The sequence below is a fragment of the Ictidomys tridecemlineatus genome, chromosome 4 (genome assembly GCF_052094955.1).
Source record: "Ictidomys tridecemlineatus isolate mIctTri1 chromosome 4, mIctTri1.hap1, whole genome shotgun sequence".
Lineage (NCBI taxonomy): Eukaryota > Metazoa > Chordata > Mammalia > Rodentia > Sciuridae > Ictidomys > Ictidomys tridecemlineatus.
In genome coordinates this window covers 106,623,965-106,696,053 of record NC_135480.1, presented here as the reverse complement: position 1 = coordinate 106,696,053, position 72,089 = coordinate 106,623,965, and the positions used below count along the sequence as shown (strand labels likewise).

General features: G+C 36.5%; 8 protein-coding genes across 8 annotated transcripts; 3 read left to right on the top strand and 5 right to left on the bottom strand.

The window, feature by feature from the left end:
- Nucleotides 1–3,574: 3,574 nt before the first annotated feature.
- Nucleotides 3,575–4,507, bottom strand: LOC101964759 (olfactory receptor 10D3). Its single transcript, XM_005328424.2, has one exon. The coding sequence runs from the start codon at nt 4,505–4,507 to the stop codon at nt 3,575–3,577; it is 933 nt and encodes a 310-aa protein (XP_005328481.2).
- Nucleotides 4,508–11,571: 7,064 nt separating this feature from the next.
- LOC144376695 (olfactory receptor 10D3-like) lies at nt 11,572–12,504 on the bottom strand. The gene has a single exon (XM_078044959.1). The coding sequence runs from the start codon at nt 12,502–12,504 to the stop codon at nt 11,572–11,574; it is 933 nt and encodes a 310-aa protein (XP_077901085.1).
- An 11,879-nt stretch (nt 12,505–24,383) lies between these two features.
- LOC101956763 (olfactory receptor 10G7) lies at nt 24,384–25,319 on the top strand. Its single transcript, XM_005328408.3, has one exon. It carries the CDS (start codon nt 24,384–24,386, stop codon nt 25,317–25,319), a length of 936 nt encoding a protein of 311 aa, XP_005328465.2.
- A 7,970-nt stretch (nt 25,320–33,289) lies between these two features.
- Nucleotides 33,290–34,225, bottom strand: LOC144376866 (olfactory receptor 10G9). Its single transcript, XM_078045135.1, has one exon. The coding sequence runs from the start codon at nt 34,223–34,225 to the stop codon at nt 33,290–33,292; it is 936 nt and encodes a 311-aa protein (XP_077901261.1).
- Nucleotides 34,226–37,612: 3,387 nt separating this feature from the next.
- On the bottom strand, nt 37,613–38,596 carry LOC101956464 (non-histone chromosomal protein HMG-17). The gene has a single exon (XM_005328407.4). The coding sequence runs from the start codon at nt 38,496–38,498 to the stop codon at nt 38,226–38,228; it is 273 nt and encodes a 90-aa protein (XP_005328464.2). The 5' UTR covers nt 38,499–38,596; the 3' UTR covers nt 37,613–38,225.
- Nucleotides 38,597–40,253: 1,657 nt separating this feature from the next.
- LOC144377217 (olfactory receptor 10G9-like) lies at nt 40,254–41,527 on the bottom strand. Its single transcript, XM_078047230.1, has one exon. It carries the CDS (start codon nt 41,244–41,246, stop codon nt 40,311–40,313), a length of 936 nt encoding a protein of 311 aa, XP_077903356.1. The 5' UTR covers nt 41,247–41,527; the 3' UTR covers nt 40,254–40,310.
- A 12,723-nt stretch (nt 41,528–54,250) lies between these two features.
- Or10g6 (olfactory receptor family 10 subfamily G member 6) lies at nt 54,251–55,551 on the top strand. The gene has a single exon (XM_005328406.4). The coding sequence runs from the start codon at nt 54,251–54,253 to the stop codon at nt 55,184–55,186; it is 936 nt and encodes a 311-aa protein (XP_005328463.1). The 3' UTR covers nt 55,187–55,551.
- A 4,964-nt stretch (nt 55,552–60,515) lies between these two features.
- Nucleotides 60,516–61,505, top strand: Or10s1 (olfactory receptor family 10 subfamily S member 1). The gene has a single exon (XM_005328423.2). It carries the CDS (start codon nt 60,537–60,539, stop codon nt 61,503–61,505), a length of 969 nt encoding a protein of 322 aa, XP_005328480.2. The 5' UTR covers nt 60,516–60,536.
- The last annotated feature ends 10,584 nt before the right edge of the window (nt 61,506–72,089 follow it).

Genomic DNA, 72,089 nt, shown 5'->3' with positions numbered 1-72,089 from the left:
TTTTGATGTAGTCTGACCCCTTTTGGTTTATCTCAGTCATTTCTGAGGGAAATGTTTGACATGGGAGGGAAATGTTTGATCTTCTCAAACATTGGGAAGTCAAGAATAGTAATCACAGTTGGAAAATATCAAGTTGTGAACATTTTAGGAAAAAATGAGTGAGTTTATAGTAGAATTTGTGAGTACTTTTGAGTAAGAGTGAGTCAACTTAATGGGCCACATGTGTGACTGCATTGGAACACCATTAAGGATCATAGCTGAGGTGGTCAGAGCTGAAGGGAGTCTCCAGCTAAACAGAGGCAGCTGAGGTCAGCCCATTCCTTTAGAGCTTTATTACAGCAAAGTTTTAGTAAAGATAATGGAAATCCTTTTCTTAGTTTTGATCCACAGACAGTTGGTGCTAGCTCATTCACTGGGTTAAATAGTGATAACATTTCTGAAGTTTAGAGCAGATTTGGGGAGGTACTTACAATGCAAAGAACATTGTATAAAGTGCATTAGAGCAATGAAGAGATATTCTGCATAAGTTTATGTCAGAAAGATCATGGGAGAGTTGAAAAGATAGGTTATTCATTAAAGTACTGCCATATTACTTGCTAAAATAATAAATTCATCACAATGACGTCCCTGTCTGTAGAGAATCCTCCTTTCCTAGAAAGCAAAAACATTCAGCAATGGGTCATTGTGATAGGCTACGCTGTTCAAAATGTTTTAACAATATTTCCATCAGGCTTTATTTCTGAAGGTGCCATTTCATTCATTTCCAGTGCTCAAGTTAGCCAAGTTTGACATTACAAGAGGTGAAATGGAATAATTTTTGTGTTATTTCTCATTTCGAGGCAAACACTTCGGATTACTTTTTTGATCAGTTTTCTAGGATTCTTCCTTCCTTGTCCTTGGCACTTTAAACACAGGTTTTTACAGTCCCTTCTTCTACCTTTATTGAAAGACTCTATCTCCATCACATAGTGATTATTTGTTCCAGGTCAGTCATCTCCACTATGTCTTATACTTCACAAATGCAGAGATCATAACAATCTTATTCAATATTATATTCTCTTTGGCTAGTATCGTGCTTTATAGATAGTAAACTAACAATGAATATTTTATGTTGCTCTAAAGGCTGCCCTTTTGACTTGTGTTCTAGGCTAGTCATTGATTAAATGGTTCAATAAAATTATTTATGAATTATGTAACAATCCAAAATGATGATGTGAGAATTGTCACAATTTCTTTATTCTTTACTGCCAATATGATTAATTTCAGCAATACAAATCACTAACTGATAAAAAAAAATCACTGTAGAATGGGATGTTCAGAGAAGATATTATTGAGATGGTAGAGGATGAACAAAAATATAACATAAAAGACATGATTTTCACAAAGGAAGAGTGGATTAGAGCGTACTTTTTCAAATCAAGAGAGCCATGCAGAACATGCATTACAATAAGAAATATTCCAAAGGAGAAAGGACAGTTCCATTAAGGAGCACTTTTAAATAAGGCAGAACTACATTTGTGGTGCTTGAAAATGGGTCTATGGATTTGGGGGCACTCCCTTAAAAGACTGGAGCCTAATTTCTCCCTCGACTACATGCGGACTATAAGTAGTCAATCCCTTCTAACAAAGAAAAATAAAAGCAAGGGTGCTGGTACATGTCTTTGGAGACAAGATCATAACAGTCTCTAGAGGCTTCTGCTGAGACCCTCCCTCAGCTCACTCACTGTGAGGGAAGCAGCTCCATTGTGTGAAGATACAGAGAGGTCCCCGCAGTGGGGAGGAACTGAGGCCTCTTACTAATATCCGGGTACAAAACAGCTGCCTTTCAAGGAGATCCTGAGTCAGATGACTACTTCCATGGATGACAGAGTGACTGCAAAACCAAGAGAAATCCCCTGTTAAGGCCACCCAACTAGGCTACTCCTGTACTATTGACCATCAGATACAGTATAAGAAAATATATTATTTTTTCTGAGATACCATATATTAGAGGAATTCATTGCATTACAATAGATATCTAATACAGCACCCAATGTCAATGATGCAGAGGATCCAAGAACTTTCAAATAAGGTATATAACATTGACCTTGAAAGATAATATGGTGACATTAGCAACTGTGGTAGTAAATCAAGTGACTGCATATACAAGTTTGATTTATTTCACAGACAGATAGGCAGTACTCCCCTACATACCTTTCCCCTTTAGTCTTTATTTGGTCCATTAGAGAGACATTCTACCCAGATCCCATCTGATACCACTTGGATAGTTTTAAGTTAAATCATGAATCAATGACTCACTGAATGAATGAATATTACCACGGAGTGAAAAAGTAGGAGGTATTATTTTCCAGTAATTGTCCATTTCTGTGAATGTTACTCAGATTGCTTCCCTACTTTCCAACAGAATATTACTACTATTGATATGCAATGCTAAACCAATTTGTGCCTTCACATGCGCCTTCCTTTTCTCACATATGAAAATGAGGACAATAATAATAGATAATAATACAAATGTGGTTCAGTCTGCATTACTTAACATATACAAAATATTCAGAACTGTAAGTCACATATAGGCAGCTGTCATTATATAGAATTCTTGATTTTTTCAATTCTTCTTATAAAGCAGTATACCACAGGAAAGGGTAGGAGTTAGATAAAGTTTCAGACAGCCTATTTTCACATTCTTCATACATAAAAGAAACATGGTACCTGTTAGGATTCATTGAATTAACATAGACAATACATGCAAAGTGTATTGACCATTATCACATACATAACAAACAGAACTAAAATTTTAGTACATTTTCTAGGTGTTTGAGTGGATGACTCCAAATAGATGGGTTTATATCTTGAAAAGAATTTGATTAAATGTAAAAATATAAGTGTTGAAATATTCCAAAAATAAATACATTATAAATAATATTAATATTTACTTTAATTAATTTTATTGATTAAATTATTTCAATCAATTTTATTGATTAAATTAATTTATTTATTTTAATTAATTTTAGATATATTCACTGTTTAGGAAAGAAAAAGTACCTCAGTGGATAGAAATCACTGGCTGAAAAAGTCTTCTAATTTACAAACTTCATTCTCACATTCATAATTCATTCTCCCATTCTAAACCACAGTTCAATGATCACCTTCTCAACTGAGATTTCTCCAGAGCTGAATATAAAAGGCTATCAATTAAATTCTTTTGTAAAAGAAAGGCATAGTAAAAGCCCAAAGAAGTTACAATATGAATATCAACTATAATTACCAAACTGCACAATACTACTCTTAAATTTCACTCTTAAATGTCAACTCCAACTTTTAGCTTTACTATACAAAATATATGAACTAGAAAATATACTTTTATGGCAAGTGGAAAAAGGGGAAATGCTGGTTTAATCTCAAAATACTTTGTAAAAGTTGTATAAACAACTTCTCCTAAATGACTCCTAAGACTCCCAAGAAAAAGGAGAGCGTGACTTTGCCCAACTCACTGTTTGGTAACAAGCCAGATACAAAAGGAGTGGCTCTTTGAGGTTTTTCAAAAAAAAATTCAAAAACGAACTATTTGGGGACCTTACAGCAGAGAAGGGTGAGCCATTTGAGTTACCATCTTCCTCAGGGCCTCTTTCACATCCTTGTTTCTCAAAGAATAAATCAAAGGATTGAGGGAAGGAGTGACGACATTGTTTAACACCTGAACAACAGAATCCAGCCAGAGGATGGAAGCAGGTCTGAGATAGACAAGAAACACAGGTCCATAGAACAAGAGGATGGAGGTCAGGTGGGCACTGCAGGTGGAGAAGGCTCTGCGCCTGCCTTCAGAGGAACGGATTTTCAATATAGAGAGAACAATGCGGGTGTAAGAAAGAAGGATAAGAAGAAAACACACCAGGGCAACCACACCTATGTTGGTGAAACTCACCATCTGTGCTAGAGAAGTGTCTGCACAGGCCAGGGACAGCACCACTGGAATATCACAGAAAAAGCTGTCCACCTCATTGGGCCCACAGTAGGGCAACTTAAAGATGAGAAACGTGAGGATGCTCCCATGCACACAGCCCCCCAGCCATGTGCACACTGTCAGGCTGGTGCACACCCTCTGGTTCATGATGACAGTATAGCGCATGGGGTGACAAATGGCCACAAAGCGGTCATAGGCCATCACTGTGTACAGAAAACACTCAATGCCACCCAGGGTGTGGTAGAAGAAGACCTGGGAGGCACAGCCCTGGTAAGAGATGGTGCGGCTTTGCCCCGCCAGGGAGACCATCATCTTGGGGGAGTTCACAGAAGGGAAGAAGATGTCAAACACTGACAGGTTTCCCAGGAAGAAGTACATGGGGGTGTGCAGGCTGGATGAAGCCAGAATGGTGACAAAGATGAGCAGGTTCCCCAGCAGGGCGAACAGATAGAAGGCCAGAAACAGGACAAAGATCATGTTCTCCAGCCCTTCAGTGTGAGGAAGTCCCAACAGGATGAACTCCTTCACAGAGGTGTAGTTGTTCATGCTTGGGCACCAGGCAGGCCTGGAAACAAAGCAATAATCATGACCTAAGACCTGGAGGATGTGAGAACACCTTCCCACAGAGCGATTTCTCCCCCAGGCAGAGGCTGCCAGCAAGAAGGCTGAGGAGGGAAAGAGACCAGCAATAAATCTTGACTTGTATTTAAAGTATGTGTCAAATTTGACCACAGCTTTTTCACATGTTAAATAAGAAAATAATATTAACCTTCATAATCAGCAATTATATTATAGTAATCAAGTTTTATCACCAATTTAATTTAGGTTCTTCCAATCTGCTTTGTCATCAAACACACTTACACATTTCAGAGTCACTTACCTTCCCCCAAAAAGAGGGAGCCTTTTAGTATCAACCAAATTGTAAATAGGTCAACTACCCAAATAGAAAAATCTGAACCTAAACAGAAATTATATACACCTTGCTACCCATGAGTACTCTCAACAGTACTCTTGATTTTCTTTAACATTTGTATTCAAGAGAAGCACATACAGATCATATTTATATTCCATTCACATACAGAAAGAGGATCGAATCTGGAGGAAGGCATTGCATATGTCATATAAATAACCACAGCACCACAGTAGACATTCTAGGTCCTCAGTGAGATTTTTCTCTGTAATACAAACAATTGCAAATTTTAATACTGTTAGTACTATTTAGCTTTGTTAATTAATATCTGTACCAGATACTCCTAAGAAACAAGTTGAATGTTATTCTCAAGTTACAATTTCTTCATTTTTTTAGATTCCATTTTATTCAAATCATCAATATGTTGCCACAAAATAAAACTAATTTTCCTCTGCTGTGACAACACTTGTTCACCAAAAATAAAAGTAAAAAGATAAATATGAGCATATTATTTTACAGACTAAAACTCTGTACTTTTCCGGCTTCATTTCATTTTGATAAGGGTAAAGTTTTATGTCACAAATAAAATTCTCAGTAAATCCGATAAATGGCAAGGATGAAGATGTGGAGGAAGCTGGTGCTCCGCAGACCACTGCTGTGCTCAGTCTAACAGCCAGGTCCTGCGCAGGCTGGTCCTGATCTACCTGTTGGAATAGACTGAGATCCTATCAAAGATAACAACTGGATGTGAAAAGACTCTTTTCCAGCCCAAATGCTATTCAAAATTCAACTGTGGGACTTGGCAAGCTATTCAATTTCATACACTTTGTTTTCTATATTTCTGATAAAAATTAAGAATGAATAAAAAAAAGAGCCATTCTTTGGAAAGCCCACTTTAGAGTTACAGAAAATTGATGCCTCACCCTAATCTGATTACCCCCCTGCATCAGGGGACTTGAGCAAATTAGCCTCCCTGAGCCTCATTTGTTCAAAAGAAAAAAAAAGGATTATTTTCTGCCTCAGAGAATATTTGTGAGAATTGAGATAAGGAAGATGTAATGCTTCACTTAGTCATTTGCACTAAGTAGTAAATGTATAATAAACGTACTTTAATAATTAAGCTTTGTGCATGTAGGACTGAGGTAAAAGTGATAATGTAATAGTAAATGCATTGCTGGTGCCATTAAGATATAATTACAAATGGATTTTGAAGGATCCTTAGAGTTTTTAAAAATATTTTATTCATTTATTTATTTTTAAAACTAACACCTAAAAATAGTATATTCTTATTAGATTCTAATGTTTTCCAAAGCAGAGAAAGACACACAGGGCAAGAAAATGTTATTTTCTTGAGATTCAAAACATTGTGCTATGTAAATAAATTGGCAGAATTAAAAGAGCATTTTGTGACCTAAAAACGTGTAAATATTTCCTTTAATCCAAACCCCTATGTTTCTGGCTCAATAACTCATACTGCTAAGTGGTACAGGTGTCTGGTCCAAACCTGACTCAGACAAAGTGCAAGTATCACAAATTATCTTAGATACACTCAAATTCTCCCCACATATCCTGTGCAGTCAGTATTCAACACCACACCTCCATGCACAACTGTCTTCAAGAATGGATCTCACAATGGTCCAAGGAAAAAATTACTAAGAACAGGCTTCACCTCATCGTGTAGAGAGTCATTTAGAAATTGAATTTCTACCACAAAAGATTTAAAGTAGAACTCACAGGATTATTTCTCAGAGAAATAGAAGACATAATCGTTCTCCTGCAAAAAGAGTTAACTCTATGTCTTCTTCAACTCTAACTATTAAAATTTATATGATTAGATTTCATCAATTTTTCAAGTTTTCCCATCACCACACTTACTGAGTTTTGCATTCTATCACCTAGTCCTTAATAAGACAATGGAAACATGCCCAACTATTAAAGGAAGTTCTCATGTAAATTAGATGTGTAGTAGAGTGGCAATAATTTCTAATTTTACTGAAAGTTAGGATTTCTGAGCAAAGAAACTATTCCCTTCCATGTCACCTACTTCCCCCTACAAGCCATTCTGTGCACACACGTGCAGGTGTACAAACACATGCAGACATACCCCTTCCCCTCCGTGGCTTCCTCAGTGTTGGCTCACTACTAGATCACTGAACCCTGTGACAAGTAAGACCCTCTTTAGGCCCAGGAGTCTCTTCCTTGCATGGGTTGAGCAGGTGAAGTGACCAGGACACACAACACCTCAGGAAGATGAGGGTGAGCAAAGAGAGCAGTGTAAGAATATGATGAATAGAAGCAGGCAGAGCTTCATACCTACCAGCTGATGGAAAGCACTTATGATGTGGGTAGAGAAGGTTTGTCCTAAACTTCTTAACCAAGAAGAATGAGTTCCTAAAGCCTGAACTCTATTTTGCATATTGCATGGTATAGAGCCAAGGTTTTGTACTTTATCCTCTTGAAAGCAAAGCATGCATTTTATACTCAGCTGGTATTAGTCTGACCCTTAAATTCTGAATTCATAATGACTTTGAACTCAAAAATATTAATAGACTTGGATTCTTTTGAAACAATATCCCCAGTGGCCCAATCCCCAGACTCAAGAATCATTAATGAGCAAAGGGAATAATCATAAGCTTTTGTTTCTTCCTATTCCCATTCTCTTCCTCAATATTTTATAATCTGACATGTTGATTATTGAAGTATTAGAGATGTCTGTCTGTAACCTTCTAGTTTTGTGAAATGTTATCTGTCACCCTATAGTGCAATAGAACATCAGAACTTCTTGAGCCTATCTATGATTTAGGACTTTTAAACTTCCCCTAGTAAAAATGGTTGTTATTCAAAAGAGTAAAAGTAATAAATGCTGACAAGGATTTGGAGTAAAGGGAACCTTTTCATACTATTGGCAGGAGTGTGAGTTAGTTCAGTCACTGTGAAAAATAGCATGGATTTTTTTCCAAAATAATTGAAAATAGAATTACCATAGGATTGAGAAATCCTGCCACTTGGAATATATTCAAAGAAATGAAGTTAGTGAGTCAAAGAGATATCTGCCTTGCAGCATTATTACCGGTAGACAAGAAACAGAAACAATCTAAATGTCCATTAACTGATGAAAGCATAAAGAAAATGTCTTACATGATGTATCCACATAAAAAAAATGGAATGAAGATCTATCATTTGCAACAACATGATTGGAACAGGAGATCACTATGTTACTGAAACAAGCCAGACACAGAAAGACAAGTACCATATGATCTCACTCCTATATAAAATTTAGTCAGAGTGCACAAGAGTATAATGAAGAGGTCTGTGAGCAAACTATTTTTACTGGCTGCCCCCAAAACAAGCATAGACCTATTAAAAATGTTGTGGCTAACCCCCCTTTCAAAATAATGCAAAAGCAAAAAAGTGACCTTTTAATGAGGTTTAAGTAAAATTAAAGATATTCTTACAAGTGATTCATTTTTTAAATTTTTTAAATTTATTTTAGTTAGTTATACATGACAGTAGAATGTATTTTTGCACCTTGGTATATCATACATAGATGGGCTATGCTTTTTCATTTTTCTGATTGTACATGTTGTAGAATCCCGTTTGTCACGCCAGAAGGAATACATATTCCCTCTCCATGGTTTTGAATTAATAACTGCTGCTTAACAAGAATCTTTCTTCCTCTAAAATCTTATGCAGGGTGTTCAAGGCTCTTTTATTTTATCTCTGCATCCTCATTAGATGTGACTTTTCTTTAAAATAAAAATATAGGGTTTAGAAAGCTCCAATAATTGCCAAAGTTTACTCCAATAGTTAATCGTAGAACTTGGACTTGAATTTCAGTCTGTCTACAAGTACTCAATTATAACTAAATGGAATATATATTTTGAGTCCCAATTTTGAAAAAAGAAAAACATCTTGAGTCATATGTTTATATTCATTTTCCTGTTCTTAAACTTTGTTTTCAAAAGGCAGAGAGTTGCCAGGCATGATGGCACATGCGTATAGTCTCAGGGATTCAAGAGGCTAAGGCAAAAGGAGGATTGCAAGTTTGAGGCCACCCTCAGAGACTTAGTGAGGCCCTAAGCAATCTTGTGAGACTCTGTATCAAAATAAAAAGGACTGGAGATGTTACTCAGTGGTTAGGCACCCCTGTGTTTGAAGCCCAATACCAAAAAAAAAAAAAAGGAAAAAATAAGTTATTAGAACAGCTTTAATTTTTTTTTGACCAGCAACGATGGTTCTGAACAACTTTATTGACATATAAATCACACGTTGTAAAATGGTGTTTCCATCCCTACTTTTCCAAGGATTCTTTATACTGCTTTCCATATTCATAGAATCTGCCTCTTAGAAAGTAGAATGAAATGATTAGAGTGAAAGAAGCAGGGGGAGGGAAGAGTGGATGGTAAAGAGAAGTGTTATGTTATATGCAAGTACAAATATGCCACAATAAAACCCACTGTTCTGCATAATTAATATGTAGCAATAAGTATATATTTTTAAATCTACCTCTTGGAACTATGTGATTTAATCAATAAAAGGAAAGTACTTGAACACTGTCATATACTTGTTAATAGTTTTCAATGTTCAGTCTTAGAATATTCTAAGTGTTTGGATAAATCTAAATCAATAGTCTCTGCCTTGAAATGAATTTGATTCAATTTAGAAATACAGCTGTTGGGCTGGGGTTGTGGCTCAGTGGTAGAGCACTTGCCTAGCACGTGTGAGGCCCTGGGTTTGATCCTCAGCACCACATAAAAATTAATAAATAAAGGTGTTGTGTACAACTACAACTAAAAAATAAATATTAAAAAATACCTTGCATTAAAAAAGAAATATAGCTGTTGAATTAATCCAAAAATAAGCAATAAGTTTTTTAGTGTTTAATTTCAATTAACTGCACACACATAATATTTTTTGAGAAATAGACTACCTAGAAATATAGAGATCTCTTTGTGAAAGTCTTTCCTCTACAAATTTATAAAATCCATTTTTCCATTTTATAAAGTAGAATGATGGACCAGCTTCTTTTCTTAGTTTTTCTTCACATTTTTATTGGTGCATTATAGTTGTACAAATAATAATGAGATTTGTTGTTACGTATTTGTACATACAATATAATTGGCCAATGTCTCTTGCCAGCAATTTCCCCCTCCTTTCTTCTCCCCACTCCCTGATACCTTACCTCTATTCTACCGATTTCCCTTTTTTTGAATGTGATCATCCTCTATCCTTTCTTTCCTTTTTCTTCTCTAGCTTCCACATATGAGAGAAAACATATGACCCTTAACTTTCTGAATTTGGTTTATTTCACTTAACATAATAGTCTTTAAGTTTCATCCATTATTCTGCAAATGACACAATTTCATTTTTCTTTATGGCTGAATAAAACTTCATTGTGTATATATAACATATTTTCTTTATTTATTCATCTGTTGATGGATATCTAGGCTGATTCCGTAGTTTGGCTTTTGTGAATTGTGCTGCCGTAAACATGGCTATGCATGTATCTCTATAGTATGCTGATTTTAGGTCTTAGGGATAAATACCAAGGAGTGGTTTATCTGGTCATATGGTGGTTCCATGACTAGTCTTTTGAAGAACATACATACTGATTGATCAGATTCTTTTCTAAGAAATGATGAACCATATCCAACATCAGACTTATCTCATAGCCAAAAGTAACAATAATAATGCTCCAAATTGAATTATATTGTAGCCAGAAGATATGACTAAAGCCAAAAAGGTTGCAAATTGAGTGTTGTCAGGGGAGAAAAGTTAAACAGCTTAGAGCATGTAAAATAGAGTCAAGGGAACTTGTTAAATCAACTCCCAGATGTATCCATGGCTGAACTTTTGAACAGAGCTGTCTGTACGAACTACCTGGGTTCATGCTGACCTGTTGAGCAGGGTAAACTGTAACTCCTGAAATGAGATACATGTCCTGACACTGTGTGAAACATTCCCCTTTCTTCTTGAGACTCCCAATGCCCCATATTCAATGATGTTTGATTTGGTATCTTTCTATGTAAATCATAAGAGCCCCCAAAAACATAACTCTTGTTTTTCTTGATGAGGTGGTTTTTATTACAAACTGATATTTACTATATTTACCAAACTGTACAATCATACTTTTAAATTCATTCCTATAGACTCTAAAATATACCTTTATTGAAAGGCCAGAGTGAAAATGATTTCCATGCATGAATGAGGATGTTGGGATGAACCCAACTATTATATATAACTATAGAGCTCTAATAAAAAAAATTCACTAAGAAATAAAAAGAAAGGCCAGAGTGATGCCATAGTAAAATAAAATAAGGAACATATTTTGAAAGGAAAGAAGAAAGGAAAAGGAAGAAGAGGGCAATGCTAGAATAAGACAGTCCATGTTCCATAAAATTATTATAGCCATAAGATAAATGGTCTGAAAAGAGTTCCAATTAGCACAGACCTGGTGAAACAGAAAATATATGTTGTTTTGGCAAATTAAAAAAGGAGAAAATCCTGAGTTAATCAGAAAATTTTCTTTGAAAGGGGAAATCTATATCTCTGCCACCAATTCTCTACCGCATGGTATTTTTGATTCCTAATAAATGAGGAAAACCTTTTCTCAGCTCACTATTTTTGGCAATGATTCTGATATAAGGGAAGTGAACCAGAAGAAAATCTCCAAAGAGTTTCAGAGAACTATTCTGTTACCTTATAACACAGAAGGGTGGATCACATGAAATAACACTTTCCTCAGGGCCATTTTCACATCCTTGTTTCTCAAAGAATAAATCAAAGGATTGAGGGAAGGGGTGACAATACTGTTTAACACCTGAACAGCAGAATCCAGCCAGGGGCTTGAAGCAGGTCTGAGATAGACAAGAAACACAGGTCCATAGAACAAGAGGATGGAGGTCAGGTGGGCACTGCAGGTGGAGAAGGCTCTGCGCCTGCCTTCAGAGGAACGGATTTTCAATATAGAGAGAACAATGCGGGTGTAAGAAAGAAGGATAAGAAGAAAGCACACCAGGGCAACCACACCTATGTTGGTGAAACTCACCATCTGTGCTAGAGAAGTGTCTGCACAGGCCAGGGACAGCACCACTGGAATATCACAGAAAAAGCTGTCCACCTCATTGGGCCCACAGTAGGGCAACTTAAAGATGAGAAACGTGAGGATGCTCCCATGCACACAGCCCCCCAGCCATGTGCACACTGTCAGGCTGGTGCACACCCTCTGGTTCATGATGACAGTGTAGCGCATGGGGTGACAAATGGCCACAAAGCGGTCATAGGCCATCACTGTGTACAGGAAACACTCAATGCCACCCAGGGTGTGGTAGAAGAAGACCTGGGAGGCACAGCCCTGGTAAGAGATGGTGCGGCTTTGCCCCGCCAGGGAGACCATCATCTTGGGGGAGTTCACAGAAGGGAAGAAGATGTCAAACACTGACAGGTTTCCCAGGAAGAAGTACATGGGGGTGTGCAGGCTGGATGAAGCCAGAATGGTGACAAAGATGAGCAGGTTCCCCAGCAGGGCGAACAGATAGAAGGCCAGAAACAGGACAAAGATCATGTTCTCCAGCCCTTCAGTGTGAGGAAGTCCCAACAGGATGAACTCCTTCACAGAGGTGTAGTTGTTCATGCTTGGGCACCAGGGAGGCCTGGAAGCAAAGCAATAATCATGACCTAAGACCTGGAGGATGTGAGAACACCTTCCCACAGAGCGATTTCTCCCCAGGCAGTGGCTGCCAGCAAGAAGGCTGAGGAGGGAAAGAAATCAGTAATTAATCTGGGCTTAAATTAAGTAATGTGTTAAATTGGTCTTGGAGTGATTTTTTTTCCCAAGTTAAGTGAGATAAGTGAATGATTTATACTTGGCAAATGACTTATAGTAATCTAATAAAGACTTATTGCCAATTGAATTTCAGTTGTCTGGTTCATCATCAAATACACTTGCATATTTCAAAGAGGATCCTTATTCCTCTACCATCTTCAAGAAAAGTTTATTACAGATACAATATCATTTTAGTATCAGCCAAGTCATAGCTTGTTTGTAAATATACCAACTACCTAAATATATACACAGAAAAAAATAAATAGAAATTGTGTATAATGATTTGCTTATTTTTACTTCAATAATACTCTACTTTCTCTTTCATTTATATTCAACTGATAAGAATATGATGCATATCCAAAACCTACTCACACATACAAAACTAGGTAGAGCCTAGAAGGTGCTGCATAGGTGATATAAATAACTACAGCCTCCCACCGGAAATTCTGTTCTCAGCTCACTTTTACTTCTGTACTACAGAACTCAGGAATGCAAATTTCAATAGTATTAATAATATTTAGCTTCATTAACTAATATCAGAACTAAATAAACCTAAGATACAATTTGAATTACCTTTTCTGAAACCCAAATTTCTCATTCTCTTTTTTACATCTCATTTGCATCTTAACTCCCATGTATCACTACAAGATATGCCTAATTTTCTTTTACTCTGAGCAAGGTTTGTGAACACAAAATAATCTTATAAATCTATTCATATTGCTTCTCTGTTACCCTGTCCTGCATTACTTTAATTTTGGCAAGGATAAAGGCTTACACTGTGAATAATATCTCAATATAATCTCACACACATTCATTTTCTATTTGCCTAGCAGAAGTATATAGATGAATAAAATAATGAAAATCTCACTCTGGAGTTATATAAAATGATTTCTAACCTGACCTGATTTTACCATTTACTACTTTACTTCTATGCCTTGAGCAAATTACTTAACCTCTCTGATCCTTATCCACTCAAAAGAAAAATACAATATTTCCTGTCTCATAGTGTCTTTGTGAGACATCAATAAAACAATGAATACTTTGCATAGCATTTGGCACTTAGTTGCAAATACTTAATAAAACTGCAAACAAGTAATCCTTGTGCATAAGACTGAGAAAAGTGTGATAATGTAGTAATAACAAAATCATTACAGTTGTATATAATTAGAAATGGACTCTGAAGGATTTATAGGATTTTAAAAAGAAGAAAATGCTGTTCTTCAGAATCTAAAAATGTGTTTTATAAATAAATTGACAGAATTAAATGAAGATATTGTAGTTTAGACATGTGTGTACTCTCCCTTTAATCAGATCCTCTCTATTTCCAAGTTCAGCAACCAGATTCGCTCTGATAAATGACACAGGTGTCTGGTTCAAACCTGCACCGAAGCAAACTGCAAAGATCCCAAATTGCCTTGATACACTCAAAATTCTCCTTACATGTCCTCTACAATGAGTATTTCATACCACACCTCCGTACACACCTGTCCTCAAGAAAGAATCTCACATTAGCCAAGAGAAAAATATCTAAGCACAGTCTTCACCTCATCATGAAAAGAGTAATTTGGAAACACTCAATTTCTGCCACAGAAGATTTTAAGTAAAATGTACAGGATCACCTCTCAGGGAAACCGATGGAGTCATCCTTCTGCAGAGAGGGCAAACTAGATTTTGTCTCTAATATTAAACCCTAGCGTTTTATATTTTGAAAAAAAATTTGAATTCTTTACCATTACTACACTCATTGATTTTTGCATTATCCTTTTGTCATTATGAAATGAAAATATATACCGTCTGTTAAAGAAAGTTGTCATAATGATAAAATGAATAGATGTCGAGTGAGAATGATTATTAATGTTTATCTTAACTGCAAAATAGGATTCCTGAACAGATAACCTATGTCCTTCCATGTCACCCACCTTCCCCTACCAACCATTCTTCTCACACACACACACACACACACACACTTCCCGCTCCATGGCTTCCTCTGTGCTGGCTCACTACTGGTTCTCTGAACTCCACAACAGGTAAGAGTCTCCCGAGGCCCAAGAGTCTCCTCCTCGCCTGGGTTGAGCAGGTGAAATGACCAGGACTCACAGCACCTCAGGAGAATGGAGAAGACCAACAAGAGCAGTGTAAACAGAAAAAAACCGAATAGAAGCAGGTGGAGCTTCAGACACCTACCAGCTGATGGAAAACAGTGTGATGTGGGTAGAGAGGGTTTTTCCTTAAGTTTCTAGGCCAGAAAAATGTGTTCCTAAAGGCTGAACTCTATTTTGCTTAAGATGCCATGGTGTAGAGCCAAGATTTTGTGCTTTATCCTCTTGAATCCAAGACGTACATTCCGCGCTCAGCCCTAGTATTAATTTGGTTCTTAAATTCTGAATTTATAATGACTTTGAGTAATAACGGACCTGGACTCTTCCGAAACAATATCCCCAATGGCTCAGTCCTCCAAAACAGGAAACACGAAGGAGCAAAGGGAGTAATTAGAGACTTTCATCTCTGGTTTCACTTACTTCCTTATCTCTGGTTCACTCTACCTCATTATTTTATAATTTGATGTATTAATTAAGGAAGTAGCTTGAAAATGTATAACCTCTTTGATTAACAGTCAAAAAAAGAACAGAAATATCATATTTCTTCTACCTCTAGAAATACCATAACATTTATGATTACTATAGTTTTGAAGATTTTTGTCTAATAACTTTGCTATCAGCAATACTTATAAGGATAGATTTTACTGGTAGTATTTATTACCATATTTTGAAATAACACAGTTTTTTTCCCCAAAAAATTGACAACCAACCATTTTTAATATGCATTTTTGGTTACTCCTCAGGTTAAATATAATTACAAATTTCTATTTATTATTTTTCCTTACAACAACTAAAACCACATGGTACTTTCAGGTAAGACAAATAGACAAATGGAAGAGAATAGAGAGCACTAAAACACAGCTGTTGGATATATGAAAAACTGATTCAAGTCAAAGTTGGAATGAACAGCCATAGAAATTTTTTTTCAATAAATTTCACTGGACGGCTGTATCAACAAGGAAAAAATTTAAACTAATATCTTACCAAATATCATACATAGGATTAAAATCCATTTGAAAGGTACTATAAATTTGAATCTGTAAGAAAAACAATTTAGCATTTTTATTAGAGTTTTATAATTAAAGATGATAGCTGGGTTCCTCTTGACAAAATCATACAAACATAAAATTCAATTTCAGTTCATGATCTCCCCTTTTTCTCTTCTTCATCCCTCTCCTTTCCCGTTCTCCTTCCTCTGCTTTGCTTGACTTACTTTCACTCATCTATTTATTTATACTTGATTGGTTCATTTTGCTTATACATAAAGGTGAAATTCCCTGTGGTATATCTATATATGCACATAACATTTTTTTTTTAGAATTCATTGCCTACCTAACTTTTCCCATCTCTCTATTCTGCCTCTTGATCTCCTTCTTCTACTGATCTTCCCTGTATCTTGATGATATCCTGTCCTTCCCTCCTCCTTTCCCTTATTTTACTCTAGTTTCCACATGAAAGAAAAAAAATCAACTTTTGAGTTTCTGAGTCTGGCTTATTTCACTTAGCACAATGTTCTTCATTCCTGTTCATTTACAATTAAATGCCATAATTTCATTCTTCTTTATGACTGAGTAGTACACCAGGTATGTATATACCACATTTTCTTGATCCATTTCTTGATGGGCATTTGGGTTGACCCCATGAATTAGCTATTGTGAATTATGCTGCTATAAACATTGTGGTAGCTGTATTGCTATAATATGTTGATTTTCATTCATTTAGGAAAATATCAAGGAGCAGGATAGCTGTGTCATATGATGGCTCTATATCTAGTCTTATGAGGAATCTCCATACTTTTTTCAGAGTAGTTATACTAGTCTGCAGTCCCACAACAATATACAAGTGTATCATTTTCCCCATATCCTTGCCTGCATTTATTAAGATTTATATTCTTGACCATTATCATTCTGACTAAAGTAAGATGAAATTTTAAAGCAGCTTTGATTTGCATTTCCCTGATCTCAATAAATGTTAAACATTTTTTATATAGTCATTGGCCATTTGTGTTTTTTCTTTGGGGAAGTTTCTGTTTAGTTCTTTTGTCCATTTATTTATTGGATTAGTTGTTATTTTGGTGTTAAGTTTTTCAAGTTTTTTAAAGCACTTTGACTATTAATCCCTTGTCAGCAGAGTAGCTGGCAAAGATTTTCACCCATTCTAGAGTCTCTTTAGCTGTGCCCTTAGTTGTTTCCTTTGCTGTACAGAAGCTTTTAAATTTGATGGCACCCCACTTATTGATTGTTGGTTTTCTTTATTACAATTTGAGGGACTTTTAAGGATATTGGTGGTCACACCAAGATGATGGAATGCTGACCCTGTTTTCTTAGAGCAGTTGCAATGTTTCTGGTCTAATTCCTAAGTCTTTGATCCATTCTGATTTGATTTTTGTGCAGGATGAAAGACAAGAATCTAGTTTCATTCTTCTACATATAGCTGTGCAGTTTCCCCAGTACCATTCACTAAAGACTGTCTTTTCTCCAAAAAAAAAAAAAAAAAATATTTTTGGCCCTTTTGTCAAGTATCAGATGGTTTTTGGTATGTGGCTGTGTGTCTGTCTTCTATTCAGTTACCCTGGTCTTCAGGTCTATTTTGATGCCAATACTATGCTGTTTTTGATACTACAGCACTAGTATGATTTCAGATCAGGTACTGTTTTGCCCCCTGCATCACTTTTCATGTTCAGTATTGTTTTGGCTATTCTGGGTCTCTTATGCTTCCAAATGAATTGAAGGATTGCTTTTTCTAACTCTGTAAAGAATAATATTGGAGCTGGGCATGATGACATACTACTATAATCCCAGCAAGGAGACTGAGGGAGAAAGATCACAAGTTCAAGCCACTTTCAGCAAATTAGTGAGGCTGTAATCAACTTAGCAAGACCCTGTCTCTAAATAAACAAATAAATAAATAAATAAATAGGGCTGGGGATGTGGTTCAGTGGTTAAACACCCCTGGGTTCAATCCCCAGTACCAAAAAAAAAAAAAAAAAAGAAAGAAAAGAGAAGAAAAAAAGAATGGTACTGATAATTGATATTTTTGATGGGAAATGCATTGAATCTGTATAGAATTTTTGGTAGTATAGTCATTTTGAGAATATTAATTCTACCTATCAAAGAACATGGGAGGTCTTTCCATCTTCTAAGGTCTTCTTCAATTTCTTTCTTCAGTATTATATTATTTTCATTATGGAGCTCTTTTTACCTCCTTGGTCATATTAACTCCCAAATGGTTTTTTTGGTGATGGTAGTGGTGGTGGTTTTTCTTGTTTGTTTGTTTGTTTGTTTGTTTCAGTTATTGTGAATGAGATAGCTTTCCTGATGTCTTCCTCAACTGAACCACTGTGGGAATATAGGAAAGCCATTAATTTATGGATGTTGATCTTGTTAATGCTACTTTGCTGAACTTATTTTAAGCTCTAGAAGTCTTTTGATGGTGTTCTTAGAGTTTTGGGGGTCTTCTACATATAAGTTCATGTCATCTGCAAACAGAGATCGTTTGTTGACTTCTTTTCCTATTTGTATTCCCTTGATTCTTTTCTCCCACCTAATCATTCTGGTTAATGTTTTCAGGACTACATGTAATATGGTACAATGAACTGCCTTATCTTATTCCTGACTGCAAAGGAAATGCTTTTTCTCTTTTCAGTATGATTTTGGCTTTTGCTTTGTCATAAATAACATTTATGATGTTGAGGTAAATGCCTTCCATCCCTAGCTTCTCCAGTATTTTTAACATGAATATGTGTTGGATTTCATCAAAGGCCTTTTCTGTATCTGTTGAGATAATCATGTGATTCTTGCCCTTAATTCCATTTAAATGTTGAATTATATTTATTGATTTGCATATGTTGAATCAACCTTGCTTCCCTTGAATGAAACCCAATGAAACATTGTGTATTATCTTCTTGATGTGCTTTTGAATGTGGTCTGACAATATTTTATTAAGAATTTTTGCCCCTATGTTCATGAGGGATATTAGTCTATAGTTTTCCTTCTTATATGGATCTTTTTCTAGTTTTGGTATCTGGGTTACACTGACTTCATAGAATGCATTTGAAAGTGTTCCTTCCAATTTCATGGAATTATTTGAGAAAGACTGCTGTTAGTTCTTCTGTAAAGATCCAGTAGAACTCTGTTGAGAATACATATGGTTATGGGCTTTCCTTTTTTTGGAAGGATTTTAATTACTGTTTTATTTTATTACTTGATATTGGTTTGTTTAGATTTTCTATTTCTTACTGGTTCAAATTGTTATAGTTAAAGCTGCTTCCCAGGGTTTCATAAACTGACTTCCAGACCATTCACATATAATCGAATCAAGCCTTTATTGAAGCACACCGGTGGCGGGCTGCCCAGAACATAAAGCCTTTCCCCTGATCAGCCCCGAACAATTGCAAGGGCACTCCTTATAAGCCTGAAAACCGAAAAAGGGATGTTGGGGCGGGCGGGGTGGGGAGTCCTAGCCAATGCAAGCAAGCCAGGTTACAGAAGCGGGACAGTGCAGGCAAGCGGAGGGAAACCTAACCAATCACAGTTAGCCCAATCACCCCAGTTACAGAAACAGAGCCCCGTTACCCTAGTTACAGAAACAATGTCTCATTAGGTAGTTCCATGTTCTTAAAGGTTTCTATAGAAAAAGGAAAAGAACATCTTGCTCCAGTCATGACTCTTCTACTTGGCATGGTTGTTTTACAGGATGAAGTCATAAAACAAAATAGAGTCACATTTGCTCCCACTATCACAAAATCGAGAAATTTTTTCAGTGTCTTCTAGATTTTTCAGCTCATTGGAGTATAAACTTTCAAAATACTTTGGATTTCAGAGGGTTTGTGGTGATATCTCCTTTTTCATCTCTAATTTTATGTATTTGGTCTTTTCTCTCTATTTATTGGTTAATTTGGCAAAAGGTTTTTCAATCTTATTTATCTCTTCAAAGAACCAGAGCTTCACTTGAGTATTGTTTCTGAATTCTCAATTTCACTGCTTTCAGCTCTAATCTTGATTATTTTCTGTCTTCCACTGATGTTGGAATTTTTTTTCTCTTCTTTTTCTAAGGAGGTGGATCATAAGGTTATTTATTTGGGATTTCTCTGTTCTTTTTTTCATGTAAGCACCCAGTGCTATAAATTTTCTTGTTAGAGTTGTTTTCATACTGTCCACCACGTTGGGTAAATTTCTGGGAACTTTTTAGTCAGCTGCTGGTGACTTTAACATAGTGCTCTCACTACTGAACAGATAATGGGGGACTTTAACATAGTACGCTCACTACTGAACAGTTCTTCCAAAGAAATTATAGAACTAATTAATACAATCAATAATTTAGACATAACAGACATATATAGAATATTTCATCCATCAACAAATAAATACACATTCTTCTTGGTGGCACACAGATTCTTCTCTGAAATAGACCACAAACCAGCTCTTAGTAAATACAAAAAAAAATGGAGATAATATCCTGCATTCTATCAGATCATAATGGAGTGAAATTAGAAATCAATGATAAAATAAGAAATAGAAGTTACTCTAACACCTGGAGACCAAATAATATGCTATTGAATGACAAATGGATAGCAGAAGAAATCAAGGATGAAATAAAAAAAAATATACTTAGAGACAAATGAGAATACCTAGAAAACATATCAAAATCTCTGGGACACTACGCAGGCAGTACTAAGAGGAAAGTTCATTGCACCGAGCTCATTTATCTCAAGAATAAAAAGTCAACAAATTAAATGACCTAACATTGCATCTCAAAGCTCTGGAAAAATAACAAATCAATACCAAAGCAGTAGAAGATGGGAAATAATTGAAATCAATGAAATTAAAACAAAAAAAATTAACAGAACAAAACGTTGATTCTTTGAAAAAATAAATAAGAATCCTGTTTCATATGCTTGAAATTTACTGAGAGAAGATCATTAGTATTCTCATCACAAATTAATGGTAACAATGTGAGTTGATGGCTGTGTTAATTAACTTGATTGTTTCAATCATTTCACAAAGTGTACATGTATCAAAATTATCATATTGTACACTTCAAATGTATGTAACTTTGTCAGTTAAAACTCAATAAAACTAGAAAAAAAAAGAGAAAGTTTTGGGTTGTCCATCACATAGAATCTCACTGGGTTTTAGCAATGCAGAGTCAAAAGTGATTTATTTCTTACATATATTTTATTGGTATATTATAATTATACATAATAGTGGGATTCATTATTGTCATATTTGTACACATATAAAATATGGTAAATCTATTCCCCAGCACCTTTTCCTATTCTCCTCATTCTCCTAACCTGCTTACTCTACTCTACTAATATCCTTTCTATTATTATGATTTTGATTTTATCATTATTATTATTTTATTAGTGCATTATAATTATATACAAGAGGGATTCATTGTGGTGTATTCATACATGGACACAGCATAGTTTGGTAGATTTTATTCTTCAGTACTTTCCCAAGCCCTCTCCTCCTCTCTCCCTCCTAATTCCCTTCCTATATTCTATTATTCTCCCTTCCATTTGTGTGGGAATGAAAATCATTTCTTTCTTATTCTTGAAGGAGATAAAACTTAATAGTCACTACTGACTTCTTGATAGAAAAAGCCACAAGTTATTCAATACTCATAAGAGATCCAGTTAATCTTTGAACGACAAATACTTGGGCAACAATAGTATTTTCTTCCACAGCAATAAGAGAAGAAATTAACGGGTATTTAATTTGGAAAATACAAAATTAACATTTCATAAAGGTAACACATAATTTCATACCTTATAATCCAAGACAGTAAAATGGAAGTTAATAGCATTCATAAATGTATTTAATAGAAGATAGATATTTAAAGTAACCAAAATTAATAACATGTACTCATAAAGAGACTTTAAAACATTAACCAGAGCTAAATCTCAAATAATTATTAAAATATCATTTAAAGGAAGTATGTTGATATTACATGGATTAAATGTGTTTTAATTTAAATGGACACTCAATGTCAGAAAATAGGATGTTGTGATATGTTAATTTGAAACTGGCAGAAATATTAATTCAGAGGACCTCATTTCTTCAAAATCCATTCTGTAATGAGCTTTATTCCCCATATACATGTGAAAGCATATATGTTAGTATAAAAGGCACGCAAAACTGCAATTTTCCTTTTCTAAAACTGACAGTTCTTTGTGCTTCTGACACATCAGATCAGTTTTTCTTGTTTTCACAAGACCTTTTACAATAGCAAAAACACACATTACTTCAGAAGAAGATATGAAGAGATATATACCTTCTCTCTTTTTAGTCAGAATAATTAGTCAGTATAAAGCAAGATTTAAAAAAAAAACTTACAAAGAAAATGTAAGCATGTTCTAAGGTGAGTGGATTGAAGGTATTAAGACTGGAGTCAGAGAAAAGGAAAGCTCTGACCAGACAAGATGACAACATCCCTTCTTAGCCTGGAACTTGCAGAGTGCAAGCCTGCCAAGCTCCACAGGGAGGAAGTTTAATTAGTAAGATGTTTATCTAAGAAGAAATAGTGCTCTGATTATCCCTGGAGCACAGCAGATCCACAGCAGATCTTTTTGTGATGGCCTATAATCCCCAGAAAGATAAAGATGCATCAAAGAGACTATGAACCTCACCAGAGAATTGTCCCTTTGGGAAACACAGTGGTATTTTCTACTCTTGAAATCAAAGGAGATATCAGGAAAAAAAGTTAATCATTCTCTGCAGAAGAAGACTTCAACCTAAAGTGTCATGCTTATTTATTTTGGAAATTAATTTTTGGCTACATAGAATGACTTAAGTAACAATGCCCCATCAAAGCGAAACCAACTTTAATAGGCACACTGGGATAAAATTCTGAGTATTTATCACAATGTAGGAACACTATCTCCATCAATGAGGAATCTAGGGCCAAGGAAGTACCTCCTGAGATATCAAACATATTTTAAGCTCTATTAACTCTAAAAAAAGAGTTTGTTTCTGTAATGTTTTCTTCTGTTTTCAACTATGCAAGGAAAAAAATAATACTGCTCATCAAAGACTAAGAATTCTTTAAGCTTTGGATTCTGCCTTTTGATACAAAGCTTAGTCATAAAATTGGTAAGTAGCAAAAAATGCAAAATCTCAGTATTTTTCATTGCTGAGCATTTTAGGGGTGATTACAATGTATTTGTGCTCACAGTTTTGATTTGCTTCATTCTTCTGTAGCTTTGGATTAGATTGCCTTAGTCATGAGCTGGTTAACATTTGCATGGTCTTATAAAGGACTCAAAATGCTTTAAAACCATAAATGAATGAAATGCTTTCTCCATAAACCTTGATATTATTACAAAGCATCCAACTCAATTCCAGCGAGTTTTGCAATAGAAAAGTGAGTTTCTTTCAGAGACCCCAAAATGAAAATTGTTACAGATATGAATTTATATGACAGAAGCATCTTGGAATTTAATGAAGCAGTGTTCCTTTAACCAGATTTTCTTATATTTCTTGACAGTTTTTTTTTTTTTTACTTTTCTCCTTAAAAAAATAATTCCAAGGACTTCCAGTCTTCTCACTTAAGGAAAAAATATTGAGTTTGAGATCTGGAGTAATAGAAGTCTTAGAAACAGTAAGAGTAATTTCAGACTGTATACTTAATCTCTACTTTAGAGGCACAATTTTTGTTTCATAAAAAGTATATTATTATATTTAATTCAGTCCTGAAAACTCCAACACCAGAGACACAGTTTAGTATCACTTTACTACTTAATTAGATCTAATTTTTCTTGCATATGTCAAAATAACTTATATGATGATGTGATCATGCATTAGCAGAAGTGTGGGCAATTATTTGACATCCTAAAGGGAGAAGTAATAAAAAATACAAATGGAAAAAAAAATAAAAATAGGAATGGTTAAAAGGTAAGAAAAGTTGAGAAAAGAAATGATACTCTGTCTATCATTGCATTAGTTTAGTTTCACATTTTTCATATGACCAGGGTGACACGGTCTAGATGGGACAAAGGAATGGAAGGAGGTTACCAGAAATGCTGGGCCACTGCTGTTACCCTGCCTCCTCATTCCAACTGCTGCTGAGCAGATGTAGAAAGATGGTTTTCTCTCGCTATCCAGGATGTTCATTACTTTATAGATTGTACTAAAATAGAAATTCCCTGATGATCAGAGAACTGAATGTTTGAAGGTGTATATGTGCATATGAGTGTGCGTATATGCATATGCAATTGTGTGTTTGTCTGCCTATGTGTTAGAAAAAGATAGACAGAAATATTTGAATACATCAGATAGAAATTACCCTGAATATATCTTTTCAAATTCTACAGAGAATAAAAATATTTGCTCAATTTTTTGAAATTTAATTGATTTCTTATGAATTGACACTTTTTTTTCCCATTTATGGCTGAGTTTGGTATTGAAATAAGGTTGAATCCATTTCTCCTGAGAATCTGCCTTCAAAGTGAAGGGGCTGCATAAAATATAGATGACAATTGAACCACAGAGAAAGGAGCTCCCATATTTCACACAAAATATGTTCTCCATGAATACTAGGTTTGCCTTCCGATGTACAAGGTCACAGTCCTACATATGAGAAGAAATGTCAAATGGGAGCCTTGTGACAACGTTCTTCCTCACAGGCCTTCCCCATGCTCCAGCGCTGGACACCATGCTCTTTGGCATCTTCCTGGCCATTTACATTCTCACTGTGCTGGGGAACCTCCTCATCCTGCTGGTGATCAGGGTGGATTCCCACCTCCACACCCCCATGTACTACTTCCTCACCAACCTGTCCTTCATTGACATGTGGTTCTCCACTGTCACAGTGCCCAAAATGCTGATGACCCTGGCCACCCCAGGCGGCGGGGCCATCTCCTTCCATAGCTGTGTGGCCCAGCTCTATTCCTTCCACTTCCTGGGGAGCACCGAGTGTTTCCTCTACACTGTCATGTCCTATGATCGCTACCTGGCCATCAGTTACCCACTCAGGTACTCCAGCATGATGAGTGGGAGAGTGTGTGCCCTCCTGGCCGCGGGCACCTGGCTCAGTGGCTCCTTGCACTCTGCAGTCCAGACCACCCTGACGTTCCGCCTGCCCTACTGTGGGCCCAACCAGGTCCAGCATTACTTCTGTGATGCTCCACCCATCCTCAAGCTGGCCTGTGCAGACACCTCGGCCAATGAGATGGTCATCTTTGTGAACATTGGGGTGGTGGCCTCGGGCTGCTTTCTGCTGATAGTGCTGTCCTATGTGTCCATTGTCTGCTCCATCCTGAGGATCCGCACCTCAGAGGGCAGACACAGAGCCTTTCAGACCTGCGCCTCCCACTGCATTGTGGTCCTTTGTTTTTTCGGCCCTGGTCTTTTCATCTACCTGAGACCTGGCTCCAAAGATGCTTTGGACGGAATTGTGGCTGTTTTCTACACCGTGTTGACACCTCTTCTCAATCCTGTTGTGTACACCCTGAGGAACAAGGAGGTAAAGAAAGCTCTGTCAAAGCTGAAAAATGGATCAGTTTTTATTCAAAATCAATAATCAAATAAGGCCCAAATGCATGAACATAACACTTGGAAGAAGAATTTCTGATATCTAATCTTAATTTTTAGGAATGCTAATAAATTTTCTATTTTTTCTTGTGTGATGTATGTGAGTCCCAGTTAAAACACCCAGCAAATGATGGTAATCTAAGAAGGATAAATTTTCCATGAAGTAAATCATTAAATCATTACTTAATTTTCCATAAAGTAAATCACTAGAAAGGGAGTTTATTTACCATGTAATTATTTTGCAGAATTGCTATGTAGTATAATATTCTTATAGTTCATTTTATAATATTCTTATAGTTCATTTTATAATATTCTTATAGTTCATTTTATCTCATTTAAGTAAATGCTTTAAAGTCTTTCTATTCATATTTTAAACTTCCTATATTGAAAAAAATCATTCTTAATATTTATAATTCACCATATACAATAGTGTACATATAATGTAATTTTTGCTTTAGAAAATACTAGACAAGAGGTGCAGTGGCACACGTCTGTAATCCCAGCAGCTCTCAGGAGGCTGAGTCTGGAGGATCAGGAGTTCAAAGCCAGACTCAGCAACAGCAAGGCACTAAGCAACTCAGTAAGACCCTGTGTCTAAATAAAATACAAAATAGGACTGGGGATTTTGCTCAGTAGTTGAGTGCCCCTGACTTCAATCCTTGGTACTTCCCAAAAAAGAAAATACCAGACAAGTGGAGCATAGAGGCACATATGTGTAATCCTTGCAGCTCAGGAGGTTGGGGCAGGAGAATTGCAAGTTCAAAGCCAGCCTCAGAAACTTAGTGAGACACTAAGCAACTCAGCAAGACCCTGTCTCTAAATAAAATATACATTTAAAAAAAAAAGCTGAGGATGTAGGTCAGTGGTTGATTGTCCCTGGGTTCAATTCCTGGTACTAAAAGAAAAAAAATATACTGAACAAATAATGTTTGATTCCCACAAAGAATGTCTTTATTCACTTTTTTGAGCTAATGAAAACTGTTTAATGTTCTACTTTGGCTTCCAAGATTTTTGAGAGTGAACATTCATCCATTTATGCACCATATGCATCACATATATTGTACTAGTCACAGATGACAACTATTGAGATTTTTCTTTAATATTTATATAACTCCTGATCTTTTATCTTAAATGAAATGTGTCTATTTCAATAATCTTAAAATTATTTTTGAAAAAAATAAGGAACAAATATCAAATATACTAAAAGTGAGTAAATAAATACTAAAAACTATACAGTCAAAAATATTGAGAGCATACCTCAATTTATATGAAATTACAAGGCAATACTCCCCATGTAATTATACTATGGTTATAAATCATGTTTGCTTGACTTTAAGTATAAAATGGACTTTAGATACTATTTGGGGAGATAACATTTGTGTAATGAACCTCACAGTTCTTCAAACATATGCATATATTGAAAATGTAAATCAATTTGTCTACAAATAAATGCTTTATTTAAATGTCACACGTACCCTATTAATGCAATACACTCCAACTTTCCCTAGCAGACCAAGAAGAGAAACTTGGTAAGCTAGTACTGAAGAGCATCTCTCACATTCCTTGGATTTATACCAGGTGCATCTCAGAGATGCTTGAGCAAGAACACACCCACTGTGCCAGCTTTCCATAACTGCATCTGAATAAGCTCTGAAGTTGTGATGAAAAAAATAATACTGACTGTAGTAGTTTGACTTACATACTATGAAACATTTATATATGTACAAGGTTAATAAGTGGTTTTTATTCCAGTAAAACAGATTGGCAAGAACCTAGTATATAATCCAATTCGTTTTGCAAAGGAGAAAACTGATATGCAACTAAGTCAAAATCACTTAGGCATTGGATTCACCTTGTTTTTCTTCTAATCCCTGGTAACAACACACTATTTTATGTAATTATAATTAACAAAGTATTCTGGGACATTTATTGAGTAGTAAGGCACATGATAAACATTAGATACACAAAAGAGCAGCAAAGTATGTATTCACCAAGGCCAGTGCAGGGTACATTGTAGTAAGTGCCCAAAGAGATTCATGATAGTTTTTACATTGAAATTATGCTGGCAGTTTCACATATTATAATAACATGTATTGCACAATGCCATGTTGAAGTTAATTTAAATTTTTAATGATAATATCTAATATAAATATCCATGTTTTTTTTCATTGAAAAGCTTACAAAGACAATGGTAGGAATACATAAGTTTATAAAAATTGCTATAGAGTTCTTGCCTACTTTACCCAGTTACATCCAATGGTAAAAAATTGTAAAATCACAACTTTATTTATTTATTGATATTAACATAATCCACAGATCTCATTCAGAGAGGGAATTTAAAATAACTATGATTAATGTTAAAAACTCTAATAGAAAAAAATAAGGCAACATGAAAGAATAGATGAGTATTAACATAGATGGAAACTTGATATTATAATCATAAGGAGATGGTACAATAAAAAAACATACAAAACCAAGTGTAGTGTCATACACCTGTAATTTCAGCTTCTCAGGAGACAGAGCAGGAGGATCACAAGTTCAAGATGAAACTTGGTAACTTAGCAAGTTATATATTTTTATTCAAAAATAAAAAATGCTGGGGATGTGGCTTAGTCATAGAGTACACCTGTTTTCAGTCCCTAGTACTGAAAACAAAGCTAAACAAACAACTCACTATAATGAAAAAGAAGAGTGGCCTTGAAGACTTGAAATCTGTCCGATTCCTCAACAACTAATTCTTAGATAAGTTTAAAGTCATGGTAGCTGGGTAGGAGTAGACCTATAAGAGTACAGAATCCTTGCAGTCTACCAGGAACATTTTTGAACACAAGAGAAAGCACACCAGCCATCCCAGCATCACAAACTTTATTTTTTCAACACAAATAAAACTCCTTTGCTCTTAAAACATAAATGGAATTTTAGCTACATAAAATGTATAAGAACACAAAATTACCAAAACATTTGAACATTTACCCATAACAATCTTTTTATATTTCTTTTTTTTTTAAAGAGAGAGAGAGAGAATTTTAATATTTATTTTTCAGCTTTTGGCAGACACAACATCTTTGTTTGTATGTGGTGCTAAGGATCGAACCTGGGCCGCATGCATGCCAGGCGAGCGCGCTACCGCCTGAGCCACATCCCCAGCCCTATATTTCTTAAAAAAATATATATACAAATGCAGAATGAAACCAAATAATTCATAACACACTTCATGGCCAACAAATGAACAAGTATTCAGAAATTTATTATCTTCCTTGAAAAAAAATATGTTCTTTAGAAGTTTTTATTTTTTATTCTTTATGCTCTATGACAGTAGAGCATACTTGAGACAGCATGATACAGTGACTCAGCCACAATTCACAATAGCTAAGCTGTAGAACTAACCTAGGTACCCTTCAACAGATGAACAGGTAAAGAAATGTGGTACATATATACAATGGAATATTACTCAGCCATAAAAAGAATGATTGCTAGAAAAATGGATGGATCTGGAGACTATTATGCTAAGCTAAATAAGCCTGCATTGCACTCTTAATGGTGAGTGAACTCTGTATGGGCTCTGTCAGTAAAGTCTGATGACAATGCATCAGCCTTCCTGTTATGGTGGTATTCTTCTGTGTTGACTCTTGAAGTTTTGCCCGCTGTGAATGTCTGGGCACACTTCACTAATACTTTGGAATACTCCAGATCATGTTAGAGGAATAACAAAGCCCCAAGTTTTGCTCATTAATATTTCACTTCAGAAGACTCTCTGTCTTCTCTTTAGATGCTATCATCAGGATGTCTGGCCACACCAGACGGTAGTTGCACAAATCTCAATCATATTTTCAAAATTCCATTTTGGCTTTCCACTGCTTCTGACAATTGTGAATGAATTGGGCAGATAAGATGACAGTGAACTGTTAGGGCCTCAGACATGTTCTTTTTGGTCTAATAGTCATGCAACCAGGTTGCTTTTGGTAGTATGGTTATCGAAAATCAGAAAATAAGTACCATAATATAAAAATGTTTTCCAAAGATAACTTTAAAAAAGGGGAATAGTAGCACTCATTTTGAAAGGTCCTATTCTAAAAAGGATAAGGACAAGATATACTTTGTTTCAACAATTTTGCCCATTGTAAGGAAAGCTGAGTCCCACTGTATATGTTTGAATAAACATTTTAATGTTGTTTTAAGCAGTTCACTTAATGCTCTCTTCCCTCAGCAACAGGGACAAAGTAGAAAGTCACCTTCTTTTGTAGCTTTTTGGGTAAAGATCCTGACCAATACGAACCCTGAGATTATTAAGAAATAAAAACAAAAATAAAACGCTTGGTTTTTGTTTTCTTATGCCTGAATTTTCTCTCATACAAGTTAAAAAAAATCAAAATATAGTACTATTTGCCCTGGGAAACTAGCTCTATAAACTTCCAATATATCCTAAAACACATGAACTATATAGAATTCATATTCTACATGTGAAATATTGTAAGTTATCATTGGAGCTTGCCTTTATTTTTTTATGTGTAATTCTATTCACTTTCAATTGTTGATTCACTTCACCTAGTCTGTATTGGATGTTGTAGGGTTTAGCATGGTACCTCACATATACTTTATAACACTTTAAAATCCATCTATTTATTTCTCTACACCTCTGAAACATAAATATTGTCTTAAAGTTCTATGTCTTCCATGCATGAAGTTTGGTAATCAATTTATTAAAATGGTAGAGCTATTGCATTGATTAATTATCGACAATAGGACTGATCTGACAAAGTATCATCCTTGGGATCACTATAAACATCACCCTGTTCCTTCAGGATTTGAACCAGATTCTTCACTCCTTATAATTTAAATCCCTTTTTTAAATTTTTCCCTTTTGAAAATAGTATTGGTAGTTCTGAGAGCATAATAATGACACAATGAAGTGTTTACGATGAAGTTGTCCTAATTATTATTTGATAATGAAAGGATTCCTTGCTGAACCAATAAAATCATAGCTTATTTTCTTTATTCTCCAGGGCTTTTGTTAATGTTTTGTGTCATCCTACCTGCCTCATCTTTTTCTGCTTATCTCTTCTCAACCACTCATTAATCACAGCTTGAGGGAGCCAACTGCATGAAGAAGACATGGCTGAGGAAGGAACACAGGCAGAGCCTTAGACTTTCATGTGACTTTTATTAGGCTAGTCATGTAGTCATGGTGCTTATGGGAAGTAGCAGAGCTGAAGAAGAGGAAAACTACTGTTAATCTGTAAGATCAGACAGAGTTTGATGGAATAGACTTATATCCAAAGGCAAGTCTCTAAAAATGTAAAATTATGGGCTCAAACCAAGAAAATAAAAAACAGTTTTTTAAGAATCCTACATTGATATGTAAAGTGCAGGTAACTGAACAAAAATATGTGCTTTGTTAATTTAGTGGTTATTCAGATCCATTAATATAAGCCTGACCCAAAAACACAGAAAGTTCCCATAATTATATGAAAATAACTTGAAGTTTAACATTATGTGCTTTATTGCCAGATAGTCTGGGATTAGAACTTAACTATATTCCTCAAGAGTTGCATGAATTTATATAACAACACCAGTTTCACAGCATTTCTGCTTCATAAGAGTAGATTAAGATAATATTTGTAAAGTGTGTGACTAATTGCAAACTCAATAATGTTTATTGTTTTGGTTCTGAATAATTTAACTTAGTGTGATTTTATTGTTTCATGTATTTTGTTATAAATAAATTCTTGAAAAAATAATAAACATGAGAATATCAAATTTACCAAAGTAACTTATTGGCCAGAGGAAAGACTACCTTGATGGTGATAATTGCTAAAGTAATTTATAATTAGTAATTTTAAAAAATACATTTATCATCCTTAAAAATACTATGTAACACTGGCAACAAAAGTAAAAATAAATAAATTATGTATGTTAAACAAATTTCTGCACAGCAAAGGAAACACCAAAAATGAAAAAACAATCTACGAAATGGGAGAAAAATCTTTACAAATTATATACCCTATAAAAGGTTAAGATCCAAAATATATAAAGAACTCATATAAATCAGTAGCACTAAAATAAAATAAGTGGGCAATATCTTTAAACAGACATTTTTCCAGAGAAGACATGCAAATTGCCAGCAGGCATATGAAAAACTTCCAATACCACTGATCATCAGGGAAGTGAAAATCAAAACTATACTGAAATATCATCTCATAGCTATAATGGTGGCTATGATAAAAAGTCTAAAGTCTAGTCTATAACATAGAGATGTCCACAAGTATGGACTTTGTGTATGTTGGTTATGTAACTAAGCATTATGTTTTTGGGGTAATGTATTGGTTCCAGGTCTTATTTTTCTAACTGTAATATGTGAGAAATACAGTATTTAGCCTTACATGTAAAACCAAGAAGGCAACTGAAGCAGGCAGAGCTGGAGGAGGCTATAGAACAGAAGAGAAAGTTACAAGCAGTGACTTCACACAATAGCACCATAGCCTATGAATGTGGCCCAAAGTCCATGCACCCCAACAGCTTCTTGACAAACAGGAAGTGGAAGAAGGGGTCAGCCTTTCCAACAGGGACAGAAATCTCTCTGTTAAAAAAATAGTAACTTGATAAAGAAGCAAGAGCTGTGTACTTGCCAGAATGCATTCACCACAAGAAGACTTTCTAGACATAGGAGAACAAAGGGAAGCATGAACAAAGAGAAGAATATTTCTCTAACTGAATAGGAGACAGTAAAATCTAGGCGACATTTGGAAAGACTGTGAAGCCATGGTACTCAGCCAATGAGGAACTTGAGGAGGGACCTTGCACTCTAGGACATAAAATGCTGATTGGACCTGATCAGGGTATGCCTGCTTCCCCTATACACCTGATCTTGCAAGACACCTGATCTTGCAAGACCATCATTAAAGCAAAACCTTGCTTCTTGTTATATCTTGTGTCTCTTAGTCCATTCTTTGCATTTGGACAGATGAATGTGTTTCTCACATAATAGAAATATGTTGAAATGATACAAGAACAATTATCTGATTATATTTTCTCTTTTCTATTTTTTAAATAAAAAATCACCCTTGACTGCTCCGTGTAATGAGGGTCATCCCTATTGCAGAGCAGGCAGAACTTTACCAAATTTCCAAGACTCTTAAGTGGCAACAGAAGGAAACATGCGAACTACATGATCAGTCACCACAATCTAAAGCAAAAGGATCCTTACCTATGCAAAATGTGAACATCTTATAAGGTAGAATAGGATATTAGTGGTCAGATTATATGAGGGAGGCTAAAAGATCTGCTGTTTTATTCATCCTGATCCCATCACCAACCTAAAATTTCTGCAGGTCTCTTTTTAAAGGTGAAAACTTATTCTCAGTTCATCCAGGTGGCACTGGTTATAGAGGTTGCTAAGAAGAAGATTGATACTTTCCTATGTGAAAACAATCAACTTGACCAAAAAGTGCTAGTAAAGAAGATTAGCCACTTTAGGACCTCATATTTTACATACTTACACAAACATGCAGTGGCTAAAAGAGTTCAGAAGACATTTGCATAATTTCAGCCAAAAATAAATGATCTCTGCTATTTATTTCAGTCCTTGAGCATTAGCCCAATAACTGTAAAAATCCAAAGTCTGTATGCAAAAAAATAACCTCACAAAAAGTGCATACTATCAATTAAGATACATGAATAATTCACTGGTTAGGATCTGAGATGCAATTAGAAAATTTACTTTTGAAAGAGTAATAGCAAACAAATGAATCTAGACTTCAGAATATCCAGTATTAATAATTTTTAAAAAATCTAATTCTGATGTTTAGAATTCCTTTAAAAATCTATGAAAAAAAAATATTCCTGAGTAGCTGGTTGTCAACATTGTTTAAAACTGAGACCTACACATGCAATAAATGTTTTGTGGAAAAATAAGTTATATATTGCTAATTTTGAAAATATGAAAGGTCTACTTCATAGCATTTATTGGCTCTGAGAATAGGCCACTTTGTCCTTCAGCTTCAACAGAGCTTTCTTTACCTCCTTGTTCCTCAGGGTGTACACAACAGGGTTAAGAAGAGGTGTCAGCACTGTGTAGAAAACAGCCACAACCCCATCCATGACGTCCCTGGAGCCAGGTCTCAGGTAGATGAAAACACAGGGCACAAAGAAACAAAGGACCACGATGCAGTGGGAGGCGCAGGTCTGAAAGGCTCTGTGTCTGCCCTCTGAGGTGCGGATCCTCAGGATGGAGCAGACAATGGACACATAGGACAGCACTATCAGCAGAAAGCAGCCCGAGGCCACCACCCCAATGTTCACAAAGATGACCATCTCATTGGCCGAGGTGTCTGCACAGGCCAGCTTGAGGATGGGTGGAGCATCACAGAAGTAATACTGGACCTGGTTGGGCCCACAGTAGGGCAGGCGGAATGTCAGGGTGGTCTGGACTGCAGAGTGCAAGGAGCCACTGAGCCAGGTGCCCGCGGCCAGGAGGGCACACACTCTCCCACTCATCATGCTGGAGTACCTGAGTGGGTAACTGATGGCCAGGTAGCGATCATAGGACATGACAGTGTAGAGGAAACACTCGGTGCTCCCCAGGAAGTGGAAGGAATAGAGCTGGGCCACACAGCTATGGAAGGAGATGGCCCCACCACCCGGGGTGGCCAGGGTCATCAGCATTTTGGGCACTGTGACAGTGGAGAACCACATGTCAATGAAGGACAGGTTGGTGAGGAAGTAGTACATGGGGGTGTGGAGGTGGGAATCCACCCTGATCACCAGCAGGATGAGGAGGTTCCCCAGCACAGTGAGAATGTAAATGACCAGGAAGAGGCCAAAGAGCATGGTGTCCAGCGCTGGAGCATGGGGAAGGCCTGTGAGGAAGAACGTTGTCACAAGGCTCCTGTTTGACATTTCTTACTCATAGTCACTCTCCCTCTGGACATATGAAGAGAATCCAGCCTTTAGCATTTCATTGAGAACTGAGAATCCATTCTCCATGTGGCACTTGCATCATCCATTATGAGAAATTCCAGAGTTGTACTCAATTTTGCTTGTTGTAAATCTTTGGTAATGTGTTGGGATGGTCTACCATTTCTCTGTCACACAGAAGTGTGTGTGTATGTGTGTGCACACACACATATGCATAAAAAAGAAAGAGAAAGTCATTATATTGCCTTTGTATTGGTATGCTAGTCTGAGCTCTATTACTCTAAATCTTAAAAAGAGAAAAGGGTTATTTTTCTCACATTTGGAGGTTTCAGTCTATGATTCATTGCTCCAATTGTTTTTGACCCTGTGGCAAGACAGCCCATCATAGAACCATCCCTTGGCAAGATCATTCACCTCATGGCCAGGACACAAAATAGAAAGGACAGTGGCCTCCTATTAGGCCCTACCCCTCTAAGCTCCCACCACTTCCCAATAGTGCCCCAGGATGGGATCAAGCCTTTAATACAGTCTCCTTTGTGGGATACTTATCCCAACTATAGCAATTAATATGTTATAAGTTACCACAAATTTAGTGAGTTGAAATATACAAATTTATTTCCCACTCTTTACGTGGGTGACATCAACGAGGGCTCAAGTTCTCAACAAGCCTGAATCAAGGTTTGAACTGGAGATGTAATTTTATATGAGGCATGGGATTCTATTACAAGCTTATTGAGGTTGTTGGCAGAATTTACTTCCTTACACTTTATGAATGATGTCACACTTCCCTTGATGGTTGTTGACAGAGTATATCATGTTAGACATTTAGAGGCCACTTTGTTCTAGGATGGCCCTGCCACTTGCCCTACTCACAGCATGGCAGGGACTTCTTTAAAGCCAGCAGGAGACCCTATCTCTGCTTTAATATGACAAAGTGTTATGTGATAGAATATAATCAATGGAGCATACTCCCATCACATTCATGAGTGTCACACACACTCAAAGAAAGGCTACTATAAAAAAACAATATGTACTAACTGGCATATATCTTGGAGAATATTTGGAATTCTACCTACTACATTCTATTTTTTTCTCCAGAATTCATGAGTAAAATTGGAGAACCAAGAATTTAATTGTGGGTAACATTGAATGTTTCATATGTCTACAATAAATTTAAAACAAGTATCTTCACATGTTATCTGACATTACTTACTAAGAAGTTATCAAATAATATGATACATTAAAAATTACTCAGTATAGTGCTTGGCATGTCATAATTGCTTAATAAGTGAATATGGGTCATGGAGCGTGGGCCCTCTGAAAATATTGCAGAATTGTTTCTGAGCTTAGAATAAGTTAATTATCTGTGTGTTTCCAGAGTCTTCTCAGTTTTAAAGATAGCTCTTGAGGAAGTTTTTATACTTGGTACTGTTACTGGACCTTAATACTACCTGCTTATACCAGGGATTCTCTTTTGTCTCTCAGAGGAAACAAAAAAGTCAGTCAATCTCTGTAGTGAGATCTGCCACAATGTTCCATAAGATTCAGAAAATACAAAACCCTGTAGTTGACTGACCCCTTGCCTCTCCTCCACTTAAGCATCCCTTATGAGGATCTAATAACATAAACCTCATATGTGCCCTCCCAGCCACAATAAATGGGTGTAGAAGAAATTTCTGTCATATAACCTTTTATCCTTAATATCTAAATATTTTCTTATATCAATTTTGTTAGAGAAAAAATTTTGCTCCATATCCATTTCTTTTATTCCCTATATTCACAGAAACAGACAAGGCTGTCATCATAGGAGAAGACAATTCTACTCAGTCTATTTCCTCTTCAACATTTACCATGTGAGACAGGAAAAAAAGATCGATACAAGCAAAGGACACCTAACACATCAGTTTGATGTCAAGAAAAGTTGGGATTCTGTACAACTGAAATTTAGGCAGAGGTGGTTTACACTTAATACAAATTATGGCCTCCTATCAATTATTACAATATTATTTCTTATTACTAATTCATAAAAAAATTGTTTTTTATTAATTATTACTAATTCATAAAAAAATTCATTAAAAAACTAAAATGAGGGTAAAGTCTAGCAATGTCCAAGTAACATCTCAGTGCATGAAATGTGGAGGTAAACAAGGGAGGGAAATCAGGGGAAATAAGTGAAAGCTCCATTTGTAAGAACTCACCCCATAGGACATGGCTCATTGCACTTGTCAAACTTGCCTTAGTTTCTCCTACAGTTTTCCCCTCTCTACGCTCCCCTCTCCACCTGCACAGCCTCTACTTTGCAAACTGTCATTCCAAGAACTCATGCACTATGTTGAGAAAGATGGGTCCGTTTTTAACCAAAACAAACCACTGAAGTGCAGAGAATGCAAACAAACCAGGCTAAATGGCAAAGAATGAACTTGACCTGGAGTCTCAGGGGACAGGATTACTTGTGGGTTTCCAGGTTCCCTTGATGAGCAAAAAACAACAGGAAGAGCCCAATGAAAGTTTTTTCATAGGCTGCACATCTCCCTACCTGTTTCTTATTTGCACTCTCCTGGGATAGTTTAAGTCTGCCTGGAACTAATTTTAAACCTCAGAGGAGGGAAGTGGGACTTACCTGTCCCTCACCAGTGATGAAGAGATACTCACAATGTCTTCCTCTCAATTAAAATTCTTCATAATCCCTATGAGCATCACTGTGGCACTCTCCTGGTGGATGTTACTCTTTCCCACCATCTTTCTACACAGAGCTACAAGATGCAAATTCCCAAATTTGTTGTTGTCGTTTAGAGTCTCACACTCCCTTTTCCCAAAGAAATACCTAAAATACAGAATGATTTCCAACTGTGTAGGTAATAGATTTTATTGGTGTCATTCATTGCTTTTACAAGCAATAATGAACACTTATATTACAAAACTATATCCTCTTTTATGAATTAATACTTCAGGAATTTTATTTACTATCTTTCTTTTGAGATAATAGTTTTATTTATTTGTCTGATCTCTTATAAATTTAGGATATTAATTCATGTTTTATTGCAATGTAAAATATGGCTTTAATATTTCTTTGCTGAAGTACTTTTTGTTTGTTTATATACATGCATATACATTTTTAATGCAGGAAATTTTTTCAATTGTTTCTAATATGGTTTCTGATCTTCTTTTTTTTTCCAAGCCAAACTGTATCCAGCTTTATTAAAGATACTTATCATGGTATTTCAGGCAGGACATGGGCAGACAATCGTTAACAGTATACAACAACTTTCAAACTCCCTTCTTGAATGGACTACCAAAATCAGAAAGCCACTGTAAAACCCAATGAAGTCTTCATTTGATGCTCTGAATAGGGAAAGTTTAGAGTGAGGGTTGACATTTCACATTTAGCATGTTGTTTAACAACTTTTCACAAGCCGACCCTGACTTTCAGGAAATGAAAGGAAAATGGCAAAAATTATTAATCTGAAGATCCACAATCTAGAAAAGGAACTGCTGCTCTTCTGAGGGACACTATTCTCAATGACGTCACTGGAAAGTCCAGATTGCCCCCACACACTGGTAAAACTAACTGTTGGGAATCAGGTCCCAGCAGGTTTAGGGGAGTTAAGTCTATGCCAATGGCAGAGAGGGACAGGAGGACATACAGATGAGTTTGAGTTTTTCCATACCACAAGGCATTTGTGCCAAGGTGGCTATGTGTGTCAACATCAGGGAATCCCTTCCTCTTAGGAACAAAGAGGAAGTCTCTCAAAACTAGAAGGGGAAGGTGTCTTCCCCCATAGCAATCCAGCTTTGGAGACATTCTACTAGTGACATATGCTTCTTCCCCCCCAAAACAACAATGAAGTGTTCTGTGTGCTAAAAACATAGCTTAAAAAAAAAAAGTAAAACAAAATTCTGCATTTTTATAAAACTTGATAAAAAATAGTATTTCAAACTGTACAGTCACCAGAAGTACACAGTTATCAAAAACGCACACACTTCACTTGGCATCTCCAGCACCTTCAGTTTTCTGTGCCTGGTCTGTTTTGGCATCTCCATTTTCTGCAGGGTTATTCCCATCCTTGCCAGTGCCAGCTTTTCCCTTTTTCCCTTTGGGTACCTTCTCTCCCTTCTTTGAAGGGGCCTTTTTAGGCTTGGGCTCTGGCTTTGGAGGAGCAGGTTTGGCAGACAACCTTGCAGATCTTCTCTGTGGTTCGTCTTTCACCTTGGCTTTATCTCCTTTAGCATTCCCTTCAGCCTTTCTCTTGGGCATGGTGGCGACGGCAGAGGGACGCAGGCGCTGGACGTGGGGATGCAGCGGCGCGCGGCTTTGGTCGGTCCGGGGGTCGTTCTCGCCTCTTCTTCTTCACACTGCTCCTGGTTTCTGATCTTGATATTTCACTTTAAAAAGGTATTTTCCTACATAAAAGGTCTATTAATTTTCAGCTATGTAATATTTTAATGGTTTACATAATTTCCCCCCTCATTTAAATCTTGGAGTTAGTTTTACTTCTGGTATGATATAAGATTTTAATTGTATATATAACTTGAGATAATAGCTGTAGTTGCTTAATTATTGTCATGTTTTTAGAAATTTAATTTAAATTCTCAAATGATATTCCCAATTGTTTTCTTTTTTCATATTTTCTCTGTATGTACTAGTTTTTATATGGTGATCAACAACAACAAAAAAACCTCTAAAACTTGTAATGCAATATTGGGCCAAGATTCATTTTTTCTTTGCATAACATCTCAAAACCCAAATATCTCAAAATAACTTATTGAATAAGACTGCCTTTCTCTACTGTGCACAAGATAGCTTCCTCATATGACTATTTATCTGTTTATATCTTTATTCTCTCTTCTGTCACATTTTTCCTAGTCTAGAATCATGAAAATACAATTGTCTCTGAATAACTATAGAACCATAGTGAATTTTTATATCTAGTTTATGAATCACTCCATTTTGTGTTGTTTCTTCAAGATTATCATGACCATACCTTGTCTACACATACTTTAGGATACACACATCTGTATCAGTAGAAGAAAATGCTGGAATTTTATGTGGAATTCTAGTGGATAGAACAGTTTGAGGAGAACTGAAATGTTAAAATACTGAGTCCCAAATCTATTAGCACATTATACTTCTCCACTTCTTCAGCAGTTTTTGTACTTTTCTCAAAAGTGTTTTGTTAATTCTATTGTCAGAGTCTTACTTACATTTATATCCTGATAAAGGTTTCTTAACCTCAGTATTGTTTATCTTTCAGGAAAGAAAAGTGTTTTTCTGGAGTAACCTTGTGCACTGCGAGATAAACTAATTCCCTGACTTCTCAATACCAGGTGCCAATACCTATGACATTCATAAATACCTCCATGACTTGCCAAATGATCCTGGTGAGGCAATATTGCCTGTCTTGGAAGCCATGGCTCTAGATGTAGAATAGATATCTAACTATCTTTAGTCTTAGCAAACTGCCAGAAATGATAATTTCTTACATCATTTTAAAGTTACAGATCATACATTATTGTTGCTGAACATAAATCCATATGTGCATATTCAACATCTTAGTTTTAATTCAATTTTGGATGAGCACTTAGTTTCCTATTTTTAAAAATTTAGTTCTGGGTGGACACAATGACTTGATTTTTATTTATTAATTCTTATGTGTTGCCGAGGATTGAACCCAGTGCCTCACCCGCACTAGTCAAGCACTCTACCACCGAGCTACAACCCCAACCCCTTAGCTTCCTATTTTTGCTTACTAAATATATTATTTCCATAAATCATATTTTTGATAAAGATATAAATATACACATACATACATAGCAATAAGGAATTATAATTTAACATATTGTAAAATTATTTAATATTTAAATAATATTTAATTATTGTAAAATTATAATTTAACATATTGTAAGCCTTTATTTTGAGTGTATATTTGGAGTCTTATAAAAAGAGACATACACAAAGCAGGGAAGACTTAAAAATATTTGAACAGCTATAGCCACAGAAAAACATGATCTTTTACAACTAAAGTAGAGTAGTGATTTTTAAAAAATGAACATATCAACTTTGTAGTATTTACTGGCTCTGAGAATAGGCCACTTTGTCCTTCAACTTCAACAAAGCTTTCTTCACCTCCTTGTTCCTCAGGGTGTACACAACAGGGTTAAGAAGAGGTGTCAGCACTGTGTAGAAAACAGCCACAACCCCATCCATGACGTCCCTGGAGCCAGGTCTCAGGTAGATGAAAACACAGGGCACAAAGAAACAAAGGACCACGATGCAGTGGGAGGCGCAGGTCTGAAAGGCTCTGTGTCTGCCCTCTGAGGTGCGGATCCTCAGGATGGAGCAGACAATGGACACATAGGACAGCACTATCAGCAGAAAGCAGCCCGAGGCCACCACCCCAATGTTCACAAAGATGACCATTTCAATGGCGGAGGTGTCTGCACAGGCCAGCTTGAGGATGGGTGGAGCATCACAGAAGTAATGCTGGACCTGGTTGGGCCCACAGTAGGGCAGGCGGAACGTCAGGGTGGTCTGGACCGCAGAGTGCAAGGAGCCACTGAGCCAGGTGCCCGCGGCCAGGAGGGCACACACTCTCCCACTCATCATGCTGGAGTACCTGAGTGGGTAACTGATGGCCAGGTAGCGATCATAGGACATGACAGTGTAGAGGAAACACTCGGTGCTCCCCAGGAAGTGGAAGGAATAGAGCTGGGCCACACAGCTATGGAAGGAGATGGCCCCACCACCCGGGGTGGCCAGGGTCATCAGCATTTTGGGCACTGTGACAGTGGAGAACCACATGTCAATGAAGGACAGGTTGGTGAGGAAGTAGTACATGGGGGTGTGGAGGTGGGAATCCACCCTGATCACCAGCAGGATGAGGAGGTTCCCCAGCACAGTGAGAATGTAAATGACCAGGAAGAGGCCAAAGAGCATGGTGTCCAGAGCTGGAGCATGGGGAAGGCCTGTGAGGAAGAACGTTGTCACAAGGCTCCTGTTTGACATTTCTTACTCTTAGTCACTCTCCCAGTAGACACATGAAGAGCATCCAGCCTTTAGCATTTCACTGAGAACTCAGAATCCGTTCTCCATGTGGGAATTGCACAATCCATCTTGGAATATTCCAGAGTTCTAGTGAACTTTGCTTGTTGTAAAGCTTTGGTCATTGTGTTGGGATGATCTATCATCTCTGTCACGTCCATGTGCACACATACAGATACACACAAATACATAAGAGGAAGAAAAGAGAAAAATCATTCTATTAGATTTCTTTTGATGAATTATAAATTAACTAGAGCCCACTTAATGACACAAATCATATAATTTTTTTTTTTACCCTGTTTGCTAGTCATGTCATTTGGTGATGGATCTCATTGCATCTTAGGCTCAGGATCCTATTCCCAGCTTTTTAAAGTAATTGTCATAATTTAAGTCTTTGCAGTTTAGGATGCTGTCTAGATTTTTTTGACGGTTTAGGCAGGGCACAGCAATTTAGGCTTCTAAAAGCCACCCCAGGTTCTAAGAGGTCTTTGCCACCTGGCCTTCTCAAATTATTGCAGCACCTTCTTCAAAGCCAGAAGGAGAATCACTCTCCTGTTGCTATGTCATTGTGTCATTTATTGATCACAGTCCATCACATGACACACTGTAGTAGCAACAGACAGTGTTCCTATGTTAGACATGCCATCATATTCAGAAGCTTATGGCTCATTCAAAGATAGTTGATTAAACAGGGAGAGTACCCCAGGCAGAATGTCTTGCAAGTGGTTTGGATTCTAACTAGCAGGTTCTGTTTTCTCTCCAATTTTCATGAGGAAATAGAGACAAAAACTTAATTCTCATTAGCAATGAATGTTTCTTAAATTCACTGTATACTGAAATAATTTTCTAGGTTCCTCATATGTTATCTGACATCACCAACATCACCTAGTTCACTGCAAAATTACAGACACTAAATAAGATGATACATGTAAAGTACTTACTGCATGGCTTGGCATGTCATAACTGTTCAACAAACTGTAGTAGCGATCATGTCACCTTGTGCAGCTTTACTACATGGTTGACTTTTTAATGTTAGATAGCAAGAGAATAAGTAAATTTTATGTGCTTCCTGAAGCAACTTCTCAATTTCAAAGCTAGCTCTTTGGGAAGTGTTCCTCTTTGGTTGAGTTTCTGCAGTCACCACAACCACCTCCTTATATAAAGATTTTTTTCTGGTATCTCATAGCAAGTAAGAATATCAGTTACCCTCCATAGTAGAGTTTCCCACAGCCTCCCACATTTCACAGAAAATACATGGCCAATCCCCTGCTTATTCTCCATTTCATCATCCCTTATAGGATTTTAAAAATAGAATTTCACATGTACAATACCAGCCACCATCTGTGGGGTCAAGGACAGTTATACTTTATGCATGCTTTCATTTTAGATATCTAAATTTTCTAATATTGACTTTGTTAGAAATCACATATTGACCGCTTCTATACCTCTCATACTAATAAACCCAGACAATGCTGTCATACAAGAAGAAACTCTACCAAGTCTATTTTTTGTATTTAACACCTGAGACAGAAAAAGCAAAATCTGTGTGAGCAGAGGGAGTCTACATCAGCTGGATGTCAAGAAAAAGTGTTTTTTTTTTACAACTAATGCATAAATTGTATTTTTTTTTTTGCTTAATACAAAACATTGTCTAGAGTTTATGATAGTTACTAATTATTTTGAGTCAAACCTAATAAAGTAAAGTTTCCGTAATGTAGAAACCAGGATCTGCTCTTCGCAGAGATGAGATAAAATGTATTCTGTCTCCAAGGAACATAGCTTAAGCAACATGAAAGCTGTATTTTTTAAATATGGATAAAAATAGTGGAAACAGAACTATTGTAACCACCAACATTAATGTCAGGACTTCAACAGTGAAGAAAAATGTGTAACTCTGAAATATTTACTGAATCAACATGACTTAACCAACAGAATAACTTTATTTTCAGATCTGATGAAACATGCAAATGTTCATCAGATGAAGTCCAAGGTAGGCTGAGGGGCAAAACACAAGAAAGCAGTCTCAGCCTGGGCTATGGGGGAAGAGGGACCAAAGTTTGACTTTCTTGTCTTCTGTAACAATGCAATAGCTACTTGGAGCCACCCAATTGCTGTGCCAATCCATTCATCTTTCCATCTTCTATCAAGAAAGACTAGATCACTAAAATGAGGGTGAAGTCTAGCAATGTCCAAGTAACATCTCAGTGCATGAAATATGGAGGTAAACAAGGGATGGAAATCAGGGGAAATAAGTGAAAGCTCCATTTGTAATAACTCACCCCATAGGACATGGTTCATTGCAGTCGTCAAACTTGCCTTAGTTTCTCCTACGGTTTTCCCCTCTCCACATGCATAGCCTCTACTTTGCAAGCTGTCACTCCAAAAACACATGCACTATGTTGAGAAAGATGGGTCCATTTCTAACCAAACCAAACCACTGAAGTGCAGAGAATGCAAACAAACCAAGCTAAATGGCAAAGAATGAACTTGACCTGGAGTCTCAGGGGACAAGATTAATTGTGGGTTTCCAGGTTCCCTTGATGAGCACAAAACATGAAGAGCCAATGAAAGTTTTTTTCATAGGCTGCACATCTCCCTACCTGTTTCTTATTTGCACTCTCCTGGGATAGTTCAAGTCTTCCTGGAACTAATTTTAAACCTCAGAGGAGGGAAGTGGGACTTACCTGTCCCTCACCAGTGATGAAGAATACTCACAATGTCTTTCTCTCAATTAAAATTGTCCAGAATTCCTATGAGCATCACCTGTTGGCACTCTCCTCATGAATGTCACTCTTTCTCATCATCTTTCTATACAGAGCTACAAGATGCAAATTTCCAACTTTGTTGTTGTTTAGAGTCTCACACTCCCTTTTCCCAAAGAAGCATCTATAGATACATAATGATTTCCCAACTGTATCAAAATAATTATATTTTAGTGCTCTCATAATTTTTATTGCTTTTTTCAAATGTTAATGAACACTTATATTACAAAACTATATCTTCTTTTGTGAATTAACATTCAGGAATTTTATTCATTTTTTCTGTTGAGCTAATAGCCTTTTATTGCTTTGTCTGAACGTTTACAACTTAAATTATTAATTCATTTCTTCTGTAAGGTAAAATATGTTTTCAAATTTAAATTTCTTTGCTTCTGTTGCTTTTTTATGATCTAGGAAATTTTATCAACCTATTCCTGTACTGATTTTGACATTGGTATTTTGCTTAAGTTTTTTCTTACACCAAATATTTATTAGTCTTCATTCAAATAATATCTAGTTTTTTGAGTATTTTTCCTTTACTTCATTTGGAATTAATTTTACTTTATATATGACATACGGATATTTTAGATATGACATCAGGATTTTTTGCCTCATTTATTAAATATTTTTGTAGAAATTTGGTATAAGTTTACAACTATTATAATTTTTTTAAGAGAGAGAGAGAAAGAGAGAGAGAATTTTTAATATTTATTTATTTTTATTTTTTTTCGTTTTTGGCAGACACAACATCTTTGTTTGTATGTGGTACTGAGGATTGAACCCGGACCGCATGTATGCCAGGCGAGCGCACTACCACTTGAGCCACATCCCCAGGCCTATAATTTCTTTATAATAATTTGCTTTTGTACTCTATTACTTCATGATCAAAGAATATTAGCTACAAATTTTATCTTTTAAAATATAATAATTTCAACCCAATGTATCATGCCTATGTTTAGACTCTTGTGTTGTTTGGTTCTCATGAATTTTTGTTTACTTATTATAAAGACTGCCATGTTTATATCCTCAATCCATCTATATTTAATTTTTTGATGTATACTTGTGAAATAGCATCAGGATTATTTTTTCTTCTGAGTATTCAAATAAATGAAAATAATTTATTGAAGAAAACTCTCTTTCTTTACTGTAGGTCATCTTTGTTGTATGACTGTGTTTCAGTTTATTTATGCTTTATTCTCTTCCATTTTTCTATTTGTTTAGCATAATACAAATACTACACTCTAAATGACTATAGCTCCAAAGTCAATTTTCACATCTGATGTTGAGAGTTTTCCAGTTTTGTTATATTTCTTCAAGAATTACTTTGACCATTTGGGGGACCTATTCCAAATCAAGACAGTATGCACTATTGAGTCCACATATCTAGGAAAGGAGTTTTCCACCTCAGCGCTATTAACCTTTTGGACAAAAATAGGCCTTGTCATAAAGGTCAGTTCTGTGCATTGTGGGAGTTCCTCAGTATCCCTGACCTCCAGCCAGTAGATACCAATTCCTGTGACCTCAACTGTATCTCCAGATATTGCCAAATTACCCCTATAAGGCAAAATTGTTCCTAATCAAAATCCTCTGGTCTATAAAATTAATAGATGCTTTACTTCTTCTATAAAACCTTAACAAACATAAATCAGTGGGTTCAAATGATAACCTAAATCATTTTACATGTAGTTGTAGAGCTTCTGTAATAATTTCTATATAGCATTTCATTGTGTGAATTTGCAACAATTTATTTTCACTCAGTGGTTAGATATTTAAAATTTTTCAACTTTTGTCTATTAAAATTAGTGTTGCAAAAAATTTCTGGAATACATGTTTTTGAATATAGGTGCAGATATAAACACTGTATATTTATGAAATTTCACTTGGCAAGCATATACTGTATATTATTTATATTTTCTTTTGGATGCACATTTGGATTTGTACACACACACAATTCTGTCAGATACATATGGACACACATACCCCCAGGAGTGGAATTTCTATATGATAAGCATCATTAAGCAGATACCTGCAATCACCTTTTCACCTGATATGACCTCAACTTCAGAACAATCCTACTGCCATTACTTTCTATTACATTTCTCTTCTGGCAGGTTTCTGGAGATCTTGAATCTCCTTCCACAATTCTGATCCCTTGACAGTGCCTTCATCCATTTCCACAAGCCCAGCCAAACCCCTTTCATCTCCCAGAATATTTTACCCTCTGGTCCTTTTCACTGTATCATCCTCCTTCAAATTCTGAGATTCCTTTCAATTTCATAAATCTCACATATCCTTCCCCTTCCTCCCCCTTCTGATTTTTTTCATTTTTCTTTCCTTCTGTTATTGGCAACCCAACTAGGTAGCCTGCTTGGAATCCTGATAACCAGATGCCTTCCCACATGAGAAAAAAGTAAACAAAGTAAAACTGAATTTTATGTAGTTCAATTAAACTGGGGAGAAACAAAATGAGATTGCTTATTTGCTAGTCCCAAGAAATGGATATAATTAACACAAACTAAAGGCAGGTTTATACATATACAAATTCAGTTATGCTTAAGCAGAAAATACATCAGTCTTAATTTCTTTGGTTCTGTTCTCAGGATGAAGAACTTTGGGGTGCAGAAAAGCAACTATCAGGAATTTGCTTTTTAATTTCAAAGGTAGTCTGTTTCACTTCCTTCCTTCTTTCCTTTCATCCTTTTTTCCTTCCTTCTTTTTTCTCTTCAATTATTCTACTTCAAACACATTTGCTACTTGCTTATTATTATATGCTAGACACTGCACTAGGTATGCTGTGTACCAATTTCACTTCACCTACCAGTTTTTGTGCTGAAGCCCCAAGGTCTCTGGTGCTAGAGCTGGCTATAGAATTGCCTTTTTATTTTTAAAGAGAAAGTTCTTGTAAATTTATTGTCATGCTGCTGTGAAGTCCCACACATGTGCTCTTAAATACTATGCACCATTATCTCCCCAGCCTGAGAAAAACAGATTAAACCTCAACCTCCCTGTTTCTTTCTCTTTTTTTCTCTAGTTATACATGACAGCAGAAGGAATTTCATTTCATTGTACACAAATGAAGCACAACTTTTCATTTCTCTGGATGTACATGATGCAGTCACACAATTTGTGCAATCATACATGTACCTAAAGTAATGATGTCCATCTCATTCCACCATCTTGCCTACCCTCATGGCCCCTCCCCTTTGCCCAATCCAAAGTTCCTCCATTCTTCCTTTGCTTCCTCACCCTAATATGGATCAACACCACTTACCATAGAGAACACAGGGCTTGAGTTTTTTGGGAATTGGCTTACTTGGCTTAGCATGATATTCTCCACCTCCATCCGTTTAACCCTCTTTTCTACATGCACATCAGATAAAGAACTAATTTCCAGGATATATAAAAAACTTAAAAAAAAACTTAACACCAAAAAAACACAAATAGGTCAGTCAATAAATGGACTAAGGAACTGAACAGACACCTCTCAGAAGAAGGCACACAATACATTAACAAATATATGAAAAAAAATGTTCAACATTTCTACCAATTAGATAAATGAAAATAAAGACTACTCTAAGATTTCATCTCACTCCAGTCAGAATAGAAATTATCAAGAATACAAGCAACAATAACTGTTGGCAAGGGTGTGGGGGGAAAAGCACACTCATATATTGTTGGTGGCACTAAAAATTGGTGCAACCATTATGGAAAGGAGTATAGAGATTCCTCAGAAAACTTGGAATGGAATCACCACTTGACCCAGCTACACCCCTCCTTGGTCTATAACCAAAGGACTTAAAATCAATATACCATAGTGATGCAGCCACATCAAAATTTATAGCAGCTCAATTCACAGTAGCTTAACTGTAGAACCAACTTAGATGCCCTTCAATGGATGAACAGATAAAGAAACTGATATATATACACACACATACATATACACATATATATGTATACACACAAAAAAATAGAATATTACTCAACATTAAAAGAGAATAGAATTACTTCTCCTACAGAATCCCCATGCCCCTCCCCAAAGGAGAAACTAACAAATATTTTCGTCAGATTGTAGAGAATGTTATAACCCTTCACAGGAATTAAAAAGTCCACTGTTATAAGCAAAGGGATTAATTGAATGTTGGATATCAGTTGAGGGTGGTCTCTTCTAATCTGCTCCTCCCACTCAAGTGTTGAGAGAGCTGGTAAACTGGATCTGCCCTCCACAAGACTTGGCGTTTGCTGCTTTAATTTTTTTTCTCCTGCTTTTCCCCATAACACACCCTCTACCCTTCACCCTTCTGCTTCAAATGTGGAAGATAAGATAGCATCACTCTGGGAGAAATTTTCCCACCCCCTTCCATGTACCCATTCACATAGAAAATCAAATTGAGAGCAAAGGAAGATCTAGGGTGAAAAATAACCACTTAGTGTCTCTAACATAGATTATAGTTCTTTCTTAAATTCCTAAGGCCAAGGATCCAAACTGGAATTTAGAAGCAAAGTCCCGTTTTAACCTAGAATTCCTTTGCCTCATATTATTCTTTGGAAATATATGTTCCCATCAGGGATATCACAAAACAAAAATACTCTATAATGGGAGGAGTAAGTATTTACAGTCTTAAATTCCTTTTGTTTCCCTTTGTGTATGTAGAATTATTCACTAGCAAAACCCTAAATCTGATTTACTCACTACCATTAGGAACTACAGAAAAGCTTGGAAATTATGGCCATGCAATAGGAAAATGTACTAATAAATACAAATCAAAAATACTTCTTACTGACTTTACATGATTCTATCAATGAAAAATGGCTCATTCAAAAAATAGATCATATTTCTAGAAGCAACCTAGATGCCCTTCAACAGATAAATGGATAAAGAAACTGTGGTACATATACACAATGGAATATTACTCAGCATTAAAAGAGAATAAAATTATGGCATTTGCAAGTAAATGGATGGAGTTGGAGAATATCATGCTAAGCAAAATAAGACAATCTCAAAAATCAGGAGCTGAATGTTTTCTCTGATAAGTGGACGCTAATCCATATGGCAGTGGGGGGGGGGTGGCAGGGGGCACATTGAATAAGTGGAGAAACTTTGAATAGGGCAAAGGGGAGGGGGCAAAGGGGTAGGGGAGATGGTGGAATGAAATGGACATCATTACCCTAGGTACATGTATGATTACACAAATGGTGTGATTCAACTTCATGCACAACCAAAGAAGTGAGAAATTCTGCTCCATTTGTGTACAATGAATTGAAGAGCTTTCTACTGTCATATATAACTGATTTGAACCAACAAATAAATAAAGAAGTATGATGTCCAAGTTCTGGTAGAAGGTATTGGCAGAATAATGGTCAAGGCCCATTCTGATGATGAGAGTCCAGAATTCCTAACCCTACAGCATTGCTACTTGATACTTAGTCTGGCTGAGAAAGGCCATGGAATTCAGGATTATGAACACTCACAGATCCAGAGGAGAAAATTGGTAATGGATCAAGCACAGAAGATGAGAGGAGATCTTGGCAGCCAGGCAAAGCTCAGAGGAATCTGGCAATAAGTAGTGATTAAGAAAGTCTATGAAATTGCTGATTGACCATTAGAGAGGTCCACCATGGAAGCTTGATTAATACCATACAAATAGTGAGTAGATGAATAGAAATTCAATTCCAGATCTTTTTGTCTCAAATCAAAATTCTTTGTGTTGTAACATATGGCCTACAGCCTAAAGAAGAAATAAAAATATCATCAATTAAAATGCAAAAAAGAATAGATCATATTTCACAATATAATCCTTAAAAATTGCACACCAATATGCTTCTTTAAAATATTGTGCAATGTTGATTGATAAGAACTGTTTTAGCAAATATTTATTGAGCAATTTTAATTTGCCCAGCACTAGTTTAGGAATATTAAGTTCCTCTATTCCAGGAGCTGAATGAATACATACCATTTACCTACATGATTTAAGTGACATTTTACCCACAAACTAAGTAGAATAACTTTCACCATTTGCAAAGTCCTTATTCTCTTTAGAACTCCATTGTTTTCAGTGTAAAATGGGGGTATGCTCTGGGTCATTTCTGTAAAGGTCCATCCAGCTCTAATCTAAGTATGTTTGACTTTTAAGGGATTTCACAGTTATAATGTTCCTACTTTCACTTCCTATTTGTACATGGATGATCTGATGTTTCTGTCAAAAATAGTGTATCTATTCTAAAGCGATGCTCTGGTAATTTGCTTCAAGTTAAATGAGAAGGTGCATTTTTAAGTAAAAATATGTATTCATGAAGTATCTTTAGCTTTAAAGTTCTTTCAGATACAAACTGTACCTTAATGGGATAAATGAGTAAAGTATAATTATCACTGATTTATAGGTAAGAAAACTTAATTCCCAAGAAACAGAGGGAGCATCCTGATTCTTAATTGAGTATTCGCGCTTGGAAGGATCGGATGCTATCGGGACACTGCTAGCAACTAAGCAAATTTCCTGCATTAGCCATAGTGCAGGGTTTGCTGCTAACAAAGCCCAATGCGATTTAATACCGTGCAGTAAGTTAATTGCCCCCAAAGGGTAAAGCAGAAGTAGTGTCAGCCCCCTAGTCTCCCACCCCATGGGGTCTACAGGAAAGAAGATGCTACTTGCCAGAAAACAAGAATCTGGAGGTCAAAGCCTAGGGACACCACTGCCAATAGTTTCACAAGGCTATAAAAGGGAGGGGTGAGCCTAAAAGAACACAGAAATAACACAGTGACACAGCAAGAAGAGGCACATCAGGAGAAGACCAGCAACCTGCTGAGCTCAAAACTGGGCCTCCATAAGGAAAAGCAAAGAGCAAGAAGAGGAAGAAGGCAATGGCCTCAGTGCAGATTCACACCCAGAGAGTTGTCACTGGAAGAGAAGGCTACAAAAGAGATGTAGAGGTATAGTAATGGAGATTTTCTGAGGAAGATATTTATTAAATGTTAGAGATGTTGAGAGCAAAGAATGCAGCTGAGATCTCCTAATGGCATTATGTTTGGCAGGAAAGAAGTCTGAAGTCTGCTTTCCAAAGGCCGATATATATCTTGGAGTTGCCCGGACTAGATGGGTTTCAAGGTCAACCTCAAGCCCTATTGGGTTTGAAAAGGCCAGATGTGCAAATTGCACATCATATTGCAAATACATAGATCAGTATATATGATATGTGGATAATATAATGTGATACTGGCTAAAATGTAAACACCAAATTGCTGAAGCTGTTTTAGTTGATAGCAGATAAATTGGGGTATTTTTCTGTCTTCCTAGGGGTAAAAATATTATTTCTCTGTATACAGAACAATAAATTATAAACATAAATAAAAACTGAGAATTCAAGGCAGCAGAGAAATAAGAAAAAAAGAAATTGTGGTATGAAACAGAATTTGGAATAAAAGGAAAATAGATTTTCATTGTAGAAGAACAAATTTTTTTATATGAATTGGTATAGATCGAGAAGAGATTAGTATTTCTTTATTGGTGAGAGTCTACGCCTATCCCTCCACTCACTTTTAAATAAAAAAATTGAAAGCATAAATTTTGAGAGAGTTGTATATAATATAGCAAGTAAGTAGTGATGTACTAGTACTATAATTCATAAGATTTTAGAACTCAGATTACAATATCTAACTAATATATCTTTGATATTGTCTGCCTAGGTCATAGGGATATCCACACAGAGGGAAACTCATTTGTTCAATACTATTTGAGGATCTTTATGTGAAAATAATGCCACAAAACTGGAATAGAAATAAAAAGAAAATAGTCCTTAAGGAACTCACACCCTAATGGGAAAAGTAGGCACACACAAGTAAATAGCACACATGTGTAAGTTGAAACATGCTTATGATAAGCCTGTCACAAACACAAATCCTCAGTACCATGGAAAAATTACATTTAATCATGTACAAACATGTAGAAAAGAACATAATCAATGTAGGGATTGGTTCCATGTACTTTTCAGACAGAAAAAAGTACATAGAGGTTTTGGAACCCATGCCCCATGGACAGGGGCAGAATATTGTATTTAATTTGGGAGAATGAAGGAAAGGCCACACACAGAGCTTCCCAAACCAGAAAGTAAGATCTCACACACTTCAAATCAGTTAATGGAGAAATGTCTGTTCTGTTATTTTCCTTCGGTTCGATCTATGATTTGCATACCAGAGAGATAGCTTATGTATTATTTATTTCCTAAGAACACAAGAGTTCAAATTAAATTTCCTAATCTAAATGTGCCCAATGTAAAAATGTAGAATATACATTGAAATTAATATATTCACAATTTCTGAAGTTTTAGCTAAAATAAATCTATTTTCAAAAGTTCTATATAAAAATGCTCATCCTATTTAAAATCCTTTAGGATAGTGAAGCAGTATAAAATTCTAGCCCCAAAGTACCTGATTGTATTTTCATTATTTCTGAATTGCTTTAGTCCATCTCTCCATCCACTATCCATCTGTCCATCTGCCTGTCTATCCATACAGTAGAGAAGAATAGATTGTATCTTAATACCATGGCTTCTAAAGTCTTACTGGGCTAAAAATACCAGCCCTCCTACTTATACTTGATAATGCCAATTCCCCTTTTTGATTTGTATCTACAATTGTTTGTGGAACCCTAATAGTGGCCTCTATTTCATAGGATTGTTATAAGGATTAAATAAATTCGTTCTCATAATTCACAGTAGCACTCAATAAACATTAAATACAGTTTTCTACCAAATATGTGTTGCAGTCCTACATTGTCAGGCAAATTTAGTCTTCACATGAGTGCCTCAGTTCTGAAATGAACCTGGGTCTTCTAGTGAGTTGCTCCATGATAGATCAAAGCCCTTAAATTTGAAGCTGTACCACAAAGATCCTCTTCTCCTAGGACTAGTAGTGAACAGCATCAACCTCAGTGACAGCAAAAAATCAGGGAAGTGTCTGAAGAGTGTCAGAGCCCTGCACAGTGAGGTGTCATGTCAGGTATTCTTCCTAGTGCCATATTCTCTCCTTCTCATGGTCACTTTACAAACTGGAGGCAAACATCCAAATGGCATATTCCTTTCACAGAGGTTCAGAGGCAACTCAGAATCACAGGCTTCAGAGGTGTGACATGAAACAGGGCTTCCAGCTAGACTCCTAGTGGCCAGTGGAAGTGTGATGGCAGCCATGTCTACCATCTAGCTACTCTTTCTCTTCTACCTGCACCATAGATGCCCACAGATCTGTCATTTTACCATCACAGAGCCTACTTTTCCCAGTGACAAGTTGACTGGTAGGTTCTGAGTGATTTCTGGGACTCAGCACTTTTTGATAATCCTAAATAAGTGTTAAAACTTCATAGAAACTTAAAAAATATCTCAAAATGTAGCTATAAAATCCATTTTGAAACAGGAGGCAATGCTTAGTGATTTCCCAGATGCTTCCTTGTTTATCAACTTACAATGGTACGGCACTGCCCAAGTAGAAGTCCAAACTTACTGGCATACCCTGTGGGAACAAAGTCTTCAAATCCAGTGTGACCTACTTCTGCCGTCTCTCAGAACTCTATTCCACAAACCAGGCTCTAACAAGACATGCATTTCCTATTTCCTTATACATCAGCCTTTTTAATCAGGAATGGCCTGTTCCTCTGAAATCTAAAAAGTTTCTATTAATCATTCAGATGCCACTCAGCTGTTGCCTGCTCAGTAAAGTTTCACTTTTCTTTTCCCCAAATGGTTATCATTCTTTGCATGATAATAATATACTTTAATAAAACATGAAAGATGGTCCCCTTGCTTCTTGTATCTCTCTTTTGTTCTCTCTCTCCCTACCCTCTCTCTCAAAGGACTCAACACAAACAAAATTCGGGGGTCATAACAGAAACATAACAGAAAATTTGAAAAGTGAAATTGTGGATAATGAGGTACCATTGTACATATAGTCAGCTAGCTTTAACCTCAAAGACCATTCTCTGGAATCAAGTAAAGTCCCAGAATCAAGAGCTGGGGGAATGAGAGGAGAAAAAAATGATAAAAGAGCAAGAAAACAAAAGGAAGAACAAGAGAGAGAGAGAGAGAGAGAGAGAGAGAGAGATTGATTGATTGATTCTCTTGTGACTATTTGAAAATGACACAGTGTAGATGTACCGTGCTAAGAGATTTTACAGGAATAAAATATTTCTTTCTGCTACTACTTTGGCAGATGTGAACAGCAAAGAAATGCAAAGTGGAAACCAGACCTCTGTGCTGCACTTCATTTTGGTGGGCCTGCACCACCCACCACAGCTGGGGCTACCGCTCTTCCTCGCTTTCCTTGTCATCTACCTCCTCACCGTGTCTGGCAATGGGCTCATCATCCTCACTGTCTTGGTGGATGTCCGGCTCCACCGCCCCATGTACTGGTTTCTATGTCACCTCTCCTTCTTGGACATGACCATTTCCTCTGCTATTGTCCCCAAGATGCTGGCTGGCTTTCTCTTGGATAATAGGGCAATCTCCTTTGGGGGCTGTGTAATCCAACTCTTTTCTTTCCATTTCCTGGGCTGCACTGAATGCTTCCTTTACACACTCATGGCTTATGACAGGTTCCTGGCCATTTGCAAACCTTTACACTATGCTACCATCATGACCCGGAGTGTCTGCAACTACCTGGCTTTTGGCACTTGGCTGGGAGGGACCATCCATTCACTTTTCCAAACAAGTTTCATATTCCGGCTGCCCTTCTGTGGCCCAAACAGAGTTGACTATTTCTTCTGTGACATCCCTGCCATGCTGCGTCTAGCCTGTGCTGACACCACCATCAATGAGCTGGTCACCTTTGTGGACATTGGCTTCCTGGCCCTCACATGCTTTATGCTCATTCTCACATCCTATGGCTACATTGTGGCTGCCATCCTGCGAATCCGGTCAGCAGATGGGCGTCGCAATGCCTTCTCCACCTGCGCAGCCCACCTCACTGTGGTCATTGTTTACTATGTGCCCTGCACCTTCATTTACCTGCGGCCTGGCTCACAGGAACCCCTGGATGGGGTGGTAGCTGTCTTTTACACAGTCATCACTCCCCTGCTCAACCCCATCATCTACACCCTCCGCAACAAAGAGATGAAAGCAGCTTTACGGAGGCTGGGAGGCCTCAAGGAAGTGCAGCCTCACTGACCTCACCCAGCATAGACATGGGGGGATACAGAAGTTCAAGGCAAGGATTGGACACCAAGTAATTGGGAAGATGTAAGACAGAATGAGAAAGAAGGATTCATACAGAGAGTAAAGGACTCCTAGGTAGGGAGGCAAAAGTTGGAAAGTTCCACATTGTAACTGATCTCAAATAGGACTTTCTATGTCTCCCTTCATTACCACTGAAAACTTTGTTAACAAAGGTATCGGCTTGAAGGAAAGATCCAAGATAAGAAAACTTCAACACAAAAGTTCCATCTCTGTGGCATCCAACTACATGTACATGATAGCTTCTAATCCCTGTGTTGATCCTAATAATCTCCATGCAAATCATTTGATTTAAACTTGACAACAATTCTGTGACATAGGTATCATTAGTCTCATGAAACTGTGGAGAAATTGAAATTCAAGGAAGTAAGTTGATTTTCCATATTTTCTTCTCTCTTCCTTTTAGCTTAACATAGGAGATAAACTTGTACTTCAACTTAAGGGAGCAATTTCACCTTAATATGAGGGAGTCTTTACATGTGAAATATGCCATAACCTGAATATATCTAATCTTCTAAGCTTGAACAAAGCTTCACTTTGATAAAAATGATATAGATATATCAAGGGTAACCTTCCTTGCTCTGCAAATATAAACCAGGTCTCCCTGAACTTCCAGGGTTGTTAATGAAGCAGATCATCTAAGATGATAGGCTAGTATATATGCTGGCATACTCCTGCGTTTGTTACATAGTTTGGGGGTATGAGTGTAGGGTAGGGTGCCACAGGCTATGTATCTGGTTACAAGATAATCAAAATAATAATAATCAAACTCATCTGAAGTACACCTAGATATATTTCTTCTAAGAATGTTGTCAGCATCTTAGTGGTAGTCCTTCACCCTTAGGACACCCTAAGTGCTAGAGATGCTTCTATTGATGTTGCAAAAGTTCATGGGCAAATTCAGCCCAAGAGAATCACTATCTTCTACAGACTCAGTTTCATTTTTTAAAAAAAAAATATAATAGAGAATTATTGATTACTATGCACCAGAAACTTTCTAAGAAGAAATGTGTGTTATCAGGAAGTTCCCTCTCTATCTGTTTTAACAACAGAAATGCAAGTTTAAACACAAAAATATGCAAGAATAGTCAATTCAGTTCAACTTAGCACAAATGAATTCAGTTTAAATCCAAAATAGTGACATTGTTGTCCATTCCAAATAAATTTCTAATCTTGAGAAAAATGCATTTACATATGATGCAAAGAGATAAAATACATGACCAAAAAATTAATAAGAAGCTATTGATATAATTAAGTGTCCAGTAAATATTACTCTGGAAAAGAGGATAGAGAAAGATATCACTAGGCCTGGAATTTATCAAGCTAGTTACTTGGAAAAATCTAAGATTGTAAATATAAGAAAATGTGAGGTTTGTAAGTCTTATAAGACCTTCACGGGAAACAAGTACATAGAATTCTTCATATGATAACAAGACTATAATATATAATGTTCTATCATTTACTGTCTTTTTTGGAATTAATGTAAAGTTTATGTTAATTTAATGGACAAATTTTTTTAAAAATGCAATCTTTGAAGTATTTTACAAAGTCAATTCTGAAATAGATATTAGTAAAACTTTTTGTTTAAAATATAAATATAAATTTTTCAGGCCTCTGGCAAGATAAAATCTTTTATAAAGGCAAAAGAATCAGAGTTGTCAACAGATCTTCAACGGAGCATACAAAGTGGCCAACACACAAAGCAAACCATCCATGGAACAATATGTTTCACAAAATTCAGTGAAACAAAATGTAACTTAATAATTTTATATTCTGTCAATGAATCCTTCAGAGAAGAAGGCCACATGATAGCAATGTTCAACACATGAAAACTCAAGGAATTTTGTATTTATCAGCCCTCTGGTGCAATCTAGTAAAGAATGAACCTCAGTCAACCAAGCGATAACTGGGAGAACTTCAGCAAAAAGATAATGAATAGTTTAATTTACCAAAAATATACACCCAAGACTAAAACAACCATAGGAAGAAAATTAAAGATTAATTTGCAAATGTTATATGTTCTGATGAAGTGGAAATATTTCAAGTAAAAAATGAGAGAAATGATTGAAACCCAGGAGGCTACATTATTGGACCATCAATCACAATATCCACATTTTAAACTTAAGGACAGTAGGAACAGAGAAATCAATCGTTATTCTTAACTTTCAGCTACTCAAATGAACATAGCTTCCTCTACTTATACTGTTCTATCTCAAAAGTGCTAATGAGAAAATAGAGAAATGTGTTTCTTTCCCTGTGTCCTCATGAGGAGACAGGACACATAGATCACAAAAAAAATTCCAAAGCAGAACATGATTAGGTAATTATTAATAATTATCAAGATTTCTATTAGGCTTCAGGAATTAATAAATTAGTGTGAGGGAAAATATTTATAAGGGCTCCCTTAGGAATTAAGTTTCAAAATGAAACCTAGAGAATACATTTGGGGAGATAGATATTAAAGCATTCCATTTATGTTTATCGTGGAATGCTATGATGGGATCAGAGAGAGGTTGTGGCACATAGAGGAGAAAATGAATGAACAAATAGCATTCTTGGCTAAGAAAAGTTTCTTTAGGGGACTTCAGGAGAAAGATTTTTATGATAAAAGAAATAGTTTATAGGTATTTTCAAAATATTACAAATAGATGCACTCTGTGTTATAGGTGCAGAGTTATAGAAAATAATATTCCTACGAGATATCCCCCTGAGAGAAACGGAGGAACAGTATGGTTCCAGAGGAGGGAGGGAAATTAGACAAACATTAAACCTCTCCCAGTATATCCTTTCCAGTAACACTGGGCAAACTCTCATTCTTTCCTGGGTTCACCACCAGCATCTCCACCAAAAGCAAACATTCACCCCTTCCCAACCACAATGGGTCTTGAAGGGAGGAGGTGGATACTGAAACACTGGGCCCTGGACTTTTACCCTTTCCCATTGCCCATGAGTCCTGGAAGGCGAAAAGCAAATAGTGAAGCTCTGGATATCAATGGGTCCCAGAGGAAGGAAGATAAGCAGTGAACACAGAGTTCTGAGCTTTTCCCAGTGACAGTGAGTCTCAAACTTTTTACAACTGCCTTCCTGGTTAAAATTTTAACCTGCACAACTAGGTCCCGGACTGTCCAAACTATATGTCCACAGTCTCCTATGATTAATTCACCCTCATGATAAACTATAAAACTCGGACTCCTTCATAACCCAAGGACCATTTCCGTACCCAGAAATGAGCCCTCCCATGCCTGATTGACTCTGCTGCAGAATAAAAGAAAAGCTTGCTGATCCCCTTGAGATCTGATTCAGTCACGGTTATTTGTATTTTCATTATGGTGCTGAAACTGAAGCCAGATTTAAAGTTAGGTAGTTAATGTAGTTAGGTAAATCTAGGTAAATCGGGTCTAATATCGAGTGGAATCTAAAATGGAGGCCATGCTGGGAATGACTCAGGGAAAACACAGGACAACTCATGGAATGTTAATGAAGTCCTGAAGAGGCCCTAGGCCAAAGTCCACCTCAAAGAAGTATTAATGAATAGCCCCCAGCAGATTTGAAGATAGCCCATCACAAAGAAGTGATAATGAAGTCCTTCCTGCTCAGACTACTTCTTTGGCCCACCTGTGTCCCACCCCTCGGGCCTTCCAACCTACGTTCCATCACCAAAACTATAAAAAGGGGAAACAACCACACTTCCACGGATTCCACCTCCTGGGTCCCCTTCTTCCTCCGGGAGAGGGAGAAGTCTTTTCTGCTGTCCTTTAATAAATTTCTAATTTCTACTCTGACCTTGCCTCGGCGTGCTTCTTTGGTGTTATTCTTCAACATCGGGGAGCAAGAACTCGTCAACAGTGGTAACAAAACCATGTTGGTTACTTTTGCTTACAATAGGCAGTGCAGATCAGTAAAGATGAAAGCTATAGGGGCTGGGGATGTGGCTCAAGCGGTAGCGTGCTTGCCTGGCATGCGTGCAGCCCAGGTTTGATCCCCAGCACCACATACCAACAAAGATGTTGTGTCCTCCGAGAACTAAAAAATAAATATTAAAAAAAAAAATTCTCTCTCTCCTCTCTCACTCTCTCTTAAAAAAAAAAAAGTGAAAGCTGTATTAAGCATGTTGTTATCAGAAAACTGACTAAGAAGTAGACTATAGAATTATTTGCTATATTAGGGAGTAAGTAAGAGAATGCACATAAAATGCCATTGTGAAAATCTAGGCATAAAATAAACAAAGGCAGCTAGGCATGGTGGCCCACACATAATCCCAGATACTTGAAAGGCTGAGGCTGAAAGATTTTTCAAGGAAAATATGGGCAACTTAGCAAGGCCCTGTTCCAAAATAAAAATATAAAAAGAGGTAGGGATGTAGCTCAGTGTTATATCACCCCTAGGTTCAATCCCCAGCACCGAATAAATAAACAAACATAGGCTGTGCTAGGTAAAATTCATGGGCACTGAAGACACAACTGGGGGTTGGGGGGGGGGGGAGTTTAAAGAAAATGTTCACATAATACAACATCTAATTAGGCTTAGGAGGTAAAGGACGGAATGAATCAAAGAGAAATCTTGTGGCCTAAAAGAAAGGAACAACAAGAAAGAAATAGGAAAACAATTCCCAAAAATTTCAGACAAAGCTTTACAGGAAGAGCATGAAATGTACTGAACAAATTGTTCTGGTAATTATTCAGCCTACTCTCCAGGGCTTCATTGTCATACACTTGAGGGTTGTGGGCAACTGAAATTCCAGAGAACTCCCTCTGTGTGAGGGTTAGGTGGGGATGCTATGTTCCTGGCTGATGCAATAGCACTCAACATCTAGCCAAAGCTCTCCCAGGGTGAGATGAAACTCCCAGATGACAAACAATGATAAGAACCCGCTTGTGCACATCAAAAGCATGACTGAATAAATTAGGAGGGCAGAGGCATCACAATTCTAGAATATATACAAAAAAAAAAAAAAGGATATACTCAATGAAAGCAGGACTTATAATACTTTTTCTTATAGCCATAATTTAGGGATTATCTTTCTGAAAATAATCCTTTCAGTCCATTTTGTGTTTCACAAGGAGTGCAGATTATTCTTTGAAAGATTTATTCTGAAAGAACAGGCAACAAGAAAACAGAAGAATAAGGCAAAACTACAACTGAATTCTATCTTTTTCTAACTTATGGGAGAAACCACCATGGCATCACTAGACAGATAATGATATTAGGGGAAAGGTAAACAACTATTTACTCTATTAACTCAGTTTTTTTGCAGAGGTTAAGTACCTACTCCGTATGTGAGAAGATGAAAGTGAAGACAGAGTACCCTAACCAGACTGTGGTGAGCCACTTCTTCCTGGAGGGTCTGAGGTTCACAGCTGAACATCCTAGCCTCTTCTTCCTCCTCTTCCTCCTCATCTACAGCATCACCATGATGGGAAATCTCCTCATTCTCATAACTGTGGGCTGTGATCCTCAACTCCGTTCCCCTATGTATCACTTCCTAGGCCACCTGTCCTTCCTGGATGCGTGTTTGTCTACCGTGACAGTACCCAAGGTCATGGCTGGCCTGCTGACTCTGGATGGGAAGCTGATCTCCTTTAAGGGCTGCACTATACAGCTTTACTGCTTCCATTTCCTAGCCAGCACTGAGTGCTTCCTGTACACAGTCATGGCCTATGACCGTTACCTGGCTATCTGTCAACCCCTGCACTACCCAGTGGCCATGAACAGGCGGATGTGCGCAGGGCTGGCTGGGATCACTTGGGCAACAGGTGCTGTGCACTCTGCAATCCATACCTCTCTCACCTTCCACTTGCCATACTGTGGGCCTCACCACATAGCCTATTTCTTCTGTGACATTCCCCCTGTGCTGAAGCTGGCCTGTGCAGACACCACCACTAATGAGCTTGTCATGCTTGCCAACATTGGCATTGTGGCTGCAGGATGCCTGATCCTCATCGTCATATCCTACGTCTTCATCGCGGCAGCTGTGCTGCGCATGCACACAGCCGAGGGCCGGCAGCGGGCCTGCTCCACGTGCACCGCCCACCTCACCGTGGTGCTCCTGTACTATATGCCGCCTGTCTGTATCTACCTGCAGCCAAGCTCCAGTGGGGTAGGAGCTGGGGCGCCTGCTGTCTTCTACACAATAGTCACTCCCATGCTCAACCCTTTCATTTACACTCTGCGGAACAAGGAAGTGAAGCGGGCTCTCCGGAGACTGCTGTGGCCTGGTTCCCCGGAGACTCCGGCAAGGGGCCCACCCCAGTAAGCGGAGCTGTCTTGCCCCGGACTTGCTTGCCAGGAAAACAGTTATTCAGGTGTCAAAATGAGCAGGGAAACTCATTGGAGCCAAAATCAGAATAACTGAGTTTCGGTCAGCCACGTTTTCCCTGTTTTGGCCTCAATGTCTCTGTCATAAACTTATCACCCATTAAATGAAAGAACTGAATTAGTTGGTGTTTAGACTCTCCCAGAAATCTCAGCTCCATGACTCAAAGGTACGAGAATATGCTGTTCAAATCCTATTTTAGAATTTTTTATACGTTTTTGAAAGTTATTGTTTGATGTAGAATACACATTAAAGAATTCTGAAAATAAAATATCATGCAGCTTAACAGACCACATTGTTTTAGAATGAAAAAAATATAACTGCAAAGAGAAAAATGACTTGCCCAAGGGCACTTAGAAAGTGCCATTATCTTATTTCTCCTACTCCAGGTATTAAGATAACTAAGATCATACTGATTAGTAGAAATACTATAGACTTGGAGATGACAAGTTTAATGCAAAGTTCTAATTAAAGCAATTTGCCATATAAGTAACAGAAGTTGTTTTCTGAAAATGAGTCCTTCAATTACTCTGGGATAAAAGGAACCTTGACTGCCAACCTGAAGAATTTATTATTCACCAGGCAGCATGCCTTTTTTTTTTTAAATGCATTTCTTCTTTATCTGTAGAAATGTTCTTATCCTGAAAAGCCACTTTTTAAATGCTAAATCATGGGGAAAATGAAAGAAGATGGGGGAAAGAAGAGGCCATTCTTCTATAGAACAACTAGTATAAGCTATGATAATATCCTAGACTTAAGAAAAAATCATTATTACATTCAGTGATGACACTGGAGATGGACAGGCATCCATTTCAAATGGATGGTGTCTAAGGAAGAAATACAGAACTACAGGAATGGGAATAGAAACTACAATCATCCTTGGCATGCATAACCTCAAGGCACTGTGTGAGTTGCTTTATCTATATTTTTGCTTTTATTTACATTTTCCAGATGTGGCCATCAAGACCTAGAATGGTTAAATATGTTTTACAAGGTCATGCAAACGATAGTATTTGAAACCAGAGTTTCAATTCAAATCCATATGACTGCAAAGACCACATATTTCAGTTATAAGATAGGACCTTAGAGGTAAATCCTGCACCTATTGTTTGCCCAGTAATATTAAAGTTCTCAAAATCATTTTAGGGTGGATCTCTCAATCAAAGCAGATTCTCTTTGAAACAAGGATTATATGACTTTTGAATAGTGCCCTAGTGCTCTATAAATGTGGTTTCTGAACCAGCATTTTTTTAAAGGAAAAAGAAAGAAATTGCATTTTTGATGCAGTATTCATCTAGTCTCCCTTTTCTAGTTATTGAACTATCTGAAGGAAGAACACAAGTAACTCAGGCAAACTCATCATTCCCATCAGAGTAAACTTGAAGCATAGGTGCAACATACTAGAACATCAAATACAGAATGGGAGATGATTCTAAAGCAAGCTGTGGTCCTGTTCTACACCATTCTTCAATCTTGCCAAATGGCTGCCTTTTAGAAATTAAAAGGTAGATGACGTGAAAAGATTGTGGATATGCAAATCCAGTCTTATATTATTCTCTTCTCAATTTCGGTCTTACCACTTTTATATATGTCTATCTAGTAAGAATCCTTCACTGTCTTGAATTCTGCTTCTCCATCTTTCATATCTGTCTCTCTGGCAGCATGACAGTCTCATTATTTTGCTTGGCATAAGCCTTAATAATGGCACTGACTGATATTCTACTTTATTTAATTATTAAATATTTCGTGTTCATAACTAGATTTTAAAAGCCTTAAGAGTTGGGACCCCTTTAACTGTTATGTGTTCCAAACAAGATACCAGTAAAATATTAATTTGTTCAATCTAATATTCAGAATCTAGAAATAAAACAAGGCACATATCCACTTTTCCTAATAGTTTCCAAGTAAGAATATTTGTAAGAGAAAAGGAAATTATTAATCCTATATTTCTCCTTTCAGATATTTTTCATTTGATTGTGACATTTAAGATACTTGGTTTAGCTATACAATTACAAATTCACTTGAAAATTAAAAGAGAAAGGGACCAAAAAATTAATAATAATTAAAATGAAAAGCAAACTTGACAAAAGGAAGATAACAACATAAATTTATCATTTTCCCAAAGTCCCCACAAGTAAACAGTGTCTGAATTGATGTTATGAACATATATATCCATCTCTATGCTAGATAGATGTCAAATGGATAAGAATTAAAACATCATTTAAACAGGACAATTTTTAGAGAAGACTTTGCTATGACTAATTAAGCATTCTTACTATTAGTCATTGATCAGTAACATTTGCCAGAAATGTTGTAGAAATGTATAAACTTTGGAGTCAAATGTTGTAGAACGTGTTTTACCACTCCTTAGGAAGATTGTCTCTGAAATAAGGATTTCTGCTCTTTGAATTGCTGAATTTAGAACATCTTTCATTATACACATATACATATTCAAAAATTTATCAAATTGTAAAATATTGGGAGTTAATTTTTCCCAAAGTGATCACAACAATATCTCCCACCCCAATATCACCCACCTCTGCCTTGTTCTTTGTCTTAAGGGAAAGAATTTAGATTTTCATAATTAAGAATGATTTTAACAGTAGGATTTTCCTAGATGCCATTTACCTTTGGTTTTTTTTTCTATTCCTGTTTTTTTTTATATTTTTATCATGAATGGATGCTGGATATTGTCTGATAATTTTTCTTCATCTACCAAAATAATCATGTATTTTTTTTTAATTTTTACCGAAATGGTCATGTACTTTTAAAAAATCTGCTAATATGGTGAGCTACAATATTTTATTTTCAATGCTAAACCAGTCTGCATTTCTAAAATCCATGTTATTCAACATGTTATCTTTTTATGTAGTGGTGAATTTTACATGCTAAAAGTTTGTTCAGTGTTTTGTGTATGTGTTCTCGAGGGATATTGGTTTACAAATGTCATTTATTCCAAAGTTTTTGTCTACTTTCTGTATCAGAATAATACTGACCTTCTAAACTGAGATTTAAGTATTCTAAACTCTTCAATTTTCTAGAATAAGCATTATTTCTTTTCTTAATTGTTTGATAAAAATCACTTGTGTGATTGTCGTCACACATTGTAGTCCTACTTCCACAATTGTTAACAGTTACACAACACATTGTTATATTTCTTGATCTGAGTAATTATTATCAAAAAAAAGATTAAAGGGGCTGGGATTGTGGCTCAGCAGTGGAGCGCTCACCTCGCACGGGCCGGACCCGGGTTCGATCTCAGCACCACATAAAAATAAAGGCATTGTGTTGTGTCCATCTACACCTAAAAAAATTAGTATTAAAAAATATTAAAAAAAGATTAAAGCTGGGCACACTGGCATGGTACGCTCCTGTAATATCAGCAACTCAGGAAATCCAGGACAATTGCAAGTTCCAGGCCAGCCTAAGCAAGTTAGCACTGCTCTAAGCAACATAGCAAGACCCTGTCTCAAAATAAAAAATAAAAAGGACTGAGGATTAATCTCAATGGTAAAGCACACCTGATACCAAATCCTGAATCCAAATAAATAAATAAAGTGAAAATGGATTTGTATTTACTCATCTTGTTACCATTTCTAGTACTCTTTATTTATTCATGTAGACAGAGGTTTGAATCTAGCATTATTTTTCAAAGTCTTAAAGAGCTTCCTATAACATTTCTGGCACTGAAAGTGTGAAGGGGATGAATTCCTTTGACTGCTATTTCTGGAAAATTCTTAACGTTATATAATTTGTCTTAAACTTTTATCTTTTGATACATGTAGACTCACAGGCAGTTTTAACACATTATGCAAAGACAATGTCATTAAGATGGCAGAATAAGAGTTCAAGAAATGTTTACTGATCCTATTACAGAAACATCAATTGAAACAACTATTCACATATAAAAATATATTTACAATAGCTAAGGAATCCAGGCGATAGCACCTAGGTGGACCAAAGAACTATGAAGAGTGTGGTAAGGACAGTCTTACATTTCACACATCACTTCTCCCCTAAGCCTAGACAACACAGCTAGGAGACAAATAGGTACCCTTTTCATGGGATAGGAGAGTGACATTAGCACCAGACATTGCTATGGGCCCTAGCCCTAAACTTGCCCCAAGAAACCTTGGCCTCAGGCTAGCGTGTACACCCCCAGGCTCCAGCTAGCAGAGTGAAGGATGATGAAGACCAGAGAATAAATAACTGAAACAGAAACTAGATAAGTAATAGAACAGATCAATTCAACTAAGAGTTGTGGTTTTTTAAAGAAATTTAATAAAATTTTAGCAGCATTTACTAAGGAGAAATGAAGTTATAAATGAACAAGAATATATAATTGGTACTGTAAAAATATAAAGCTTCATAGGAAACAACTAGGAAAATTATGTATCAACAAATTGGATAGTATAGGAGAAATTCATAAATTTTCAGAAAAATATAAACTATCAACAAGAAAACATGAAGAAATAGAAAAGTTGAGCATAAGTAAGGAAGTTGAATCAGTAATAAAAAGTTTCCCACCAAAGAAAAATCTAGGACCTGATGGCTTTGATGGTGAATTACACCAAATATTTAAAGGAAAATTAATGGCAATCCTTCTAAAAAATCCATATATATATATAGAGAGAGAGAAGTTACAACTTCAATTTCTTAGCTAGTATTACCTTGAAACCAAAGTCAGAAAAGTACACAAAAAGAAAATTATAATACAGTATCCCTAAGGAGCATAAATGCAAACATCTTCAAGAAAATACTAACAAACAAAAGCCTAAAAGCACATTAAAAGGATCATATGCCATGATCAAGTGAGATTTATCCCATAGATGTAAGGATGATTCAACCTACCAAAATCAAAAAATGTGAGACTCCATATTAAAAAAAAATAAGGATAGAACAGATGTTATGGCTCAGTGGTTGAGTGCTTGTCCATCATGTATGAGGCACTGAGTTCAATCCTCAGCATCATATAAAAGTTGATAAATAAAATTTTAAAAAGTATTGTGTTTATCTACAACTAAAAAAATATTTCTGAAAAAGGATAAAAATGTAATCATGTTGATAGATGCAGAATAGGCATCTGATAAAACATTCCTTTATGATAAATACTTTTTAAAAACTAAGTAGAGAAAAAAATTCCTTATACAATAAAGGCCATATAATACAAGCCCACTGTTGATAACATAATCAATAGTAAAAAGCTGAAAGCTTTTCCTCTAAGTTCAGGAACAAGACAAGGATGCCCATTCTCTTTAGTTGTATTCAACATGGTACAGTATGTCCTAGCCAGATCACTTAGTGGTGGGGGGGGGAAGAAGTAAGGGCAACCAAATAATAAGGGGCAAAATAAAATTGTCTGTTTGCTTATGACATGTTCTTATATGTATAAAATCCCCAAAATTCCATACAAAAACAATATCAGAACTCATAAATTACATTGGTAAATTGATAGATAAAAGCAGACAAAAATAAATTGTGTATTAAAACTGTAACAATGAACTCTCTGAAAACAAGAAGTTAATAATATTTACAATAGTATCAAAAATAAAACACTTATGAATAAACTTAACCAAGGAGATGAAAGACTTGTACAATGAATGCTAGAAAATGCTGATACAATAAAGCAAACACAAACAATTTGAAAAATATTTTATGTGTATGATTTAGAGAATAAATATTGTTAAAATGTCCATACTACCCAAAGCAAGATAGAGATTGAATTCAAATCCTATAGTTACGGTTTGGATATGAGATGTCCTCTCATTAAGCTCATGTAATATACAACAGGAATTTTCAGAGGTGAAATGCTTAGATTATGAGAGATGTAACTTAATCAGTGCACCGATACATTTAGTGGATTAATAATTTGAATGGATTACTAACTGGAAATTACAGGCAGGTGGGATATTGCTAGAGTAAGTAGGTTACTGAGGAGTGCCCTTTGTTGATTATATATCTTTGCCTTGAAGAGTCTCTTTTTTTCTCTTTTTTTCTTTTAGTTCCTCCTCCTTCTCCTTTTACTCATCCTCCTCACTCCCTCCTCCTCTTCCTCTTCTTTATTTTCTTCCTCCTCCTCTGCCTCCTCTTCTTCTTGTCTCCTTCTTCCTTCTTAACCTTCTCCTTCTCCTTCTTCCTAGCTTCATGAGCTGAACATCGTTCCTGCATCACCTCCTTTCACCATAATATTGTACCTCACCTTAAGCCCAAAGCAAGGGAATTGGTGGATCATGGACCAGAACCTCTGAAACCATGACCCAAAATAAATTTTCCTCCTCTAAGTTGTATCTGCCAGATATTTTGTTCACAGTGATTGAAAACTAACACAGAAATCGGTACTGAGAAGTGGGATTGTTGCTGTTATTAACCTGATCATGTGGTTCAGTAGCCTTTGGAATTGGTTTGCAGGAGGAACTTGGAAAAGTTTGTAAGTACAGGCTGAAAGAAAGCTTAAGCTAAGCAGAGCTTAATGGGCAGTTCTGATGGAAGCTCAGACTAGCATGCACTATATCCTATGCTCAGGTTTCAGATGAAAAATAGTACTCCTTTGAAAACTGGCCTAGAGACCTTTAGTGTTACATCTAGTGAACAACTTACCTACACTTTGCCTGTGTCCTGATACTTTGTGTGAGGTTGGATTTAAAGATGATGGGCTAATTAATCTGGAAAAGGAAATTTCAAGACACCACAGCATTCAGGAAGTGGCACTGGCATTGCTTATAGCTTTCAGCCAAGCTACTATGATAATCAGGGGCATAAAGCAGAGAAGAAAATTTTTAAAACCTTGCAATTTGGCCAGAAAAGCATGTATAAAACAGGGAACAAGGAAGATGTAGTTGCTGAAGAGATTAGCTCCACGAAAGAAAAGCTAAATACTTTGCACAGAGACACTAGGAAAGATGTGTTATTGACATCTCAGGTATCAGCAAGACCATATCCATTGCAGGTTCAATCTGAGTAAAAGAGAAAACTCATTTGAAAAGAAAACTTGGGTGTCCCTGCTCACACAATGATATCTGGAAAGTTCTTTTCCCAGGATTCATCCTCTGTGTTCAGCCATCCAGGCATTCAGAGGCTACTGCAGTCATGGTCCAAGGAAGCCCAGCTGCTGCTTGAGTGGTGGCAGTAATTATCGTCATCCACATGGGACTGATTCTTCAGGAATGGAGGGTGCTGGATTTTAGGGATCTGGAAGATTCCACTGAGATTTCAAAAGAAAGGCTGGGAGTCAAGGCAAAGTGTAATAGGGCTGGAATTCTGAAGGGCAGTCCCTGAGAGGGTGATGGCATGAAACTGAGAATGAAGCTCAAGTTGAAACAGAAACCCTAGGGATTAAGAGATGTCAGGACCATGGAATATCTGCTGATGAAAGATGCAGACTGCAGAAAAAGCCAGAGTAACAGAGAGGCCACATTGGGCTTCAACCACCAAGGAAAAGTGGGAAGGCCTCAAAAACCCTTTGGATATCACATCTCACTTACCATGTGTCCCAGATACTGGATGTGGAGCTACAGGACCTAATGTATTCCCTGGTGGGTTTTTGGTTTTATTTTGGTTCCATCCCTTCTTCCTATGCTCCTATTCTTTCCTTTTGTAATAGAAATCTTTATTCTGTGCCATTGTATATTGCATATATGTAACTTGCTTTGGGTTTTTATAAGGACCCACAGCCAAGAATTTGATGTGAATCTCAGAGGAGACTTTGGACTTCTGGGAGGTTCTAGAACTGTTAAGATTGTATAGACTCTTTGAGATGGACTGAATGTATTTTGCATTGTGAGATGGGCATCAGCTTTTGGGAGGTAGGACTAAACGTTATAGTTTAGATATGAGGTGTCCCTCAGTAAGTTCATATGATAGATTGCAGGGATGTTCAAAGGTGAAATTATTAGATTGCGAAAGCTATCACCTAATCAGTGAACTGATCCATTCAAAGGATTAATGATTTGAATGGATTACTTGGCAGTAACTGTAGGCAGGTGGGGCATTGCTGGAGGAAGTAGGTCACTGGAAGCGTACAATCTGGTATTGTACATCTTGTCCCTGGCTTCCTCTCTCTCTTTCTCTTCCTTTCTCTACACTCCCTGCCTCTTTCCTTGTTGGCATGAGTTGAGCAGCTTTCCTCCACTGTCCCTTCTACCATGATATTCCACCTCACCCAGGGTTAAGAGCAATGAGGTTGGTTGTCCATGGACTAAAACACTGAAATCATAAGCCAAGACAAACTTTTCTTCCTCTAAGTTGCTCTTATCAGGTGTTTTGAACACAGTGATGAAAAGCTGGCTTACATACCTATCAAAATCCCACAGACATTTTTTGTAGAAATAGAAAAAATACTAAAATTCATGTGAAACCTCAAAAGACTGCAAGTATTCAAAGTAATTTTGAACAAGAAAACAAAAGTGAGACTTCACACTAATTTCAAATACATTACAAAGCCACAGTAATCAAGATACTATGGTATTACATAAAGTGGACTTATAGACAGACAAAACAGAGAGTCCAGATGTAAACCTCATTATCATATGGTCAAATGACCTCAACAAAGGTGCCAAGAATACACAATGGAGTAAGGATAGTCTCTTCAATAAACAGTGTTGGAGAACACTGCATGTTCACACACAGAAGAATGAAATTGTACTCATACTACACATAAAAATGGACTCATAATGGATTAAAGACCTAAAATCAATACCCAAAACTATAAACTTTTAAAAGAAAACATAAGGAAAAGTGCCTTGAAATTTATTTTGGCAATAATTTTTTGAACAAGACCCCAAAAATACAGGCAAGAAAAATGGAAATGGAGCTATGATTTGGATATGGTTTGGGTGTGTCTCCCAGATGTTCGTGTGCTAGAAGTTTACCCTTCAGTGTGGTGATGCTAGAAAGTTGTAGAATCTTTAAGAAGTGGGGCCCAGTGGAAAATAATTAGGTCATGCTGTCAAGTGGACTGATGTAGTTTTGAAGGGGTCTCAATTCTCAAAAAACAAGTTGTTATAAAGTGTGGCTATCTATGTATCTTTTGCACATGGATGTTTCCCTTCTTCACCATGTAGTGGTACAGTCAAGGAGTCGTTCACCAGAATCTAAACCTTTAAGGCTATCTTATATAGGACTTTAGGCCTCCAAAACTGTGAGTTAAATAAGCCACTTTACTTTATAAGTTGGGAACTCAGATATTTTGTTATAGCAACAGAAACTGGACTGAGACAAAGAGGCAATTGGCACTATATCAAACTAAAAAGCTTCTATACGGTAAAAGAAATAATCAACAAAATGAAAAAGAAACTCACAAGATAGCAGAAGGTATTTGTCAACCATATATCTGAGAAGAGGTTAATATCTAAATACTTAGGGAATTCCTACAACTCAATAACAAATAAAATGAAATAATCCAATTTAAAAATGATCAAAGGAACCAAATAGACATTTCTCCATAAAGACAAACAAATAACCACAGATATATAGAGAGGTGCTGAATATAATTGTGATAATGTAGTTTATAATAAGAAATATATATGTGTATATATATGTATGTGTGTGTGTGTGTGTATATATATATATATATATATATATATATATATATATATATATATATATATGTTCTTCATCTTCAGTTCTTGGCATGGAGTACATAAAATCCTTGGAATCTCCAAAGCGATAAGTATTTTGTGTATGCTAATGAGAATATAGAGGACTGGGAAGATGCAGACAGATTGTCTTTGTGCAACCACTAATCACTGGGAATACAATTCAAAACCATAATAAAAATATTACTCCATACCTCTCATCAAAAAGAATAACAATAGCAATTGACAAGAACGTGGAAAAGAAATAATTCTTGTCTACTGTTGTCTACTGTTCATGGGAATATAAAATAAATGCAGCCAGTATGGAAAAGAGTATACATTTTCTCAAAAACTTAAAGTACATACATTAAATATATATAAAAAGTTAAAAGTAGAAATACCATCAGAACTACCATTCCCATTTTTGAGTATATATATCCAAAAGAATTAAAATCAGGACCTCAAAGAGATACCTGCAATCCCATGTTTACTGCAGCCCTATTCATTACAGCCAAGACAAGCAAGCCACCTTAATTTCCATTAGTGGTGACTATATATAGAAAATATGGTATCTGCATACATTAGAATATTATCCAGACTTTTAAAAAACTGAAAAATCCTATCATTTACTGTGAATGAACTGGAGGACATTATGATGAGTGGAATAAGCAAAACACAGTGAGACAAATGCTGCATAAGCTCACAAATGGAATCTTAAAAAAATGGTCTAACTCCTCAAAAGAAGCAGAATGGTTACTGTGGGAAGAGAAGGAAAGAATAGTTGTCAAAATGTACAAATTTTAGGTATTAGAGAGGTTATGGAGATCTATTGCAGTTAAAGTTTGTTAAAATTGTAAGATTTTTTTCTCCCTGCATCAAGCATTAGATCCAGAAGTACTCTAACACTGAGCTACATCCCCACCCTTTTTTATATTTTATTTTGAAACAGGGT

Excerpts from the sequence above, each read along its gene's own strand:
- LOC101964759 (XM_005328424.2), bottom strand. The coding sequence starts at position 4,507 with ATGAACAACTACACCTCTGTGAAGGAGTTCATCCTGTTGGGACTTCCT.
- LOC144376695 (XM_078044959.1), bottom strand. The coding sequence starts at position 12,504 with ATGAACAACTACACCTCTGTGAAGGAGTTCATCCTGTTGGGACTTCCT.
- LOC101956763 (XM_005328408.3), top strand. The coding sequence starts at position 24,384 with ATGTCAAATGGGAGCCTTGTGACAACGTTCTTCCTCACAGGCCTTCCC.
- LOC144376866 (XM_078045135.1), bottom strand. The coding sequence starts at position 34,225 with ATGTCAAACAGGAGCCTTGTGACAACGTTCTTCCTCACAGGCCTTCCC.
- LOC101956464 (XM_005328407.4), bottom strand. The coding sequence starts at position 38,498 with ATGCCCAAGAGAAAGGCTGAAGGGAATGCTAAAGGAGATAAAGCCAAG.
- LOC144377217 (XM_078047230.1), bottom strand. The coding sequence starts at position 41,246 with ATGTCAAACAGGAGCCTTGTGACAACGTTCTTCCTCACAGGCCTTCCC.
- Or10g6 (XM_005328406.4), top strand. The coding sequence starts at position 54,251 with ATGCAAAGTGGAAACCAGACCTCTGTGCTGCACTTCATTTTGGTGGGC.
- Or10s1 (XM_005328423.2), top strand. The coding sequence starts at position 60,537 with ATGAAAGTGAAGACAGAGTACCCTAACCAGACTGTGGTGAGCCACTTC.